This window comes from Vidua macroura, chromosome 3 (assembly GCF_024509145.1).
Source record: "Vidua macroura isolate BioBank_ID:100142 chromosome 3, ASM2450914v1, whole genome shotgun sequence".
Lineage (NCBI taxonomy): Eukaryota > Metazoa > Chordata > Aves > Passeriformes > Viduidae > Vidua > Vidua macroura.
The window spans coordinates 98,655,844-98,727,932 of NC_071573.1; positions in this window are offsets into that span (position 1 = coordinate 98,655,844).

A 72,089-nucleotide genomic window follows, 5' to 3' on the forward strand; every position below is an offset into this window, starting at 1 on the left:
AGACATATTTAGTTTGCTATGCACTCAGTAGAGCAAAGGATTTTTCTTTATTATCCTAGTTTCAGCAAAATATGATGAGAAATATTTCTGTACAGCTCCGACTTTTAATTTCAGATTTAAATAAATCATGAGGGATCTCAGCACATTTTAGGTTATATCTGCATCTTTCATGGCGGAGGCTCTGTATGATGTAGCTCTGCAGCTCCTGCCAGAGGAAGTACTGCCATCACATATAAGTCCCCTTTGCCATCCACAATGGCATAATGAAAAATGGAAGAGAGGGTAGGTAGAATTGGTGGCTTTGTGTCAGAGTTCTCTTTAAAATTAACTCAGTGATTATTTAGATTTCCATTACAGAAAACAAAGAAAGTGGACAAAATGAAAGGTTCTGTGATCTGTGTCTGGAAAGAAGTTTCTTGGCATCTCCTTGGTAAAGTTCCCTTCCATGGAGGGAGGAGAGGAGCCTTATTATATATTTCAGAGTCTACCTTCTCCTTAGAATTGTCCATAAAAATTCCTCAGAAAAATAGTATCTTGAATACAACAATTTGCACCCAGTTCAGGATCTAGTACAAATCATGGAATATCCTTTCTAAAATATTGACAACATGTTACTTTTTCAGAACCTGTAGACGTGCTTACTCCCCTGCACATTCCTCTGGTTTAGGGAAACAAAGGTAGGCTGGTCAAGCACCAGAGATACCATTTTGTTCACATAAAAAATAATTCAAAACACCTGTTTACTTCTCGGACAGATTTTTTTCCTGAATGTGACTGCAAAACAATAATCGTAGAACCATACACTGGCTTGGGTTGGAAGGGAACCATGGAGATGTCTAGTTCCAACTCCCTTTCCATGGTTTGGGAAACCTTCCACTAGATCAGGTTGCTCAGAGCCCCAGCCAATGTGGCCTTAAACACCTTGAGGGATAGGACATTCCTGGGCAACCTGTGCCAGTGTCTCACATCCTCACAGTAAAGAATTTTTTCCTAGTATCTCATCCAAACCTATTCTCTTTCAGTTTGAAGCCTTTCCCCCTATATATCCTTCTAAATAGACTTGTCCCATTTTTTCTGTAAGTCCCCTTTAGGTACTGGCACATTTGATATAATGGACCCAATTTGATCAGAATAAGGAATAAAGTGGAGATACCAAAGTAGGAGATTTCTCCAAGTCTCTCAGGCTCTGTCAGAATCTGAGTTACCTGAGTATTTTGCAAGGATCTGATTTGTGCCTGTTTTTCAGCTTCTAAATTTAGCTGAAACTTTGATGCCTTTAAAGTGGATATATATTACATTAAGATTTATACTGTTTGTGTCTGCCCTATTTCTTCAGAAAAAATTTAACCAAAGTATAACTCTGTTCTCCTCTTCAGGGGGAAAAAAAAAGATGTTCAAATTGCAGTTATACACTTTAGAAGTAAATTATTATATTTAATACTGAATGTTTTGCATCAGTCTAATGAAACATTGCTATGACCGATGGAATAGCATAAAATTTTCAACAAAGCTCATTAAAGGCTGAGTGTGTTAATACTGACGATAGGCAACCACCATAGTATGTAGTACCTCGGAAAGATAATTATTCCCTGAATGTTCATAGGCCAGCTTTGAGAATTCAGGCCAGATTGTGAACTGCTCTTTGCAGACCTGAATTCTTTTGCACCACCTGAGCTTTTAGCCCTTTCTGTTCAGAGTGTTTTAATCCTTGGATGATTGTGATGTGACTTCTAAAACTATGAAGAAGGCATGGGGAAGAGCAGGATGTAGTCACCACTTAATCACAGCCTCTCTCAAGCACTTGGTAAAAAAATGTAGAATCAAATTTTTATCTCAAACTTCAGGACAATCATTTCAACATAAAAGTAAGAGAAGAGCATCCATGAGATATGAAAGAGTCTAACCTAACAAAAAAACCAAAAAACTCTCAGCTGCTCTTTCATGGCCATGCACAGCTTAGAGCTAAAGAATTAGAAAATGCTACTGTATATTCAATGGGAAAACAGGTCTCTTTAGTGTTTTCCAGTCAGCAGTGACAGTCTGTCTTCCCTGAGCTTGGTGCAGAGGGTCAATTTGAATCCTCTGAAGTGCCAAGAGCTCCATCTGCTCTTCCATCTGAAATGGGAATATTTTTGCTCTTTTTTTTTTTAATCTTGATTTGGTCTTTCGGTGTTTGTGTTAGAACACACAGCCCAGATGCCAATAATGAGGAAAATATATTAAGTGATACGGGAGAAAACAGAGAAATTAAAATGAACGAGGAAGGAAAATTGTAAGTGGAAAATGGGAGCTGATTGCAATATCCAGCCCAGGTGTGGCTGTGAATTAAAGTGCTTTCCTGAGAGATTCCAGAAGATATATCCCATAATCCTACACATCTGGGAAAGTGTTGGTCAAGACAGTCCTGGAAGTTGTGCCAAAAACACCTTAAAGATATTCCACACAAAGATCCAGCTTGCTATATACTCCAGCTGCTGTTTATTAGAGATGCTCATATTTTATGTATGTTAGCACACAGGAATTCTGTTACAGAGAAAACTGCATATATGGATTTAAATCCATTGATTGTATATTCCACTTAGACTTTATTGAAGCATTTCTCTATATTCAATCGCAGAACTACATTACTTCAGTTGAAACAGAAACATATGTATATACAACATACACAGACATATAAAGGAATGCTTTAATTTATCTTTTTTTTTTTTTTTTTTAAAGTCAGTGTTTCTCCTCAGGAAAAAAAAGTATACAAAGTATACAGGTATATTTCACTTCTCTGATTTATTGTCACAGACATCTTGGGCTTTTCTAAATCCAGTGAATTTGAGAAGTTGCTATTGTGAGTTTGAAAAATAACCCTGGCAACTGTGCTAATGTCTGAATCAGTCTTCAGTGTAGTAGACTTATTTGACAATTTTTTTCTATATTAGACCATGAGCCAGGGACACTAGAGTTAAACCAAATTATTTTTATTATTTGTTGCAGAGAAATCTTATCTATGCATCAACTGATAAGTATCTTTTAATACTTGTGAAAATGTTTCCTTCCTTCCTTCCTTCCTTCCTTCCTTCCTTCCTTCCTTCCTTCCTTCCTTCCTTCCTTCCTTCCTTCCTTCCTTCCTTCCTTCCTTCCTTCCTTCCTTCCTTCCTTCCTTCCTTCCTTCCTTCCTTCCTTCCTTCCTTCCTTCCTTCCTTCCTTCCTTCCTTCCTTCCTTCCTTCCTTCCTTCCTCCTTCCTTCCTTCCTTCCTTCCTTCCTTCCTTCCTTCCTTCCTTCCTTCCTTCCTTCCTTCCTTCCTTCCTTCCTTCCTTCCTTCCTTCCTTCCTTCCTTCCTTCCTTCCTTCCTTCCTTCCTTCCTTCCTTCCTTCCTTCCTTCCTTCCTTCCTTCCTTCCTTCCTTCCTTCCTTCCTTCCTCCTTCCTTCCTTCCTTCCTTCCTTCCTTCCTTCCTTCCTTCCTTCCTTCCTTCCTTCCTTCCTTCCTTCCTTCCTTCCTTCCTTCCTTCCTTCTTCCTTCCTTCCTTCCTTCCTTCCTTCCTTCCTTCCTTCCTTCCTTCCTTCCTTCCTTCCTTCCTTCCCTTCCTTCCTTCCCTCCCTCCCTCCCTTCTGCAACCTCCTTCCTTCCCCTTTGCTTTTTTTTCTCCTGCTCCCTCTCCCTTTCCTTCTCTTTCATGTTAGAAGGTGCTGAAAAGTCAGAGAAGCTGGTGGGTTTAAGACAATACATGCTATTAAATGGATTCTCCTATACCTTTCATCTATTAACAACTTTGCTTTCAACACCAGGTGTCACTGCAGTGATAGAAAAACTCAAAATATTCCCTAAAACTGGTTAACAAAGCAAGATTTGGCCATTAAATATAAGAAAATAATTCTAGATAGAGGGTAGCAATGGAAAAAATGAAGTAGCTGGCATAACTTTGAAAGCAAAGTTATAGATAATAAAACTTTCACTGTAATATACCATTGATAAGGTACTCTTGAAGTAAATTAACCCATTTCTATAATTGTCCATAGTGTTACAAAGCTCCTTTTAAACAGCATCAATTATCAAGTGGTGCAAGCTCACATAGATAAGTTCATCAAGCTAAAAAATATCTATTCTTTACTGAAACTGAAATTGCTGTGGAATAAGAACAATCTCACTGAACTTACCAACATTTTGGGGATACAAATTAAATCCTGCAGTAGATATCAAATACATTCAGAATAGCTTTGGAAGCAGTATTTCACAGCGGTGTTTCACAGAGATTACTTCTGCATGTCAGAGAGGTTTCACTGAATTTTAACAGCACTAATCTGTTACATTTTGCATTGAATTTATTTGCTATTTTTATCACTTTTATGGTGTTTTGGAAAAGGGTTTGAATCTTTAAAAAGCAGAATACTGTTTAGAAATATTTTTTCACTGAAAATTATTTCTATTTTTAGACCAGCTCTAGAAATAACAACAAAAGTTTCACAGAATAAACACTTTTCTGTTTTCCCTGTTTTGGTATTTTTGATGCCTGAGGGAAAATAAGAATGGTATAAAATAATTTTGTCTAAAACAATTGCTAAAGTAAGGTTGCTCTACTGTTTATTTAAAAATATAATAATTCTAGGGTAAGAAACAAGAAAGAAAAATATGTCATTTAAAAATAAAGCAGAAGGAAAAGATAAAAAATATAAAAAAATAAAGGGATTTAAGTACTAGTGAAATAGAGATGAGCCTAGAAAAAGGGGGAGGAAAGGCGGTTTTCTAAATTTTGAGGGTTTTGTTATTTACTACCTGATTCACCTGTAATTAGCAATAAATAAAATAAATTTCTCATAGAAAAATTTGTTTTGTCCACCAAAATAATGGGTAAGGGGTCTCCTTGACTTTATCTCAACCCATAAGCTTTTTCATCCTATTTTTGTTCCTGTTCTGCTAAGGAAGGGGAGCGAGGGAGAGGCTGGATGAGTGTTTGGCCCTTAGCCAAGGATAATCCACTACATATCCAAAGGCACACTAATGCCAGTGGTCTATTGCTTTTGCTAAAGTGCTACAGAACTTTGTTCCTTCCTCCCTCAATGCATGTTTTTTACTGTAACTATAAACAGAAAGCTACCTTGCATAAAAAGATCTACCATCATCCAAATGCCTTGACATAACACGGTCATGGTACTGAAAGTGGCAACATGCCAACATAATTTGATTTTCTGTTCTTTAGTTTTTTTCAAGAGAAAAACTCTAGGGTGTTTACATCACAACAAATTCAATATATTAAAATGTTAACATCAGCTGAATGGCATATCCACTAAAGCAATCTGAAAACTTTTGAAATCACTTTGCTAATAGTCCTGAAGGTCATCCAGTGAAACATAGCTCAGGAAATATAACATGACAGTTTGTAACGTGGTCTTGAATTTGTTCTCTTCAATCACCATTTTCACTATTTCATTTTCATGAAAGGACTGGGAAGTTAAATTCACAAGGAATGTTTGATTCTTTGAGTGTGAAACCCCATGATTTTGATATTACACAAAAGGGGGACACAATGCTACTATATGGCAATGTCTGTAAATTAAATTGATGCAAATGGAAATACCTTTTTGTGCACTTTAAAATTATGAGACCAAAGGTGTGAATAAGTACCTAAAGAGAAAAATTCATTCTGATAATGGTCAGGAAATAAAATGTCTGAAATAGAAAATATGACTTGAGAATTTTATATGCTGAATATATTGTCAGTGTTTATAAAAAATTCAGATCATACCCTGGTGTCTTATCCTTTCTAGATGTTCATGAAAAGCAGCTTCTGAAGGGAACGGAATTGCCTTAGCTAGACTTAGGCTCTTTCTTTGTATTTGGGTGTCTGACTCTTAAACCACAGTAAACACAAGTGTTCCTACGCACCAATCTACAGAATGCCCGGTGGAAATTTTGTGAATGTAGAAACCAATATAATGGAAATAAAGCCTAAGTCCATGCGCAAATTCAGTGTCTTACTAAGTTGATTAGCTCAGTCACCCTAAATCTTACTGCATACAATATCTAGCTGAGTTGGAGTAGGCCAGTTTATACAGCGTAAACAAAAAATATGCAAGCATATTTTGCCTTATAAAATGATCAGGGTAAAAATATACACTGCAGCAATGCCATGGCTCACAGGATGGGCCATAACTACTGCAGCTGGCTGAGGATGAGCAGGAATGACTGGTACCTGCACTGCAACAGGCAAGGTATTCATTGGTTAGTGCTGGTATATCCCTCTATCAAGACCTAATCTGTTCAGTGTTTTCAGTTTAAAACACCAGTAAAAAAGGACTCATAAAACTACTTAAGTGGTCATATACATCTCTAACCTCTCAGTTGTACAACCTTTTGTATGGCAGGAGCATAATGATGCTGCTATCTGTGTAACCACCTAAAGCCACCTAAAGACCAGGACCTGGTCCAGATTTCAAAAACTGGTGTTTGCCAGAGGCAAGACCAAGTCTTGATTTACTGCTTCTCTGCTCTTATTTTAGGGTGCAAACACATTCTTTTTTAACATGCTGTGCTTTTCAAATACCTGTTGTCCGGATTGTGAAATAAGTCTTACTGATAAATTACAAAAACTTTTCTAACTCTTCTAGGTGTACTTTCTTCTGTTAATATTTAGTCAGGCTCTAGTCAGAAAGTAATGGAGTTTCAGATTTTCCCTGAGATGGTAGCTAAATTAAGGTAACATTGTGTTCTTTGAATATTTATCCAAGTTTGGAACAGATTTTTCTTTTCTACATTGTTTATAATAAGAAGTAAAAAATTATCTATCATCTTGACATGTCAGATTCCTGAACCCACCATCCTTCTCTTGTCTTAAAATGGCTGGAAATTTGGAAGCCTCTGAGTTGAAAAATACTTGTTAAAAAGTGTATTTTCCCACAGAACTTGAGCAAAAAAAAGTGTGTTTCTATTTCCAAAAAAAGCTCTGTGAGCTTAAGGTACCCAAGAAACAATTTTTTTTCAATAAACATATATACAACACTCCTGTCAAGCAGGGGAATACTCTAATCCACATTTCACACATAATATATGAAGGTAGAAGGAGGTGGAAAGTCAAATTTCAAACAAATGTTAATCTAATGAATTTTCCTGACTTGGGAAAAACGACACAAACCAAATTTTGAGACATATTCATTTTCTAATAAAAATGTTTACAAATGAAGCAAAGGTCTGCTTTTGGAAAGCTTCCTACCATCCCACCTGATATATATCCTCAGAAAGAATGTGAAGCTGTATATTTTAGACTTGCAAAACTATGATTTTGCTGGCTGAGTTTGTGCCCTCTTTTCTAAATTAAAGACACTGTTTAGGCAGATGAAAAGCTTTGCTAGAAAATCATGTCTATGCTAGCAGTTTGTATTGCCATAATTCTGACAGTCACACTTCGTCACAACACCTAACTAACTATGGTAAGCCAGAATTTACTGTGCAGTGTCTAGACCTGATGTACCAGGGAAATGTCTGACTGAATTCCTGATCCACAGTAATTTCTGCAGTGGCCTAAGAGCACATCAAACTGTGAGCACTGCTGTGTAGCCCTTTAGGAATATTGGCCCCTTGTGGATGCATTCATTTAACCACATGGAGGATCCATTAAGCTGTGTTCCAGGCAGCTGTTATTGGGGTTTTGGTGTAGTGATTTTTTTTTTTCTTTGGTTTTTTTTTTTTTTTGTTTGTTTTTTTTTTGTTTTTTTTTGTTTGTTTTTGGTTTTGGTTTTGTTTTTTTTTTTTTTTTTTTTTTTTTTTTTTTTGTGTGTGTGTGGTTTTTCTTTTTAATGGCTTTTTTGGTTTGGTTTGGTTGTTTTCTTCTCTGTTTGTTTTTGGGGTGGTTTGTTGGTTTGGTTTGGTTTGTTTTGTTTTTTTTTTTTGGTTGGTTTTGGTTTAGGTTTGCTTTGGGGTTTTTTTTTTTGTTTTTTTTTTTTTTGTTTTTTTTTTTTTTTTTTGTTGGGTGTTTGTTTTTGTTTTGAGTTTTCTGGGTTTTTTTTTTTTTTTCATTCTGGGAAAAGATCTTGACAATTCTTTGAAAAACCAAGGCTTTCAGCATGGCTCGACAAATGTTCAATTCTCCACCATTCCCCCACTCCCAGAGAAGATAAGCTCCTTGCAATGGGAACAAAGAATACTTTTAATAAAGGATGTATAGTTTCATGATCTAGGTATCCTCCATGAAGGTAGGAGTCACATTTAAAGCTCTTTATGATTTTCTTTTACATCTGGCATGGTTGTCTAGAAGATGAACTCGCAGGATACTTCTGGTCAAAGGAGTGATATTTGTGAATGTTGAACAAAAATGCTAGATAAGGATAAAATGCAGTTTTGAAATAATCTGAAGGTCTTCTGTCATTTCAATGACCAGAACTGTTACGTGGCACTATCTCATCACTGAAGAAAAAACATCAGCAACAAAGCATACCTAGAAAAATGTAGTGAAATTCTTAGAAAGTCTGGTTAGGCATTATCAAAAACAGTCGGCCTGAAATCACATCAGACTTAACAAAAGACACTGGGATAATTTGTAGCAATAGTCTTTACTTGTATAAGGTTTTATTGCTTCTAACTTTCTGAACAACTTACTTTTGGAGAGACACTGAATTATACTGCATTTTTGAAATATGCTATCTGTAATATATTTTTTTTGTATATCCACTGCAAAACCCTTTTATTCTGCTGGAATATTATCAATGTGCATAAAACAGTGACATCAGCTACATACACATGTATCTGCAAGAAAACTTGCCACTAAAATATGCATATCATTTTTTGAAATATTTATATTAAATTTTTGCTTTTTGGTGATTGCCATGCAAAGATGCAAAAACACCCAGAACAGACTGCTTTGCCTTTAGAAATTCAAATTCTGCTGTCACGTTTCTCCAGGTATTTTTTATCATGAAAGAAAGAGTTTTGGCATTAGCCACCAAAATAAATTATTTGAATTAATCTCCAAAACAGTTGTATTCACAGGTTATGCCTATACAGATAAAAAAATTGAGTCAGGAATGGACTCCTAGTACTGGAATCATTCATTTTACAGGGCCTTGTAAAGAATAATTTGGTTTAGAAAAGAAAAAGGTTGTTACGATCTATTCCATCATTCCTTCTCTCTGCTGAAATCTCACCAGCCTAAAAAGCTAAAATGACAAGAATTCTCTCTGGAAATCACAATGTATGGCACAAAGAAACATGCAGCACATTTCCAGGTATGTTCACTGCAATGTTACTCTAATCCTATCTCTACTGAGGAAATAACCACAGCTATTTTAAATGTTAGTGCTTGCGATTGCTGTCATCTGGCATGTTTTATTTGCCATTATTCATTTAAATATTGCTATGTTTGATTCCTATCTTTGCTGACTTTAGGCATAGAGAAAAAATGTAGGGCAACAAACTGCAAAATACTGGGGTCCTGCTGCTTGTTTTTCTTGGGGAAGCTAGGATAGCAACACCACCAGCAGCTGCCCACTTCACACCTCTGCCAACCAACCCAGGAATATCAGAACTCATTTTCCTTCCCAATTGTTTCATACACTTCATCTTTCCTGTAACAGAATGTGGGATTGTGACATTCCTTCTCACCCCTCAGGTAGTAAATTTTATTTTGACTACTTTTCTAGCCTTCTGACCTAACCGTCAACATAAATGGCATTTATTAGATCTCAGTTCAAATTCAGATAACTGATCTTGCAAACCAATAATCTTAGTTTCCTTATCTATTTTGTTTTCCTTTGATTTTTTCCTGAGGATTGCTACAAAAGCGCATTGATAAACTGCTAAAAATTTAATCCTCCTGTAGTGCCTAGGAATACTGAGACCAATCACTCCAGAGACTAATCTGTCTGGAGCTATGGAAGGAAGAGATACGGGGCCAGCAGTATTTCACGCTCTTTACTCATCTAAACTGCCCAGAGAATTATGTTTTATAGGAGAATAAAACAAATAGAGTGATGAGAGATGAGGCAAATTGTATGGTTAATGTATATTGTTTAGCCTTTTATAAATGGTGTAAATATCAAGAGATATTGCATCATCCATAAAAGAAGAATACTATTTAAAATATTTTTTTACTACACAATAGTGCTTGATTCTAATGCAGAACACAGGCTGTAGATTATTACTATGTTTTCATATTTCTAAAATGTCTATCATGTTAACAAGAATTCTACATGTAAGGTTTAGGTAAAAGGCCATATATTCCCCATTATTTATAGTGCAAACTCAGTCCTCATACTGATAAAATAGTGATTAAAAATGCATATAACTGGGGATAGTTATATGCATTTAGAGAACTGTGTTCTCTACAGCATCTTTCTTCTTATTATTCTGTTACCTGAATACTGCTAGTTGTTTTCAGTCATCATGAGATTGTAGATATTGAGGACATGGTTGTAGTTCATTTTATGAATGTGAAGTATATTATGAATGAGAAGTGTGTAAAACTTCTTCTGGAGTAGCTCATCAGGCAGGCGAGCTTTCAAAGTCCCTAGGAGCACAGCATCTAGAGAGTGGCTGAGGGAGTTATTATCTTGCCTATAACTCTTCTGATCCATCTTTGATCTATCATCTCCATTCCATTTACTGTGCATGTTTTTCACCATCCCATCTCAGATTCACAGAATCACAGAATGGGTCAGGTTGCGAGGGACCACTGGAGGCAATCTAGTCCAACCTCCCTGCTTCAACAGTATCACCTAGTGCACATTACTCAGGATTGTCCCAGATGTGTTTTTAATATCTCCAGGGAAAGAGACTCTTCCACTTCTCTGGGCAGCCAGTTTCAGTGCTCAGTCAACCTCACAGTAAAGAAGTTATTACTCATGTTCAGGTGAATCACTTCCATTGAATCATAAAGTCATAGATAATTAGGGTTAGAAAAGGCCTTCACGATCATCAAATTGAACTTTTGATTGAATACCACCACAACAACTAAACCACAGCATTAAGTGGCACATCCAGTCATGTATTGAATGCTACCAGGGATGGTGGCTCCACCACCTACCTGGATATCCCATTCCAGTGCTTAACCACCCTTTCAGTGAAAAAATTCTTCCTGATGTAAAACCTGAACCTCCCCTGGAACAGTTTGAGGCCATTTCCTCATCCTGTTGCTGGTTGCCCATTTCTGCCTCATGTCTCTTGTCTATTGCTTGGCACCACCATTTGGCTCCATCCTCTTGACACCCTGCCTTCAGATGCTTTTGTACATTGACAAGGTCCCCTTTCAGCTGTTTGTTCTCAAGGCTAAACAGAGTCAACTCCCTAAGCCTTTCCGCATAAGAGAGATGCTCCAGTTCCTTAACATCTTTGTCACCATCCATAGGACTCCGTAGGACAGGTGCTCCACATCTCTCTTGTCCTGGGGAGCCCAGAACTGGACACAGCACTCCAGATATTCCTCACCAGGGCTGAGTAGTGGAGCAGGATCATCTCCCCCAACATACTGGAAATGCTCATCCTAATGCACCCCAGGACACCACTGACCTTCTTGGCCACAAGGGCACTGCTGCTCACAGACAATTTGCTGTCCACCAGCACCCCCACATCCTTCTCTGCAGAGATGAATGGGGCAGGCCAGCCCCAGCCTGTGCTGGTGCCTGGGGTTGTTCCTCCCCAGGTGCAGGGCCCTGCATTTGCCTTTGTTAAATTTCAAGCTGTTCCTCTCTGCCATCTCTCCAACCTTTTGAGGCCCTTCTGAATGGCAGCGCAGTCCTCTATGGTATCACCCACATAGGTGGATTCCTTTGAAATGGAGGCTTCCGTGGTTCCAAATGCAGCTGCCAGCCACCAGAACAAGAGAACATCATTTTGCGAAATCTGAGGAAGCAACAGCCCACTGAATCTGAACATTAATTGTTTCTGGAGACTGTAACAGCACATACAATGATCCTTAAACAAATCCAGATACAAAATGGATGCTTATATTGTTACAGTAGATTCTTCATAGGAGTTGACACTTCGGTATCTCGGATGGCATTATATAGCATTCCCTAAGGACCTGATGTTTTGTTATTAGATAGAATTGGTGAGAAATTTTCTGCTGAAACAAAGTTTGCTAAAAAATTCCAGTTGGTTGAGTGTGAAATATTTCACTTTAAACAGCTTGGGTTTGATAAAATTTTGCCAAATCCAAGGCAAGATTCCAACAGAAACTGTGATTCTGGCAGGCCTACATAAGTCCTGGGAACTCTGTAAGCTACAGAATGGCCAGCCTGAAGGCAGGAGTCCCAAATGGGTCTGCGTCATGGCTAGGGATGCTGGAAAACTTCAAGGCCCCCCAGTAGAAGTGAGCCTGGATATGCTCCAGACAGAGATGAGCCTGGATTTGTCCCAGCTGGGGAACTCCCTAAAGCTACTAGAATTAGTTACAGAATGTGGGGAGTCTGTAAGTCTGGAACTTAGGAAATTTCCACTATGGATTATAACAAAAATAATGGTAAGATTCCTCCTTTGCAAATACTCCTAATGTTTTAAAACACTAGGAGCACAGAGTCTGACCTTACTACCCAAATCTTCATTAGTCTTTACTGGGGAGAGAACTAGGTTCTCAACACTGTAAAACTAAATCAGCACAGTTCAAAACATGGCCCATGGGTCACATCTGGCAGAAAAATTTCTTCCATCTGATCCAATCACTGGTCCCAGGGTGGAGGAGGAGTGGGTGTTCAGACAGCTGATACAGATATTTCAGCCAAACAACATCTGACCCTGCATATAGCCCTGTGCAGCTGTGGAACCTCTGGGTTCTCTTGAGGTGTGGGAGTGAGGCTGGAGGCAGTGGGATACCTGACGCACAGTGTGATTTCCATGGTCACTCTTGGACCATTCTGCTCTCAGCCCTTGGTAGACTTTTCATGTGTGCTTTCAGCTGAGAATTATGTGCTGTTGTTCACCTTTCTACCTGTTGATTTTCCTGTCCAGGAGCTGAAAGAAAGGTTCTCTAGAAAACAGTAGGGTTTACCATAATTTGAACTAAAATGTTGAGTGTCGGATTGTTTCCATGAGACATCACAGGTTACTGAACAAACATATGAATGACACAAGTGTTACTTTAAAATGTTCAAATCTCTTTCCAACTAGATGACTTAAAAGTTTGTAACTAAAACTTTAGTTGAACAAGTTTCATATGTCTTTTCAATCATAAGTGCTATTATTGTTAGTGTTAGTCTCAGTTATAACAACTGCAATAAAAATACCATGAATAACACATTGGTTGGATAATTTATCAATATTATTGACAGTTATTTCCCTACCTTGCAGTGACAATTCCTTATTTCATCCCTGTCTTGTCACTGTGGAGTATGGAACAGGCTGGTTTGTAATTACGATTGAAAGGATTCAACATTGTTTAGAGCAGCACAGTGAGGCTGGTGGGGATGGAGGCAGTAAATAGGGATAGTTCCTTGTGTGTTCTTCTGTCTACTTCGGGTTTTCTGGTGGTGGGCTAAGAAGCTGCTCTGTGGAACTTCAGCTCTTTATTCTGGATGGGGAGCAGGAATAGGTCTGAAGAAATTAGGCCACCCCTAGGCTTGAAGCAGCCCTTAATTATTTTATTTCCTAGATAAATAGTTGGCGATGGTCCCAGAATTCACTGAAGTCTTGTGAGAGGGCAGGAGGTGACAGATGATCTCTGCCAGCAGAAATGAATCCAATGGTACTTAGGAGATGAATGAGGCTCCAAAGGAAAAGCTGGAAAAGGGAGGGTTGAGTGCATGCTGGAACTGAGGCACATGGAGAGGAGGGATGGGACAATGGATAGAGCTTGGGGAAGAGAATATTGAGGGGATATTGCTTAGGTAGAAAGTAGAAGAGCAGAAGAAATCTTCATGGAGTTGATCAGATTCTTGATTATGGAGTAGAGCAAAGTATACTACTCCTAAAATGAGATCTAGCAATAGTCAGCAGGATCCTGCTAGCATTTTTTTTCTACTGCTCTTAATGGTAAAAAGAGTGGAAACATCCATTGAGTATTAACTGAGCTGCAGAAGAACATGTTTCTCTTTTCTCTTTAAAGGAACACAAAATCATAAATATCAACCTTTTAGCCCCACCACTTGGTAGAAGCTAAGCCTCAACAGACCTCAGAAAGTTTGTTTATATCTTAAGTTTACAGAATAGGAAATGTCAGCCTTTTTCTTGTTGGCATATCCCACTTGCTTGTCCACCCACACAGGCACTGTGCATATTCTGGCTCCCACATATTCATTTTTACTTCCATTATTCCTTAATGTCTTTTTCTTTCTGGGTTTTGTTCTGCAACACATTTTTATTTGGCTTGTGTTTTTGGAGTTGGTGTTTTGTTTGGGTTTTTTTGTTTGCTTGTTTTTGTTTGTTTGTTTTTCCAAAGCTGGTCTAGGCCAAGACCAGTGTTTCTTAGAAGGGTTCCTTTGGTAAGATGTATCTCAAAGTACCTATCAACCATTCTTCATGATTCCTTCAGAAGAAATGTCCTGTGGTTACCAATTGCCTCCCAGAAATGAGATATCTCTTCTTTTCTTTTTCTCTGCTACTCAGAAATTGCAAAGTAAAATTTCCAACACAACGAGAAAATGGTTTCTTTTTTTGTAACAGAGCAGCTCATACAATGAAATAGAATCTGGAAGTCAACACTAAGAATTGTTTAGTTATCTAAATAGCTAATATTCATGAATTTTTTCATGTGTTAATGGATTGGATATTGACAACCTATTAGCCTGTTTAAATTGGGAATATTTTAGGTAAAATAAGTGCCCAATTCCAGCAAGGAATTTTTTTCTGGCAGATCGTGATCTCATGGCCTTAAACTACTGGCCTGAGACAATATTAATAGAGGAATGGTAGCACTGGAATGTATTCAGCCCAGATCATAGGTTAATTCAGTCTGAAAGAGACTCAGGATGTTTGTAAGAAGATGGTTGCTTTATCTCAAATTCAACACAGAATCTGATCCTTTGATCCTGCAAGTACCTGAGCTGGTTTGTCTTTATACAAGGTGTCAAGTGCAGCTGAGGGCTCAGGATCAACAGGCACGACCTTCCATTCAAGCTGTGAAGATTTTTAACTCTGAAGGTGAACAAATACTGGAACAGTAACTTAGAGAAGCTGAAGAACCTTTGTCCTTGGAGATAATCAAAACCTGACTGGGGAAGGCTCTGAGTTACTAGATCTGCTTTGAGCATATGATTAAACTAGAAACCCCTGGAGGTTCCTTCCCTCCTGGTTAGTTCTGCAATTCTGAGACTTCTTAAAGAAATTTCCTCCTGTCCAACAGATTATGTATTTAACCTGAAATTAGTTAAAAGATGTATAAATAAAAATAACACAATGTGAAGAACAATGCTGCCAAATTGTAACATGTCAGTAAGCAACACTTCATCAGGAGTAGAAAATATGAGTAAAAAATGCTTACACTAAGTGGTAAGGAAAAAAAGTAGTCAAAATCTTTGGACTTTCATACACTGTCATTCAAGAAGGTGACTGATCATCCCTGTTAGCACCTGTTTGTTTGAGAAAGTGTGTTTTCTTCAGTATAGTGAGGAAAATATTTCTGTTACAATTAAGTAAACAAAACCATGAAGGAGAAAAAAGTCACTTTTCATAAAGTCAGTAGAACCACTAAATCACTCAGAACACAAAAAATAAGAAAAGGTCAGAGTAGAGCAGTTAAACTATTTTGTTTTATCCATTCACCACAAAGGTGATGGTGAAATATTTACCATAGGGATAATTCATGATGACAAAAGTGAATTCTTCAGAAAAAAAGGTATCAAAGACAAAAGTTAGAACAAACTGATAGTTTAAATATCAGTAGGTCTTTAAGAGTTCTTCACATACTTAAGAGCTCTTCATGAGATGCTATTCTGGAGGGAACATTTCAATTCTATACTAGGAATTAGAAGGTACTTTACTTCTGCTACAAGAGGTGTTAAACTGCAGATTTTTTCCATTTTTTTCTTTTCTTTTTATTTCTATTTTTTTTCTTTTTATTTTTGTTTTCTTTTTTCCCATAGTCAATAAAATGATCCAGAAAAAAAGAAAAGTAACCCAATAACAGAGCATGAGATGTCTGTGAGGTGTCCAGGCTTTAGTCAGTATTTTTATGAAAAATTCTGCTGAAAAAACATGAGGTTTCCAATGAAAATTCTATAAAGAGAGCTTAGAGTACATTATTATATGATGGATATTTTTGTGGTCAAAAAATGTCAAAGTTCTACATCAAAAATTATCAAATTAAAACTTTACTACTTGGATTTTTTCTGAAAAGGTTAGTGATAAAAATTGACAGAAGTCAAATATTTCAGTTTTAACAGCAAAGTTGCCCTTTGAAAAGGAAGGATATTTAATACTTCATGTATAGAATTAATGTGATATTAAACACAAATCTAGCAACCAAACAGGTTTCAATCTCTTCTACTGTTTGTTCATAAAATTTCCTTAAGTGAAACCCAGAGGGACCAGAGAACAGCCCTTTAATTGCCAGTGGATTTCACATATTTAGTACATTTATGAAAAGAACAATGTGATGGAGAGAAGAGGGAGAATCCATAATGCATAAGTCTTAGATGAAGCAACACTCTCGAAGGCAGTGTCTCTGCACTTACTTAGAAGAGCTTAATCCCAGACCTTAATGCAAAGAGCTGCCTTCAGGGTGAGCACTGCTGTGGCTGGGTTGGGAGTGTTAAGGAGCAGCACAGCCACACAGCACTGCATAACTTGCTAAAAACCCGTGGGAATACCGTTAACTTTTGGTGTCTGCAGTGCTGAAGAAGTGATGTAAAGTGAGTTGAAAGGAGCTGAAGAGGTATGAGACCTAGAAACTCTGTTTATAATGGGAAATTGAGGGGATCAGTCTACTGAGTTGCTTAAGAGAAGCTTCAGAAATAACTTGATTTCAGTGTTCAAGTGTCCCCCATGCAGGAAATGGTAACAGATGCCTCTTTATTGTTAACAGAAAGATATGTAACAAAGTACTGTGTGCCATCTGAAATCCAAATTTAAGTTTTATGTTTTGAAATCCATGTTATCTATTGGAACTACTTGCTTCCAATAAGTTATTTTTCCAGTATTATAAAGTTTTAAATCAAAATTTGTTACTTCTCTAATTATAGTATGGATCAAGCAGAAGACATTGGGCCATAACAGAAATGATTTCATAAAATTTGGTAAATTTCCTGGCCAGTACAGGTTTACTCTCCCAGCTCTGCCATATCAGCTTGTCAGACCTGCCTCCATGCAGCCTTAACCTTTTCACCCTCTGTTCAGATCCCAGTCTGTTGTCTTCTAAAATCCTTGGCTGGTCAGTTCACAGCTTCCATTCCATGTTTCAGTCTAGCCAGCTTTCATGTTGACGTTTTTCTCCCACAAAACTCCCTCTAGTCCTCTGCATTCACATTAACAAGAACAACTGCCCAGGGCTAGCACAGAAGACTGCTGAAACCATAGTTTTCCTATTTTTTTAATGGTTTGCATGCTCACTTGCATAAGTCTCACTCACAGTAAGTAATATTTTGACAGAGAACCACCATAAATGGCTTAGGGCATAACTAGTTCCAAGGATGAAAGACATAGGCAAGCCCACTCTTTTCAGGGAAAAGAGCATTAAATTACATGGATGAAAACTATATAAAGCCATTTATTCTCCCATAAAGGGCATATCCTGGATTATTTTATTTATTATTACAGCAGAAACTGATGATCATGGAAGAGAAGAAACTCCCTGCTCCGTGTTTACTTCTACAGTCCTGGATATGATACATCCCATTCAGTGGCAGTCCAGAAATGCACCCCTGGGGAAAACCTGGGATGGTGCCTACTCTCTGCTGGAAGATGCTTAATCAAAATTCTCTGCAGAGAAGGAGCGAACTGCAGCTTTGCAAGGGTGGTTCCAGGATGTGTCCCAGTAAAATGTTTTCTGACATGTAATAGAAGTTGAGCCCTGCCCAAACACTGCTGCCTACAAGAAGGGTATTTTCTGAGGTAATGCATTTTAGAAAAGTTTGCCAAAACTCAACTAGTTTTTCTCAAATTCCCTCCAAAATTCTTACCAAAAGAGGACAGAAGACACCCAGTTTAGGGATCTGCTTGTTGAAAGGTTAAAAACTTGGTGTGCAAAAGGTTAAAAAAGGTTGGTAAAAGGCAGTGCTATCAACCAAGCAAATAATAAAACAGTTCAATAGGCAAGCTAAAAAAGATGAGGATATGGGTCCTCTGCAACTCTGTTCTTTTTAATATGAACTAGATGACACGTAGTGATTTTATTTTAAATTTTTGGATTTTAAGTAGTTTGCTAAGGTCATTTAAAACTGGCTTCAAAGTGAGGCACAGTTATTGCAGACGTGATTAGGTTGTGTTGTAGGCATTCCCAAAACCTAGGGTAGCTGGGCTAGGCCCTCCCACTTCTCCTTGGAGAACGAGAAGTTTGTCCTTTAGAAGACAATTTCAGGTTTCCATCTGCAAACTAACTTTCGGTGCTCTGTATCACCCCAAGAGGAACACACCACTCTAGCATCTAAGGACTCCTCTGATTAGATTTAGGCAGACCTTTATGAATATCCTCTCCCCAGATCTCTGTTCCACATTCCTGTCCATCAGTTTGCCATTTCTATACCTTCCCCAACTCATGTATTGACTTATACTCCATAATCGGACACATGAAGGACACAGACTTCCAGCTTTTAATTTGAGTGGTCTTTTGCAGATTTCAGCACAGACTTTTCAAATTATCTGTTCTTTGGTTTTTATTAATGGCATGGTTTGCTTTTCTTTTTTTTTTTTCCTTTTAATTAGGGGTATTTTTCTGAGGCTGATGGTGTGTGAAATGACATGCCATCCTGCACCATCAGCCCATAAATAATTCACATCTACCCTGTCTGTACCACAGTAAGTACAAAAATCAGGGCTTTCAAAAGATTCTTGACCTCTGTTTTCACTTATTTTTTTACCCACTAGATGAAGTTATTTTTCCTTTTATTTATAGGGCATATAAGACACTCAGATTTTACTCTAATGGCTTAGGCATCAACATAAGATAAAGGACTAATTAAGGAGCATTAATGTTATCCTACAGCATTTCAAAGGGTGATGTGAGCTTCATTTCATTACATATCTTATTAAGTACTCTAAGTTCCTGTCATGTCCCTTGTCCCATGATAAGTGTCAGTGAGATAAATATCACCCCTTACAGTCTCACAAAGGCTGATGTCTACTTTGCAACTGAACCAAGAGCTCTAAAATGCACCCTCAACAGTTTTAAAAAGCCCCCATTTTAGAAAATCCCATTCACATCCATTGAGAAAATTTATTTTGTAGGTAAGACAACAAGGTAAGAAAATTAAAATTATTTTCATCAGCTGCTTCTCTTATACCTGAAATCCTTAAACAAGTCTTGCATGCTCTTTGACAGACTCTGAAAGTCTATGGCAAACACATTGAAGTTGGATCTAGGAAGGATTTTATCACTTATTATACTATACATATATATATATGCTTATATATACTTATACAATTCTTTATATTATAAATACTGCTTTAATTACTGTAGCTAGAGATAAAAACTCTGAACAATTATTTTGCTGTACCACAACTCTGAAGTTAGTAAGAATTCCACTGTAGAATTACATTAGTGATTTTTTCCCTTGAAGTTTTTGGTGGTTTTTTTTAAGCATGTTAGGACCTCAGAAAGTCAGTAAAAACAAATCATTAGTCAGCTGCCCCATTATATTAATCTTTAGAGAGCCAAATTTGATCCCTTGTAAGCTTGGAGATGGAAGGTATCTGAGCTGCTGGTTATCAGGGGAGTTAGCTGGTGTTAGGTCCCTATTGCAGCTCTGCACACCGTTTTGCTCTTTACAAATACCACAAGGTACTGACAGTTCAGCTCTTTTCCCTTTTTTCCTTTTAAACACTGCACTCAGTTTTGTCCAGTGTCTTCATTTATTATTCATGGCTAATGAAGTGTTTGCTCAAGCTGTGTCCTAGTCATCCTCCAATCTCAGCACATATCCTCACTGTAGGATTTGAGCTTATCTCTACATGCACTGAGCCCTCTCATAGACAGCTTTGTCACAGGATGATTTCTGTCACTGCTTACCAAACCACTATTATGTCTCTTGTCCATTTTGTTAAATAGAGGATGACTCACACAAAAGAAAATAGTACACAATTTCAAATATAGGCAGAATAACAGATTAATGTGACAATTTAGAGCCAGATGGATGCACTTTTAATTATGACTATTTGCCAGTGATGGCAAAGATTGCGTTATGGAAAACAAAGTATTGTATCTTAGTAATTTTCAGGCATGGAACTGAAATCTGACCATGAATCCAACCATGACTGAGAAATACAATAAGTCCTCAGCCTCTGTGGGACCCAGGCCCATGCAATAGCTGATTGATGGCAATAACCTCTCTTTAAGGGAGCAGCTGTACTGACATTGTTTTGCAGACTTGAAGACATAACCAGCATTTGCTTCAGTTCATGGTTAGTCAGACATAAATTTTATTAAACTTATTTTTGTTGACACAAGGAAAAGCTAAATTCTGGTGGAAAAATAGCAGCATGATGCATTCAAATGCCAATTTTGCTATGACTTAAGACTATATATACCTTGACAAGTAGATATTTGATATTCATTGCAAGGCTGAAATTGAGACGTCAGAGGGCTCATAGAAAAGAGACAGTCCAGAATCCATCCTCCTCTTCTGCAGTGTTCATAATTTAAAGAGGCTGCATGATGTGCAAGTCAGGGTGAGAATTAGTCTGTGATTCCCAGTGACTCATAGATCTTTGATAATGAGTAAGATTTACCTGTAGAGTACATCTGGACAAACTAAAGGCAAATAACAGGAATAAACACAATCTGTTCTGAGTTCTTACCAAGGATGATGTGTGAAATGTGGCTTTGAATATTTTTGAGCTATGCAGAACAATTTCTAGTTACTGTGAAATTGTTTTTATGTGACCTCTGAAGAACATATACAAAAAATAGCATAAATCTAGTTTGCCTTAATGTTTTAATTGCACTACCCTTACTAAACCTGCACTACTCCATCTTTTTGGCTAGACATCCTTACACTATAATTTCATTAAAGGCTCTATGCTGCAACATGCTGAAAATCTCCAGAAAATTCTTTGCTTCCTTCAGCTGTATTTGTTTCAAATGAAAACATGAGTGTTCAGCACACATCTGATCCCTTTCTTAAGAACTGAACTCTGCTCAGATTTGCCAGGCAGCAAATACAGGCAGCAGTTCCCATCACTCATGCCTTTATAGAATCAGTGAAAATTTTCTAGCAACTCTAGATCTTCTCAAGTGGTAAAACAGACTAACTTATTGAAATTCCAATAGAAAACAGTACATAGAATTGTGTCAGAAGTCTAATACTAAATTGGCTGATGTTTGTGAAATATAACATACAATTAGCTGGTGTCGCTGTGGTGTTGATGCTACATCTGAACTTGAATAATTAATTTTACATTTAATTTCTTGAGCGAAAGAAATAGTTTTAGAAATGGACTGTTTGCATTACATGTGAAGATGCATTATTGCACCCTGTTTCTGCATTTTGTAAAGCAATTTTAAGTACTTATACATAAAATGGTTCCCTGAGTAAATTAATCTACTGCTTGTGAAAATTCAATCCAGTGCTGAGTACAATTACATTTTTTCAGATGTTTTCAAAGAATATATACTGCTCTGTGGAAAATACTTTCCCCTTTCTAAATTTTTCATAAATAGGAATCGTTGTGCCCAGGAGAGATTCTATTGCTAGGAAAAAATTGCACAAGCAGTCAGGACTCCAGCACACTCCAAGGAGCAGCCAGGCTTTGTAATCTGACCACGGAGCTCTGGCTCTTCATCAGAGGTATCAGTCTGGGAAAAAAATTGTCATTGTACTCTGGAAATGGTCATCTCAGACCACTACAAGTAACTGCCTCCCAGATCTCTCCTGAAATGCTACCTTTACTGCCCCTTTAACTCCTAATGCAGTTACAACTCCCATGACACAAGCTGACTCAATGATAGGAGGAGCTAAGAGCAGTGGCAAACTGAGTGCCAGCTTTTTGTTCAGGTAAAAACCACAGCCCTTCACCCCTGCCTCCTGGTTCAGGAGCTCAGGACCAGCCTTCCTCTGTCAAGAGCCCAGAATGTTTTTCAACTGTGTCATTCAGGTAATCCTTATCTACATTTGAAAAAGTCAGGAAAATCCTTTCCACCTATTTTATATCCATTGATAAATCCCTCCAAAAGTGCACTATGTGCATGCTGTTATACATTTCTCGAGGAACAAAGTCAATGTCATTCCAGTAGGCAAAACCAAGTATCAGTAAACAGAGTTGGGACCAAAGCAAAAAGTAAAGGATAGGAAAAGAAAAGAGAAATAATGAAATACCTCTGACTAGTATGTTGCTATATATATATATATATATAAATATACGTGCAATTAAAACATATACACTGCAATGAAAATTTGGTCATTAACTACTTGTTAATTAGAAATCCATGTTCAATCTGAAGTGAGTGGTAATTCATTGTTCTCTACCTCAGACCAAGACTAAGCTCAATACTGAGTCCAGTCTCTGTTAATAATTTTCCAGTCCAGAGAGGGATCATTATCATCACTGCCATGGGAATTAGTGTCTAGTTGGAACACATAGCATAAGTCACCCTCCTCTCACTGAGTCCTGTCCCTATCACATCAAAGCAGAGCAAATACACCCTTTTAGGATGAGTATTCAGTCCCACCAAGCTATCTGCCAGAGAATGGAAATTTCACTCAAGCCTATTAACTATACAGGCAGTAACACAGATGTTTGCACATTGAGTAGGCCATTACTTGAGGGAGTGAGGGTGCTGGCACTCCAGTCTTCGAATTCTCCACATAGAAGGAAACACCACCTGGAGCAGGAAATGATCCAGGGACAAGCAACCAAAGAGAAAAGGGTGGGTGGAAAGAAAGCAGGAGGAAATCTATTGAAGGAAGAATTCTGTCATGTTCTTGCCAGCTGCTTTTTCTTTTAGTTGAAATACAGGTTTGTCTCTGTTCATGCTCATGCTTGGGGGGTGGGTCTGTGTGTGAGTAGGATCTTCAATCTGCTGTGTTTGCCCCACAGAAGGTGGGAGTCAGCCCATGAAGCTCAGCAGTTCCCAAAACCATATGGGAGGCTCGAGGGAAGATGTGAGAAAAGTATGTGGGGGCTCAACCTGAACAGGAGGTTGAGCAGTGGTATATCTATTGTAGCACAGCAGCATGCATATCACGAGTCTTTATCCAATGTGCCAGAAGGCTTTTTCAGTCAGGATTACACCATCAAAGCATCTCAGTATCACTCAGTAGTGTTGATTTTGAAAAAAAAATGTGAAAATAGAACATCTGCCAGAGCAGCACATATATTATTACAAAAAGAAGGAGAAAAACAACAACAACTTGCATTGCATGAAAATCTGGCCATGAAGTCAAAGTCTAATCCAAATCACTCAGGAGACCATCTTTGGAATAAGGCCATCTCAGAGCTCCTAGACAAAATGGATGTTGTTCATTTCTGCTATAGCAATAATAAAGTTTGTGGCTGCAACACCCATGTCGCCTTTCAGGACCTTTTCCCTCACCAAAAGCTTTATTTAATTATAAAACCTAAAAAACCATTGTGCCTCATGACCAGAAGCAATCTATTGTTTCCTGCCTCTTATGCATCTTACAGAGAGTTTCTGCGGTGGATAAAACCATATGCTTAAAGTTAATATGGCAGAAAAAGAGTCTGATCTTCATCACAATACCAAATGTAAATGAAGGCTGTGAAGGACTGCCCCAAGGCTGGAGAAATAGCCTTAAGTCCAGGTCACTCTGTTCCCCATTACAGGAGGATAAACCTTCCAGCCTTCAGAGAAACCTCCGCCAGCTGTGACAAGCCCTTGCAAGGGGCTGCAAGACAGAACCATGCACTGAAGTGGGGCTGGTCTGAGAGCACAACTCAACCCACAGCTCCAACAAAAGAACAAAAAACTGTACAGTTCCCACATTGCTTTTGCATAGCTTGTGTGGCATGTAATGAGCACAATGACTTGGTGTAGTGCTAGCACTGCATTTACCACATGCACTGAGAGCAGAGTGCACTCGAAAAGACGTATATGCACTCTACAAGATGTAGACCACTCAGAAGATGAATAATGATCATTCTAGACATACTTATTTTTAATTGATATTCCTGTACACATTCTGATATTTTAACCTTACTCAATTACTCTCTCTCCCTCTCTCTCTCATACCTCTAACATACATTTTCTGTCCCAATCATGTAATTTTCAGATGTGAATCCATGTAGTGTCTACTCCACTTCTGGAACTTGCTTTCTTACCAGGGAGCTGGAAAACCAACTGAGATAAGTAGAATGATTTTTTAGAACTAACCAATTAAGAAGGCTCTTAAAAAGACACAATACATAAAGTAACTATGAATGTTATTCCTACTGCCCTGAGCCTGGTCTTGGTCACCATGTGTCCATGTTATCCAGATATAATTTCTTTTTCTCCTAAAAGCTCTGTCCAGATGTTCTTAGATATTGAATGTCTAGAATTTCATGAAGCTAACAGCTCAAGGAAGCAACAACTGTAACAACACATCTCCATTTCTCCCCTCCTGTACCTAGGCAGAGCCACTCTATAAGATATGAGGAGCTGGCCAGACATATCTGCGGAGAATTGGTAGTACTCAATTTCTTTTCAAAAGTTAATTCAACCTGATTTGAAATTTGCTGGAGTTCTGCACACATGAACATGATCTAAAGCTCATCAAACTAGGTCGACATTCCCTGGAAGAGTCCATTTCAGATCAAGCTGACAAACACACATGGACATATTGAAAGGTAGAAATTTACTGACGTGCACACTTGAAAGAGCATCACCAAAAGGAATTTGCTCTCAGTGATGAGACATACAATTGACTTGCAATAGGAATCTGGGGACTTGCTTTGTGGTATGTAGTCAGGTGTTTCTGAAACTGTGTTGCCTTTAGCACCAGGACAGCCTGAGTGCCCCCCATTCTGATGCACTGCCCAAGCCATTGCTGGTGTGGTCTGGTGATAGCCTGTGTTGGGAAATAAAATATGCAGGAATTCTGTCTGCTTCAAGACCTGCCAGAAGTTTGTTGCTATACCATCTGGGCTGTTTTTATTTATCCAGCTGTGATTTCTTTGGGTTTTGCATTTTTAATTAACACAGTTTTAAAAAAGGGGCAACTTTTGTTTAACCTCTTCACCACTGCCATGTGTAGGTGAGGCAAAATACAATTCCATACAAAGGCTCAAAATGTCAAGGAATCATAATTTGAGCTGGTTTTACTTTCAAAAAGTTATCATTGGTTGTTAATCCCACATAATGAATTCTGAGACCAGTTAATGACTTTTTCCAATTGGAAAAAGACATATACACGTGGTGAATGGAAGGCTGTAGAGATCAAGACTCAGTTATTCTATTATTAAGTTACTAGCCCCAGTTTTCCCTGTCTATACCTCTCCTTTTTTCCTCCCCTCTCTTCTCAGCTCTAGGAACTCATTATAAAGAGTTTGAGCTCACCTGTAAGCACACAATTGTTCATGTGTCTGCCTAAATGTTCACTGCTGCTTTAAAAACACTATGAACAGAGATTTGACAATTGCATCTATTTAGACAGGCAGCAGTGGGGCTAGTACACGCAAATGGAGCCCTGCTGTCATCAGTTACAGCAGGAAAAGACAGTGATCTTGGCAATCCTTGTACATGGGCTTAACTTGATGAGAAGATGACTTCAAATGGGCTTAAAATTTATACATGAGAGTGCCTGTATGAATAAAACCTTTGATCATTTGCATTGCTGGATTTTAAAAAGATTCTGGCTGAATTTTTCCTTTCCATAACTTAAAGGGAGAAAATATAACTTTCTGTTACTATTTCTCATGTTTTTCTGTGGCACAGTTTTTGTGCTTGTCTCAATCTTTTCTTTCAACAGACCAAATTATCAGTGTGATTCTGTTTCCTTTAGCACCTAACACAATCCTGCCCAGACTTCAACTGCTTGTCCAGAAGTCTTCTGTACATCTTTTGTGGGATCCGCTAGTCCCACATGGATGGCATCCTAGGCATATCAAATGGGATTGCATAGGTACATTTAGAAACAAAATCTTTCCTGCACAAGCGAAACACATAGCTTTGCTTCCCTTTTTAAAGACAGATCACCCTCAGACAAGTGGTGCATTTCAGGAACTAAAATGGCAGTCCATGACTCTAATTTTTTCACACGTATATTAAAATATAAAAATTAAAACAGAAAAATATCAAACCCTTACTGACACAAACAGTAATATTCAATGGGAATGCCATGCTCCATTAAGATTATCATATTTCTCAATGTAGAAGCTATCCCAAATCATATAGAAAGCCATACTAATGTCTGTGGCTGTGGTGAGTTGACCCTGACTGGATACCAGGTGTCCTCCAAAGCCACTCTGTCATTGCCCTACTCAGCTGGGCAGGGGAGAGAAAGTATAATGCATGGCTGGTGAGTCAAGATAAGAGCAGGGGGAGATCAGTCACCAGTAACTGTAATGGGGAAATTAATTTAATTTATTACCAGTAAAATCAGAATATGATAATGAGAAAACCAAAATCTTAAAAATGCCTTTCTTCCCACCCGTCCCTTCTTCCTGAGCTCAACTTCACTCCTAATTTTCTGTACTTCCCTGCCAGTGGTGCAGGGATTTGGGAAATGGAGCCTGTGGTCATTTCATCACACATTGTCACTGATTCCTCCTCAGGGGCAGGACTCCTCACACTCTTCCACTTCCCTTTTGTGGGGCCCCTCCCACAGAAAACAGTTTGCCACAAACTTCTCCAGCATGAGTCCTTCACAAAGGCTGCAGTTCATCAGCTGCTCCAGTGTGGGTTGTGTTAACTGTCTACAGACTCCATCAGCTTCCAGAATTCAAACTGGGCAGAAACTTCTTGTGGCAGAAACTTATGCCCCTGGCTGAGTATATGATACAGGGAATTGCAGATCACAGTAATACACATGACATTTGAAGCACTGGCATCTAAATGATGCTCAGAGTTGTGTGATTTGGCCACTCCACCATTCTGCAACTGCTGAAAGCATTACTGGGTGTTCTTTTCATAGTCCCATACTTTGTGCTGTAAGTCATGCCAGGAGAAAAGTAGATGCTCCCACTGATGATCATTTCATTTCCATCCTGCCCAGCAATGCTCTTCACAGCACCCTGCTGTCATCAGGAATATTGTTCATGAGCCAACCCAAGGGAAAACTTTAGCCAAACAGAAGAAACTCATATCCATTGCAGATAACACATCTGCAAACACATGCTTGGAGAAAGGCCTGAAATATATGAATGCAATCTGCTCATTTTAGGTACCTAAATTTTAAGGTTAAATTTCAGGCACTGTCTGAAAGAACTCTAAAGTAAGATTTTCAGTTCCTTATGCAGAGGTATAAGGGCTTTTCAAGGTTTCCAAAAAGAAGACTTACCAGAATAATTTTCAGATGGGATCTTGCTCTATCATTCCTTCAAACCTCAGATAAAGGCTAATGCTCAAAATTCCCATGGCTAAGGTTTAAGGAGTCAAAAACAGAGTGTTAGTAAGGTAGAGGCCCTAAGAACATCAAAATTTCCAGGTGACTACTAGCAGTACCTAAAATAATACTAAAAAATAACCATAAGTTGTAGAGAAGTGTGTCCTCAGACATCCAGCCCAGCTGATCAGAACCAAAACAGCAGAATATATCGCTGCCCTGGAGCAGCATGACTTTAATCTGCTCTTTGCACCTCCTTGCTAGGCATGGAGTTAAATGTATGGATTCTCAAGGAAGGAAGACTCATAGAAATCTTACAATGATTTTTTCACTCTCTCTTTTGGGAGTGATGATCTGAGTTAGCAGGAACTGTTTTTTAATATGCCTGAGGTTTTACAGCCTTGAAAATGCAGAGTAGACAGCAGTAGACAGGAGAGAATTTAGTTACCAGCACTTCTTTCTTTTTGTTCATCTTAACATTCTCTTAAATGTAGGCTTAAATCATTTCATTGCTAACTGTGAATAACACTGCTAGTCTGAGAAACCACAACAAGTTTATATGGATGCATAACTGTACAATCCAAATTTCAGGAATTAATTTTCTCAGTGTCTCAAATCTTGTAAAATGTTTTGCAGTAAATTTATTCTACTCCATCTAATAAGGCTTTTTTTCTGCACTATCATTACATTTCTTCAAAGCATTTCCAATAAGAACACTCCAAATTATGTCCCCTCAGCTAGTTCATCTGTTCAGTCAATAAGCAACATTTTATTGCTTTTATGAATTAAGCCCACTTTACATCCAATCATTTTGCAAACATCTGTAGCCGATTCAGTCTAGGGAGCTTTTGAAAAATCAATCAGCAGGGAACAGCTTTCACTTCTTTTCCTTTTTTTTTTTTTAATTTTAATAAAGTGTTTACACATGTTTGCTCCATATGAAATAGGAAAAGCATTAAGCCGGGTTGTCATATCTGAACATTACAGTGAAGCTCACCTTACATATGTAGGTTTTTTATCTAAAAAGGAGACATGATGACAGCATTAAAATGATAAAGTGTTAATAATTTCTGTCCTAGCAAAGAGCAGCTAAACCAGAGATATTATAGCAGCTCAAGAGTAAGAGTAAGAAACCACAATGAAATTTCTAAGTTGTATAGCAAAGCTGCAGTATTTCAAATTTCTTTCTGCTACTGTGTTGTGTTTGTTAGGAAACCACAAACAAAGAAAGAAACACAGTTTTGAAAGAAAATAAAGGATTGATATTAAAGAATATTGAGACTTCATTATTTTTCTTTTGAAAATTGCTAATTCATTAATTTCAAACTTCTCCAAATAATGTGATAAGTAGTTTCAATGAGAATAAAATTGTTGCTTAAAATTAAAAATAATTCTACCCCAGATTAATCCAAAGATTAGGATATTCCTGGGATACTCCCAGGTTAAATGGAGGTTTTTTTAACTTTGAAAGGTCTTAGTTTCATCAGATTATATATTTGCCTAGATTTTGGATACTTTTTTGGTATGGGAAAATATTTTTTTCCCCAGCTATCCTTGGAAATAAGACTGAGTTGTAACTTCTAGCTTGATGATTCCTAAGCCAAGTTGATTTCAGTGTGTTATTCTGTAAAACAGAGATCATTCCCCTCATTCTACTCCTTTGTATTTTCTGGAAGTGAGCTGGAAATAGTTTAGGCTTGTTTGCTATATTTTTTTACAATGCAGTACAAATTAATAACAGTAAGTTGCGCCCATCTGGTGTTTCCTCTGGTTGATGTGGGAGTGAAGAGGGACATATTTCTGTCTGAATAACCTTGGAAGAAAAGCATATCAATTATGAAGCACCAGAGCAAACTGTGAAAAACTGAAGCAAGGAGCTGGAGTGGCGACTTTTCAAAGTTTACCAGTTTTAGCAAAGTTAAATTAATTAGTTATATTCACTTCAGGTAATTATCTCAACGGCCAGAATACTTTCTGATATCAGTTATTGCTCAGTTAGTGAATCCAATAAGGAGAATTGTTGTCAGGTTAAAGGTATCGGGAACCAGGTTCTTAATTTTCTAAACCATCTGTCAAATTATTGCTTTAATATCCACATACATATTCCTTGAAAATGTCACCTAACTGGTTTATAAATTGAGTACATTTGCATATAAAATACTTAATTTTACATTTTGAAGCTTAGCAAAGGGCAGGTCTAATATTTCATCTTGTTATGAATGTTACTTTTGATATCATGTTAGGGGAATTCACTTGGAAAGTTATATACCTTTCACACCTTGTAGAGATTTTTACACACGTGCAGAATAAACCAGAGTGTTCTTCTGCTGGATATTTTTTGACTGATTTTGCTCAGGACAAGGTGAGAAAGCTGACACTGCAAGAAGGCGGGGGGATTTCTGCTGCCCAGCAGCAGAACGGTTTGATGCAGAACTGTTGTGGCCCGATCCTTGAAACTGCTTGCAGTCCTTTGGGGAAAAAGGGCTTCTGGAAGCAACAAAGATTGTATCCTGAAACTGAAATCCTCTTTGGCATGAGTCAGCCTGTGCAGGAATGGTCTGAAGTCATTCTGTCTTGGAAAAACTGCCAGGAGTTCTGTTCTGGAGCCACCAGGAGGAATTTACCATGCAGACTGCAGCCAGTGGTGGGGGAAACACCCCGGTTCTAGAGGACCAGCACTGTGCAGGTCCATCTCTCATCTCTCCTCACCACTTCAGGACACTTGGGACCACTACCTGCAGGACTTGACCAGAGCTCCTGTTCTCCTGCCCCACCTATGCACTGACTCCTTGGTTTCACACTGCAGAAAGGGCTGGTAAAATGAAACATCTTGACTCCCTTCAGTCTTCCTTCTTCTTTGTACATGTCTTCCTTACTGTGCTTGGTTGCTTTTGATAGGTGGTTTTGCTTTTGTTATCTTAATTTTTTCTTTTGCCCTGTGATCCATGGGAATAACCTTTCTGTACAATTAACATGGGTGACCAATTTATTTGAATGTACTTGGCATGCTAAGTTTTTTAAAAAATATTCTTATAGGTGTTTAGTATATGTTGTTGGCATTTTATTTGGGAAGGTCATTTGAATATTTTCTGAGAACTGCTGAATTGTTTATTGATGTCATAATTAATTGTGTTACTTCTGGTGTTTGCTTTCCTGGGCACCATTTCACGCAATTAAAAACCCCCAAACAACCACAAAGAAAGCAAAACCAAACAAAACCCCCACAAAATTAAAATATAATTAAATAAATAACTTGATTTGTTTCATGTTTGTTTTTTTTCCTTAGATTTTTTTTAACATTAAAAAAAAAAAAGGAAGGAAATTGAATAAAGAAAATAACTAACATATTTTTCTCTCAAATGGAAGTTTTAGATTATAGTTCGGTGTTTATCTAGAGCTGGAGATTTCATGTTTGCAACCTATATATTGACAGTTTCATTAAATGCTTAGGACCAAATTTGGTAAACCTGCTTTATTTACATGCTGAGGGCACTATAAACTTCAGTGCCCACATTGGGGGAACTCAGGGCACGTATCTGAGAAAGCACACACAGTGTCTCACAGTCACAGCCAGTACCAGTGATGACTGATTTCGGGAGGATGATTACAAAAATTATAGTGTTTCTGCCAGTCACTTGGAAAGTCTCTATCCCTAAAGAGGGTAAACAGAAACAGTTGATTTAGCAATCCCCACAACAGAAGACATAGAAAACTTCAGTGAGGAGGCTGTAGGCAGTAAAGAAAGAAAATTCCTGAAGAAGATCATCTGTTGATATAATGGAAGTACTTTATGTTGGCAGATGATCTGTCTAGGAGACTCCTGTTCAGATTTCTCCCATCCTTTCCCTGAATTCTCATCCCACTTCCCTCTCTTCCTTTCTCCTTTTCCAGCTGTTCCCCACCAAGCCCCAGCTGTGCTGAATCATGTGGAGGTTGGTGCTCTCACAGAAGCAGCAGAGAGCTCCAGAAGAGGCAAAGTGAAACACTCGAAGTCAGAAAGACCCTCACACGTCCCATTGGAGCAATTCTGCAGTGTGAGGTTCCTAAAGGGCCAATGTCTTTATAGCTCTTGTTACCAAAAGTTTTGTCATGTTATTTTTGGCTTTTGTCCAGCCACTGTGTAACCCTAGTGCAAAGTGCATTTTCAGCCCTGGGAGCTGAAATCTATGCTGGGAAATATGTGTGAAAATCAACATCATGAGCACTTAAAAGTGGTGACTCCTGACACATCATGGTGCTTCTTTTAAGGCTGTCCCATAAACTAATGGGCAACATAGACACCTTGAGCTCAGGTCACCTGAGTATCCATGTACACCAGACAGCTGTCAACAGGCACTGCTATGCAGGGGAGCTCTCCTACAGAGGTGGAGAGCTTTGCCACAAGGATTATCTCCTGTCCTTAGATCTGACCTCTGTGTCTAGTTTAAGTGACCTGAACTAGCTGGGATGATTGCTGCATTTAGTTCAGTGACAATAGTTGGGACATGGCAACCATAACATAATAGTTGTATAGATCTAGCAGTTTACAGGGACAACCATACCCAGGACTGAGCCACTGCAATCTTCTAAATTTGGGGAGGGGGGGGGGGGGGGGCGTTGTTTGCTTTGCAGATCAGACTACAAAAGTGCAGACAGGCTCATAGCTTCCCTGATGAACAGCCTTTTCTTGGCAGGTTTCAGTCTTCACTGATCCAGGTTTAGGCACTATCTAAGGAGCAAAGTTCAGCCTTTATTTCAGCTGCATCCTCTGCTCTCAGAGTGATTAGTTTTGCCCTCCCAGTTGTGTTTAATAGCCTCTAAAACTTATACTTCTAGCATAGTCAGCAAAAACAGCACTGGGATTCAGAATCTCACAGACAAACTGTCAGAAATGAAACCAACTGTTCATTAACATTTTTAACTGCAAAGAAAAGGTCTGGGGATCTATACAGTTAGTTTTCCCATTAAACCAATAGCATAAGAAGCATAACTATCATTTACACATTTCTACCTTTAGCTTAGCCCAGTAATGTGAGAAAATGCATTTTTTAAAATAGAACTAATAATCATTATGAGGTGCTAATTACCAGATTTGAAAACACTTCCAGCCTACATAATTTCATTGTTTACAATATTAGCTGCAAAAGCAAAAAGAATTGTTTGTGACACCCCTTGGACAAAGACCAGAATGTAGATTTGCATTAATGCTCTGGTAAACAAATGATCATCAAGGAAAGATTTAAACACTGAGGTGGTTTCCATTCTTCCTCTCTGTTCCCCCCTACTTCCAGCTTTGTTTCTCCTGTCATTACAAGTATCTCAGCTGCATTTTCAAATGTTTGATTATCATGTAAGCATACTCTATAAAATGGTACATAATAGCTTCATAACCCATATGTTCCCTACCATGACAGAACAAAAGCATTTCTTGTGTTTCGTTGTAGGAACTAAATAGGAACTGTTCATTCAAATCTCCAACTTCCCCAAAATGAAACACAGAAAGTAGGTGTGAGCTACAATGTTCTGTGCAATCCAATGCAAATGTATGCAAATTTCTTCATATTAGAATCATTGTCTAGTTGTCATCCTCACATGGGGCACATCAAAGCCATATGACCTGATTTTGCACCTGCTGTTTAATTAAATTTACAAGGCAGACACTCTCTCTACTCCCGGTGATATACAAATCCATTTTTACTACCGCAGCTTCTAATTTACAAGGTAGTCGACTGCTGTGTTTCACTGTCAATAGCTGCCCGACTGCTCTTTGTTAAAGTGAAGATTAAAAACTGAAAACTGGCCACCATTTGAGTGTATGAATTAAAAGAAATATTAAATGTGATTTCCCTCTTCACCTTTTTAAAAAAAATCAGGCAAAAGGAAAACTACAGTAGGAACACTTGATACTGATTATAACAGTCTTGGTTTTTTCATTCCCCCTGCTGTGAAGAGGCCGAGACACAACACTTTTGTCAAGTTATCAATAGCTTTTTTCTGTTTTGCTGAAGCCATATGTTGAAATGTAGCAATGTACTAGTGCTAGTAGCAATGATATTAACAAAGCTGTCTCTTTTCCTGGATGATCATGCAAAGTTTTCAGTATTTATGCTATTGAATTCACGTCTTGCTTGGAAATGATTTTGCTGATCTTAATTTGTTTTTTTTCCCCCAAAAAACAAAACCTGTTATTTTTACTGCTTCCAGTGTGCAGCCAATAAGGCTGCAATAAGTCAGTAAGTCAGAATGCTCAGTACTATTAAATTTTTCTCCCTCTTTTAGACCAATTCATCAGCTGGTGCTCCGCTATAGCTAACTTAATTAATGCCAAAGTATTATTTAGGTGTGTGGAGAGCAGAAATTTTAAGTTACCAAAATGCACTAATTGACCTTTATTTCACATAAAAATCATAGAAGCATAGTGTAGTTTGGATTGGAAGGGATCTTTGAAGATCATCTAGTTCCAACTTCCCTGCCATGGCAGGGACATCTTCCACTACACCAGATTTCTCAAAGCCCCACCCAACCTGGCCTGGAACACTTCCAGAGATAGAGCAGCCACAGCTTCTCTGGGAAACGTGTTCAACTCCCTCAATACCCTCATATTAAAAACGTTCTTTATATCCATTCTAAATCTACCTTCTTTTATTTCAAAACTCTTGCCCTTTGTCCTGTTCCTACAGGTCTTATAAACCCCTCCTTAAATACTGGAAGGCAGTAGTCTCCCCAGTGCCTTCACTTCCTCTTGCTAAGCAAGCATACTTGAGTTTAATTAATAAAAATTATTAAGATTATATTTAACTGAAAACTATTGCTAGCAACACACCAGATAAGGGGAGGGGAGGGGGGGAGGAATCACCCTTTGCTCACTTCCTTTTATAGATAAAGAAAAGCAGCAGTAATTGTAATACAACATTTTCTGCGAGCTACCTTTAACTACTGAAATTAGCTCGTTCTCACCTTGTTTATACTTAATTTAATGACACATTCTCTAGGTAGCTCTGAGGATAGATGGGAGAGGACAGGGGACCGTGCTTTAGTGAGTCAAGCCATGCTGTTTGTTTTAACTGCAAGGGCCGGGAGACATTTTTGGGGCTGCCTTTGGGTGGCAGCACACGTTCACTCAATAACAACTATATTTGATGGAGAAGTCAAAACTAGTCCTTACAAATAAATGAAAGATGCTTCCCCCACAGATACCCCATTTTTTTTTATTAACTACATGCTGCAAATAACTGAGATTAGCAGTGTTTTCTGATGCTGCAAAAGCCAAGCTTTGCCACGCTAAGAGGGAAAAAAGAAAAACAATGAAAACATTTCTTAAGACCCTGTCGATTGCAAACCCTCCTGTCACAGTTATAATATGGAGCAAATTAGCCCAAATTCCTGAACTGCTCCCTGCTGACTGACTTGCTGTAGCTGCTGTGGCACTCTGAATGCCAGCAGCCAGTCCCAGAGCTATCAGCAGCAGTCCAGGTGACCCAAGGTGGTCACAGAGCTGGTGCTGTGCCAGACGCTCACCAGCATGGAGCCACGAGGAAATGCAGCTTGGTGGTACAGGCAGGATGTGGCTCTGATGCTTCTGGGAGCTCCCTGAGAAGAACGTATTCTCAGGAGACAATTGTCTCAACCCTCAATCCTGTATTTATTAGGAATGTCCCATGCTTTTACCCTGGTTCTTGTGTAATTTTCTTCCCAGATTATGGGATATATACCATTTCTGAAGTTACTTGACACAGTTTTTCCTAGCTTCCTTGGGTTCTACATGAATTGTAGAACTCTACTTCCTTGAGTTCCTTTAGAAATGTTAATTCAGATCAAATGTCTCCAATATTTCCAAGACCCTGGGTGTGTATTTCCAGCACAGCTTTTCACTCCTTAACTTCTCTTTTCACCCTGAGGATATCTCTGTGAGTGTGGAAGCTGTTCTTTGTAGTAAGGAAGTCACTTCAGGTGTAGCTCTCACTTCAGGGGGAGCTACCACAGATTCAAAGCCTCAGCAAGGCAAACTTTTCAAATAACCTCAAAAGTGCAAGAAAAAATGAACAACCCCAAACCAGAAATTAAAAGACCATAATTGGCTCATATTTGGACAAGTTTGGACACAACTAAAAGACCCAGTAGGAGCTGACAGCATAATCTTGCCTGGTGTTTTCTCACCATGTAAATGGTCATACACTATGATCCTTTGCCTACCTTGGACATTTTAGAATATACATTTTAGAAAAGAGACAATAATTAATACTTAACTCTTAAATAAAATACAACCTAGTTTCCACACAGTCCACTTTATGTTGCAGTAATACCTTAATTTTCCTGTTGATTCATATTTTAATGAGGAAACTATTATTGCAGTATTTTCATTGTTTAATTAAAATTATAATTAGATATTAAAATGCTAAAGCACAAAAGTAAGTTCTTGCTGAAGGGTATCCTCAGGAAAACAAAGACTTATAAGGGTTTTTACGGCTTTGAGAAATTAGATGTGGTCACCAAATTGCATCTGATTTTTTTCAATAATAATTACCTCACTAAGTACATACTGGGCTGCATAAAGAATTACTGGATTATATTTAGTAGCCTGTATAATGAAAAAGGTCATTCTTGATAATCAGTGTCGAACTTTAGGCCCTAAACTCTATAAATCAAGCAAATCAGTGGTAAAAAGCAATTACACTTAGCATTTGCATAGTGTTAAAAAAACACAGACCATAGAACTAATAAACCTTCAGGGTCCCAATCTAATTCATTTCCTCTCCACTACAGCATTAACAGCATTCAATATTTCATCATTATATACTGTCTAACATTTCGAGGCAAATAAAGAATAAGGTAGGAAGATATAACTACCTCTTCCAGTAAGAATACACAATAAATAAGAAACTATAGATCCAAAAACATATAATAAATAACAATATCGATACAGATGTTAAGTAAATGATAGATATGTAAGATAAAAAGTTCCCAGTTACATTTCAGAATCAGAAAGCAGGATAATAAAAGCAATTTAAGGATGATCTGGTCCAGATGAGAATAACTGTGGAGTTAGGGGATCCAGAGCCTCCAGAGACCTGTTTTCTTCTGATGCAGCAGATAGAGGATGGGCAGGATACCCCAGCACACCTTGGGTGGAATGTGAGATACCAGCTTCTATGAACCCAGATGGATTCTGAACATCCATAGATGATAATGGGAGATATTGATATGTAGATATTACATTTGGGTATTTTAGTCTTGAACTTAATCTCAAGGTAAGAATCTACTGAAATGGATGGGCTCCACTTGCCTAAAGATAGACATATAGTGTAATCTGAGATGCCTCAGCACGTCTCGAGCTCCAGCTGCTCCAGAGGACAAGGATGTCCTTTTGCTGCAGTGCCATACTGCCAGGTCTTGGGGCATGTGAATGGCATTTTACTTTTCTGCCCATGTAGCTCAGTCTCACACAAATATGTACATACGTTTTCAAGCAACACAAGAAACACACTGCTAAGAAATCAAGCTTCTGGGACATGATGCAGTATCAGACATAGCATGGACACAGAGAAAGCAGCGGTGACAGAAGGCCTGCTGCTGATGGGTACATGGTCCTGTTCAGAAAGCACAAAACCCAAAGCTAATGATTCCTGCAAATTAAGAGGGTTGAACTTAATCATCCACAAATAATCCTTCTGCCTCATGGTACTAGAATAGGAAATAGGGACCAGTTTGTTTGGTTACTATCAAAGAGAAGAAAGACCGGAAATTTTCCGTCACGTGAGATTCTGGTAAGGGAAGTCACAGCCTCTTCGCCACATTTGCACCAGGGAAGAAACATGGCTTTAGAGATGAGATTCCTTGCCCATGTTCAAGTCACTACACAGCTCTGCATTTTGTAGTGTTTCATGACAAGCCTTGACAAGTTTGACCATCATTAATGGAAGTGATTTTATGAATTTGCATTTTAGCAAGTTTGAAATTTTATTCCAGGTAATTTCTGACTATTGTAATTGGTCATCTTCTAAAAATGAGTATGATAGGTATTATTCTAGGCAAAGACCAAAAAAATTACAAATAAAGAAAACTTAGAAGAACAAACAATATATGGGCCTTCTGGGATTTTTTTTTCTTTTGTGCATGATATGAAAATATATAAATAAGTCAGAAAGGCAGATTTTTTCAGTATCTTTCCCAAGAGCTGATTTCATTTGGACTCTTGTACATTATCAATATCAATAGACTGATAATGTCTGTGTTCATTGTGAAATTAAAGGTTTTATCCATGCAGCTCCATGGATGTAAATGTCCAGTAAATTGAGTCCAGTATTTTTCCAGCTTGGCATCAGTAGGAGGGACATTGCACATATTACAATTTAAACTGGGTGCCAGGACCACAGGTAAGATTTATTATGCAGGAAACATCAGCAACAGGATTGATATAAAAGACAAATTTTAATCGCAAAAATATGGCAACAGTGTCTTGTAAAGACAACACTACAGTTCATTTCTGGGCTATACTGAATGGTGAATATGTATTGAATTTGTCACATTATTTTGGGGAAAAGCAAACAAAGAATTGAAAAGGTTAGAAGTTTTGTCCTCCTGCTTTTAAAACAATTGGCTGATTTTTCATATGTACTTATATGGAATTTTAAGAAATAGTGGCTGTGCCTTACAAATGCTTCCTTTTGTCTCTCTGAAGTATGTAAAACATTTCATTTCAGATAGAACAAGCTGTTTCATTTGAAGGAAGAGAACATTGGAAGGAAGAGGCTTGTATTAGCAGGGAGAACAAATATTGATGTTATAACCTGGACCAAAGCATTTGCATTGTGTTTTAGTTTGATTACCCACATTGTCTTCTCATTAACACCAGCAGCATCTGAATAGCTGGACTGCAATCTCCTCATCTGTTGGTCATGGAAATCACCGTGACCGGGGTGAGCTGCAATCAGCGCGAGCAGCCGCGGCGTGACAGGGCAGGAGCAGAAAGGGATATTCACACTGCTTCCTCAAAGGGCTTTGGGTTAAAATGCTTCCTCAAAGGGCTTTGGGCTAACAGCCTGCAGCTGGACAGCTGAGGCCACTGCTGGCCGCAGCTTTGTCCTGACCACTGCCCATGGGGTCAAGTTCACCCTTGCAGCAGTGATTAGCCCTATATCAAGTGTGGCTTGGATTGTGAGGCTTCCTGCTGAGGAGGTAAAACAGAGACATCCAGGAGAGAGGCTGAAACAAGAGTAGGGAGCAGAATCAGAGCTGAACCACAGCCAGTTTTGTTCTTAAGGGAGCTGCTGGAGTAAGCGCCTGAGAGGGCTCTGCAAAGCACAGAGCTCTTTATAGACTCCATTCTAGCTCATATGAAGTATTTTTAGAAACAATCTCATTTATTTTCTAATAATAGCTTTGTTTTTGAAAAGTAACAGACTTTTGGTGGGCTCTGGTCAGCTTTGTGATGCCTCACTTATGTCAGGGGGATCCTTATTTTTCGCCGAGTTTTTGCAAGGGAAAGAACTGGTTAGGTGGGGTGTGTGTGTATAGGTTGGAACCCAAATTTTTGTAAGTCATATGTAACTCTGAGTGAGGGTGGAAATTACAAATGTGCAACTATTTCAATAGTTTTTAGGGTTTTTTCCATTTTAAAACAGCATGTTAGAGTTGTTTACCTCTGCTGAAACTTTTCCTCATTTATTCAGTGCTGAAAAATGGTGGAGCCACATGTGCAAGGCAATGGTAATTGAGGTTTCTTGAGGCAGAAATCAAGAGGTGAAAAAAGAGTGCCCTCTGACATGCACTCATGGGAGCTGAAATGAAAAACTCATGAAATATCAGTCAAGACACGAATATCACTGAAGGTTCAAGGTAACAATAAGATGAACAGAAAAAGGTCATCTTTAGTCAACTTAGTAGTAAGAGAAAGGGTGCTTTTCTGAAAGCATCAATATATGTGGCCCTCCAGCCCCCACCCCAAACCCTCTAGAAAGGAAAATTAATTAGTTGAGGATGAGATTTTTGCCTAACCAGTTATTTCAAGCATCACACATGCATGTTACTTTCCAAAGCCTGGAAAAAGCCTGAGACATCAGGTTTGAATCTCCCTGCTCTTACTTACCCACACCAAATTACCTAATAAATATAGTTTATTTGCTCTTAAAGATTAATGGAGTTTGAGTTTCACACTGCCATGTTTTTTGCTTTTATTAATGAAATAAAAACAACTTGTGCTTTATCTTCTAGTAGAAGAACTTATAAACTCAGTTGCAGTAAATGTCCAAAAGTTCCCTTGGTCTGTCAAAGCACCTGCATACATTCAAAATTGTGGTGGAAAATGGAGATTTTATGCAGTGTACAGAACGTTGTAACTCAAACTAAGTTAGCAATTTGAAACATCTCTGCATAGGTATGACTGGAAAAATATCTATGAAAAGGACAAGACAGTTATTTTCATATTATATTAAGATCCATCTCACACTGAGAGTTTTCGCAGTGGTTTACAAGCTGCCTACCGCAGACGTAAAACAAAGTTTTCAGTCTTCCTCAGTTCAATCTCTTAAATTTTCTCACAGTTGAATACATATGGTGTTTTATGCAAATAGATATGTATCTTAACTATTTTTACATTTGCCCTTGCAAATGGGCATATTTGACTTTAAATATGATAATTTCAATCTAAAGAAAATATGGTATATACAGATAATGAAACTGAATAATGGGCCTGTTGTAATTCTGACTTCTAGGATTCCATACATGTGCAAATTAGAGACCATTTGAGGAGAAACATTTGCAATATTTTATTTAATTTAATAGATTAAAACACAAGAATCATGGGGCATGTCTAGAAAAGTTACATGCTTTCTCTAGCACTGCAAGCTTCTAACAGATTGTTATCCCCATAAATAAATACATAATAATAATAATTCATATTGTTTCTTGGGCTTAAAATTTACTTGATGTCATAAAATGGACATAAGCAAAGACAGTCCTGGCCACACAGAATCCAGTCTTTGGTGATGCTGTGCTTGCCTGAAGGAGCTAAGAGCCCTTTTGATATAGCCACCAGTTTCATTTTTTCCCCCACTTTCCAATGCTTGTCTGGTCTTTCCCATTGTTAAGACTTGCTCTGGTGAACCTGTAAGCTGCTTCTACCACAACTGCATCAGTGTTTTTCTCTGTACTAGTCTCTATATAAGAGTTGTCATTGTAGAGCTGGTCTGCAAAGCCAATGACCTCTCTCTAATAAGTTAAATTAAGAACTTCTGGGGGATAGTCTACAACTTGTTTAAGTTGTTTAAGCCTCTACTAAATACAAGAGTTGATAAATAAAATAAATGTTAAATTTTTAAGTAAAATAAAACAAATTTGATTTTGATATCGTAAATGTAAAGGTAGTCCTCCTGGAGGAGCACAAGGTTTGTGGAGTCACTGTTGAAGCCAAAGAGTTGTATGATGTGAAACACAAATGGCACAGAAATGAGATGTGAGTGATTAGTGGAATTTGTTTCAAACTCTGTTACATGTTCTAGCAAAGGACATTGAACAAAATATGTACAGTGAAGTTCTCTTCCTTGAGCCAGGAAGGGATAAAGGGCTCAAACCCTTCACATACACCACAGGCAAGATGAAAGGGATAAACTAATGTTTTATGCCAGACTATTCCATCTGAAATCTGGTTTTAAGCTGTTCTGAAGGAACAAAAATGAAAGAAATATTTTTCTATACAAATTCCCAGAACATTTAATCTAAATGCTCATGTGTAATTGTCATTTTCTGTTTTCACAGTCCTGCAGTTGCTTCTTGTGAATTCACTGTACAAACCCATGGTCGATTCACTCATTCAGCTGCAGTCAAATAGTATACCATGACATTGTACAGTCTCTCTTCTGAAAGTCTCAGCAAGGAAACCTAGTAAGATTTTTCACAAAGACATGCAGTTTCTTAACTTCCAAGCAAATAATAGTGTCCTAGGACCTGATAGCCTAGGGCACCTTCTTCTGCGCTTCACCAGGCAAACTCTTAAAACTGCTGCTCTATACATATTAAATTGAATAGATTTCTGTAAACATCTTAAAACCAAGCAAAATAAAAGTACAACATCAATTAACAAATTTGAAATTGAATTATAAGTAACTGAAATTCATTTCAAGGGGTTAAGGGATTTCAAGTTCAGATGGTATTTTATTGCTGATCAGACATACTGTATTTACAGTTTCACCTAAATATGAAGTAAAGCTATATAGTAATATATAATAATTAATTATAGTAATTCCATGTGGTAAATACAATGAACATGATTATTAGGTGTTCTGGGACTAAAATCCTCCTCATTTCATGCTGCTGCAGGAAAGTCTGAATTCAAGTTTCCTGAATAATGTGATTTACACGTCTTAGTGAATCATTATTGTAATCTTCAGTTACAAACTGTTTGTTTAACTTGGTGAACCCTACAAGTTTCCTTTTCTTCGAAACAGAATTAATTTCACACCACTTCATTTTAGCAGTGCAGATTTAAACTTAAAAAGGGAAAAATTCACCTACAGGTTATAAGAAATGTGAAAATGCTGTTTTACTGATATTAGAAGTAAATAAATTCAGTTTCCTTGTGAGTGCATCCCAGGTGCCGCCGTGCCTGCCCTGAGGCTCCCTGGCTTCGCCTGCCCAGCCGAGGCACGGTCAGCAGCAGGAGACACTCCCCTGTTTCTTGAGGAGATTTGGGGAGCAGCTAAGACAGAGCGCTGCGCTGTCTGCCTTGTAAGGAGGAGAGGCGGGAAAAAGTCTCAAGATTAATCCAAGCTCCAGGAAGCTCCGAATGCCATTGTATCCAACAGCTGAAAGTGCACTCGAGGCTCTCACAATCATCTTAAGTACCGGGGCAGTAACAAGGGGGAAGGGACGCCACCACCCAATGGGGGAATTCGGGGGAGTGGAAGGCAGAGGGACAGACAGACACACAAACCAGTGGGGGAAGTTCAAGGGAGGGACCCCTGGCCCTCGTCCACTCATTCAATGCCCAAGGTGGAAGATTCTGGGAGAGTGGGATGGGGAGCCGAGTGATGGACAAGGTACCAGGAGGAGACAGGGGAATGACTGAGCATTTTCAGGGAGATTGGCACTGGGGGAAAGGCGGGGAAGCTTGGGGTGGAACCATTGGGAGAAAATGGGGGGAGAAGGGGCAAACCATTACAGAACTGTTACAGGGGTATAAAAACACAATACAGCACCCAGGTAAACCTATGTCTGCCCGCTTCACTTTCTACCATGGCTGCCTCTGATTTCTTTTGTTTCATCCAGAGATTAATAGCTGCTTTTGCAGCAGAACAGAACTGGGAGCAGTCTAACCATCAGCTTATGTTTTGCTGTGAGTACATCAGCTTACCAAGTGTCATGGTTTAACTCCAGCTCAATTCCGTGTAGCTGCTCACTCACCTCCCCCTTGCTGGGATGGGGGAGAGAATCAGCATAGTGGAAGTGAGAAAACTCATGGGCTAAAGTAAAAACAGTTTAATAGGTAAAGCAAAAGCCATGCATTTAAGTAAAGCAGAACAAGGAGTTCATTTACCGTGTTTACTTATAGGCAGGCAGGTGTTGACAGGACAAAAGCACATAGCCTCAAGCTGCACCAGGGGAGGTTCAGGTTGGAGATTAGCAGGAATTTTTTCATGGAAAGGGTTTTTAGGCATTGGAATGGACTATTCAGGCAGGAGTCATCACTGTCCTTGGAGATGTTCAAGAAAGAACTGGATGTGGCACTTACTACTACAGTCCAGCTGACAAAGTGGTGTTTGGTCAAAGGCTGGACTCATTGATCATAGAGATCTTTTCCAACATAAATGATTCTGTGATTCTATGTTCAGCCGCGCCCAGGAAAGCAGGGCTGCATTAGACATAATGGTGACTTGGGAAGACAAATGCCATGACTCCAAACATGTTCCCTTCAACCTTCTCCACCCAGCTTTACATGTTGAGAATGCAATATTGCATTCTACCACCCAGTACAGGTGGGTGCTGCAGGGTCAGATGTCTCAGCTGTGTTCCCTCCCAGCTCCTTGTGCATCCCCATTCCACTCACTGGTGGGCTGGGGTGAGGGGAAGAAAAGGTTGATTATGTGAGCCCTATTCATCAGTAATGAAATAATCTCTGAATTATCAAAACTGTTCAGCACAAATCCAAACTGTAGACCCATATCAGCTACTGTGAAGAAAGTTAACTCTCTCTCAGCCAAAACCAGCACACTGAGCAAGATAGCAAGAACAACAAAAATTTCTTGTGGAAGGAGAGTCTTTTTAGGTATCCAAGTAATTTCAGGGAATTTTTAGTTTGTATCCTTTTTTTGTGTTTTCTGAGGAATCTTTACTCAACATTTTTAAGATATGTAACAACCCACAGGGGAATGGAATGGAATCAAATATAATGCTGTATTCATAAACCACAAAAAGTACTGATTAGTGAGAGAAAAAAAAAATGTTTGATCAGATTGAAAAATGTACTATGAAACTGCAGAGATCTGAATTTTTAAAGGCCTATTACCATATTGCTGTGCTCAGGAAAATGACTACACATCAGTATACATTTTAATTAAAGCATAAATTTTTAAGGCTAGATTCTATTGAGTTCTTACTCAGCATACCCAGAGGGCTCCCCTCCCTGTTTGATAAAACACGTGATTTTAGTGACCTGGAAACTTATACTTCTCTAACAATTGCAAACAGCTATTCCATAAAAGAGACCTCAAATGTTAATTGCCTATTCGGATTTATACATTCTGTATAAGCTTTTTGTACATTTAGAGTCCCTATAAAGATACTTGATTATTGATGGGCATATTTAAAATTCAACTATGAAATTATGAGCCTGCTATGTAAAAAATAAAAAAGTGGTGATCAAAAAAGCTCAAATGGATGATAGTATTAATATTTTTTTGTGGTTATTGCAAACACATGTTAATTTGGGATCCTGTATATGTACACAAAAAGTATATTTTTCCCTGTTTTAATACATATATATATTAAATATATGTATACATATATATGTATCTATATAAACAAGATTGGAAGTACACTTTTATGTAGAACTTTTATGAAGGAGAATACAATAAGGTGTGTGCTCATCTTAGCTTTAAGTGTCTAGTTTATATGTTGGGCAGGTAGATTGGTCTCTGTAGTTTCCCTACACAGTTAACAGAGAAAATTAATTTTTTCCCAAGAGAAATCCAGAGTACCCTTTTCAACAAGTTGGTCTGTATTAGCTCCCACATGGAACCTATTTCCTTTTGGCTAAGTAGGAGATAAGCCTCTTAACTTTGGTCATTCTTTGTAAGCATCTAAGCAAGGTAGTAGTGTCAATTCTTTGTATGTAACAATTAAGAGCAGTAACTTGTGGAAACCTCCCTTGTGGGTCCCCCTGATGGGGAGACCCCTAGAAAGTTCTGTGCCAGGAATGAGAGATGAACGGGACTTTTGGTTTTTCGGTCTTCAGCTTATTGTTTATTTTTCTCTTATAGGAAGATCTTCACACCGTCTACATCTCAGACTTAGCGTACAAAGAGAAGGCACCATAAGTCACGAGACACACAGATTCAAGTTCTTTTAAAGCTATTTTGTCCAATTAACTCTTAGAATCTACTTTATTTCTATCTTTCTACCAATAATTATTTTTCTGTCCACACAACATCTGCACTGTGTTTTTTTCTAACCAGTCATCCTATGCTCCCAACACTGCAGAAAATGAAGCAGATGAAGAACAAGAAGGAAATCAGACAACGCCCAAAATCCTCCATCTTGTCTCCTATCTACCTCCATACTAAAAACCCAAAATTCTCATTTTTCACCCTGTGATAAACTAGACTACTATCAATTTCAAACACTCGTAGTTTCCAGTTCATCCCTTGGATGCTTTCTCCATGGACGAAGGTTAAAAGCAGTGTTTTCCTGGGGATCAGGATTTCTCAGGACAAACAGACAATTCCCTGTGCCCTGGGTTCCAACAGTAGCTTCTGTTGAAGTAGTCGAAACTTAAGTAATTCATTCTGGTATCAAGGGGATGTTTTACACAGTATTTTGTTCAATAGAAATAATAAACCAAGAGATGCATTTGGTCATCCATGAATGACTGATTGTCTGCCATGTTCCCATACAGCTTGCTTCACACAGTTTACAAATTGTTTTAGACAAACTTTTTTTTGAAGGGAAGAAAAAAGACAAATATTATCCTTATGATCTTGTTTGCCATGACCATTTTACATGAAATCCAGTTTGATAAGATCTGTAGGAATTCTGTTCTGTGTCCTTTGATTTTTTTGAGTTTTTATTTTTGTGTTTTGACCTTAAAAAAAGAAAAAAAATAGAAAAGAAAGAAAATATTTGAAATCTAGGATCACTGGGAACAACCCAATGCTGTCTCAGCTGAGGTGGGGTAGGCAGACATGCTTCAGTTTCCTTAGCCAGTTCAGAGCTCCATGCCTCAGGCAGGCAGCACTGTCCTCTAAGGAATTTCCCCAAGTGTGTTTGTGAATGGGTCTAGTGGGACTGGACCTAGTGCTTTCACAACTGAAGTTTTCAAAGCTTATTTCTCCATGATTTGTTTCAGTCTTGGCAAGGGTCAGGAGAAGAAATATCTAAATTTTTGTTGAAGTTTGTCAAAATAAAAGTACATCATGTTAAGAAACCTCTGAAGTTTGAAGACTATGTTTTTTTAAAAAAAAAAGCTTTAAAATTATTATTTTTAGGTGGTTTTCTTGTAAACACTGTTCTCAGATGTTCTCCTTGGTGTCTGAGGCATGTTTGCACTGCCTTCATCCCTCTTCATGTCCAAGATCATGACTTGGCCCTGACCCAAGACATGAATGAGGTGTTCACCCTTCTCTTCACTCCCTAATAGTGAGTTTTGCATGGGAAAAAAAGGACCATGGGAGCTGGTGAGAAACGCTGCTGTGATCCTACAGGTCCTTAGTCCAAACAGTGAAGGCACCACGACTACAAGGCACTGTCTGTATTGCTTCTCTCCTGCTCGCATAGGAAAGCAACCCAGCTTACCTTACCTTATCCTGCTACCCATTCCTTTGTGTGCTGGAGTTAATTTAACACCGCCATACTGCTTTATAATATTCCCTAATGTTCCCAGATGTCTCCACTTTATATTCTTTTTTTTTCACATGAGTGCCTTGACCATTTTACTATAATTTTGCATATTCACCCTCCCTCCTCTTCAGTAATTCTTGAATCCTTTGGTACTACTACACCCCAGACCAGCCCTCCAGCTGCAAATACATGGCCTTAGGAAGAAGGAGGTTGGCATATGACCCTCAATGTCATTCTCCAGTGGTTCACCTGGGCTGTTCTGGTAGTAGATTCATTTCAATAACGTGACTGCTGAATCTCCTGGAGAAGGCAGCTAAATGAACAGTGAAAGCTGATAGTCATGAGTAACCTGGACACTGAAGTATTTCTGTAACTTTTAAGTTGGATAATTTTAGAGAATTAATAGATCACTTTCCCCCTGCACTAGTCCCAAGAATGGGGGAAATAAGGTCTGCAGATTGAATCGTTTAGTGTGAGCAGTTTACTCAACCAGGCCCAATTATGTTTGGCAACATTTTGGAGAAACTTATTCTCTGTTCTTTCTTTAACTGTACTTAAATATTCATTTTCCAGTCTATCCTATACTAAAAGGAGAAAGAAAGGAGACTGGGATAAGATGCTTCTCAAAAATGTTTTTGAAATCAGCATATGGAATGAAAATCTTGAAACTATTTTCTTTTTTTACCCCAGATCATTGAAGTTGCTCATTTCAAAGTAAAGAAAAAGTCCCAAACCAAGTAGAGATAGTGTACCTTTCCTCTAACACTGTACAAACCTTCAGAAAGAACTGTGTGAACACATATGTGCCCCAGTTAATCAATTTTAAGTTTCTTTTACTGAGAATTTTGTAGTGGTGCTGACAGGCATTCTGGTGCATGTTTGGTAGGGAACACGGAGAGTACTCTGGCATCCTCATGAGTGGGCTGAGGACAAGGTACAATCTAAGGAAGAAAAAACAAATTTGTCAGCTACTTTCTGTATTGCAAGTTGTACATGCTTCTGGGACCCCATCTTCTCTTCTTCAGAATGCGGAGTACTTATTCTCCTCTCTGCACAATTTTTTGCATTTCTGCTTCCACAAGGAGATTTTTCCCATCCATTAGGCCTTTTGTAAAAAAAAAAATGGGGACCAAAAAAGAGATAAAGTTATTTCATTTGATACTAGATACCTGCAGCAGGAATACAGGGGAATCTAAACAGACACTCTTATTCAGACTCAGATAACCAATTGATGGATTCTGACCTAATTTTACTGAAATCAACCACATGCCCATTGCATGGACTTACAACCACACACCCAGTAACTGACTCATGAAGCCTGGAAAGAGCTAATCTGCAGCTGAGCTGGAGGTTGCCAAAAACTGAAATGATTTATTCAATATTTGTTGCTTAAATAATGAATTTGCTTAAATAATAGCGTAGCATTTCCACAGCACCATACATATTCAAAGCAGTGTCCAAACAGGAACTGTTTAATTAATTCTTACAGTACCCCCTATGAAGTAGTTAAGTAAGTTAATGGGAGTTCACAGGCTCTCAGGATTGATTAGAGCAGGCAAGCAAGGAAGTGTTTTGCTCTGGCTGATGATGTGAAAGGATGGATGAATGAAGTGGGAGGGAAAGATTCGTCTCTTAGAGCTCTCAAATTTGCAAGACAGTCTTTCAGGAATTGAAATTACTATCATCAATATTAAATTAAAACTGTCCTTTAAGAGTCACTCACATTATATTTGGATTTTTTACTTTATTCCTGGTGAAAGTATAATATTTATTTTTTCATCAGAGTTAGTGCTATTATATTTTAATGATTATTTAGCCTTATTCCCCAAAAGGAATATTTTGTTTATCACATGGGCAGCAGGCTGTGAGTGGTGCTGATAACTATTCTTTCTCTTTGGCAGCTTTTAGACAAAATGGTAGCAAAGACACTATCACTCAGCAGTGGTGATGGGAGTTCAACATTTTAAGTGGTGTCCATCCCTGAAATGCAATAAAAAGGAAAATTAAAAATAGAAAAATAGAAAACTTGAAATTAATTGAATATAAACAATGATTCAAAGTAAAAGAATATTTTCCCTTCTTACCCTAAATTTTAAGCCTATCAGCTTAGTTTAAGAGCTTAAGAGGGTATAAAGGTTCTATATGAAAAAGTCAAATGATGGGGCTCCTGAAATGATCAGAATATTGGTAAAAGTAAAGTAATATAAATCAAAATTTTGCTGATTCTTGGCTGCAGTCACCTCCCACTCAGCAGCCAAGAGCTGTGTGACCCTGTGTCCTGCTCTCCAGCTGGACTGACTGTCACAGTCTGAGCTGTGAGAGTTGACTATTATCCATGGATGTAGGGGAAAAAATTGTGTGGATAAGATGCTTTTAAGAAGATACCTGCTGGGAACCATTGCATTAGACTTTCTTAGAGAGCTCTTCAGCATCTGAAACCTGTGATGGAAGAAAAGACAGAGGTTAATCTGCAAAAGCAGGTTATTTAAAGAATGATCTTGCTTTCAAACCTGACATCATAGATTAGTGATCTGTTTTAGAAGCTGCAAGACATGGCTCCTGCTTTCCCCTGCTAGTTTCCTTTTCAAGGAGAAATGTTTTAGTGTAGAGGTTACTTAGTAACTCAAAGAACCTCTACAAATAAAAATGATGGAAGGTTGTTTTTTTTTCTATTTGAAGAAATTGCCTGAAGCAAAGTGTTTTTTGTTGTGTTTGGAACTCATATGCACATTAAATTGCTGACACTCCATTCCATTTATTTTATTTCAATCCCTGCTATTTTCTATTTCTGTTTCTTTTATTATTTTTTTACCTGAATTACACCACTTACAAAAGTCCATTAGCAGACATTTTTTGATAGTCTTTATTTTCTGCTACCTTAGCAAAAATAACTTTCAAGTTATTTCCACCTCCTGCAGCTTAAAATGATTAACATTTTCTGGAGATCTATAGAAAAAAAAAAAAAAAGCCCCTGAAAAGCAGGATATGTTGATGCATTATGCAAATATTTAAATAGGATTTTGGTAGATGTGTACCTAAGTTTTGTGGGGTGACAGCTGAAGTATAACAGTTTGATTCTCTGCTGTGTTGGTTATTGTGATGTCACAAGGCAAAACACCTTGATATAAAGGTATAAAAGATAAAAGATATATTAGAGGGTAACAAGTGAGACTTTCTTTGCATCCATGAAAACCACAACAAAAGGTGCAAGCTAAAAGGTAAAATTTATTTTCCATCCCTGTGAGCTAAATTCTGGGACCATAGAAGATTGGGTCATGGTCTCCACCTTCCCTCACAAAAGGACATTATGAAATTTTTTTAATCATTAGAAATTGTTTCACTTAGAGGAAAGAGGGGTGAAATAATGTTCTGCATCCCATTCTAACAGTGTCATTGGACAGGAAATGGGTACACTGTGGACAAAGCTCCTGTCCTGTACATATTCTGCTCTGAGATTTGTTGCATTGCACTTTTGAATGAGAAAAAATTATAGAAAAGGTATCAATGCCTTTATCTCATCTAGGCACTTGAGGTAAATAATTATTTTCACAGCATTCAGTAGAGAGGGGATGATGGTTGGCATTTAAAGAAGCAGCAGAAGCAATTATTGCCTGGGTTAGAACTATAAAGTCATTTATACATTAAAGGTAATTATCATGCCAGTTCCTTTACTGAATGAAAACCATCACTATATTTAATACACAGGAAAGGATTGAATACCAAATGTTATTTATAATTAATTTTTAGCTATTGATTGTCTTCAGAAAACAACAACAACAACCAAACCAAACAATCTCGATCAAAACCAGGAAAAACGGGCTTGCTAAGCTTATTTCCAGTGAGATGTGGGTTTTTTTCCCTGACCAGAAATAGTGTCCTTTAACCCAATGGCATAAAATTGTGCTTTAACTACAGACTTGTAGCCAAAACATGGCATCATTCCTGTAGCACACTGTCCTTTTCTTAAAAAGGGCTTTTAAAGGACTTCTAAGATCATAAAAACTTAAATTAGACAAAGTCTACATTCCTCACTGTGTGACTTTATATTATATTTTCCATAGAATTCTTGAATTCTGCCACATGTAAAAGTGCTTAGCAAGAAAGACATTAGCAGAAACCTTTGTCTGAATAATGGCAGATATATATCATGGGTGAAATATGGAATCACTCTTTTGGTGCGTAAAAAAAATCAAAGGAGGGATGTTTTGCAGTTTTGTTAATCAGATACTCATCTGCTCTTTAATAATCTAATGCAAACCTTTATAATCTGATTTTATTTTACTGTTTTACCTCTAGGTGTCTTAAGAGAAGAGAACACATGATTGGAATGGGTGTAGAGGGTGGGAGCAGGAGTCGGCCTAGATCTGAGTTTTGTTTGGAGGGCTGCAAAGAAACACCTCACAGTCTTCAGAAGCAGAACATGAAGGCTTGGTCCTTCTCCCAGGTTTCTTTTAGACTCCATGTTTTTCCTGAACCATGAAGGATTTCTATAATTTTTGTAACTTTGATGGATTTTCTTCCATCTCTTCTAATGAATACTTGCCCCATTTTACCTTGATTCCAGGTAAAACTTTAGCATTCATAAGGCCTTTTGTCAGCCATTTCCCAAGGTCTGCTCTGCATGGCATGAGGGAAAATCAACATCCATAGGTGACCAACATCCACAGATTAAGGACATCTAACTGTTTAAGGTTACTTGATCCTTCTTGTAAAATAAAGACATACAAAGGAAATATTGCTTCCTGAGGTAGATTTGTCACAAAAGGAACTATGGCACTTAATGACTTTTTGTGCAATTGTCATAGGTCAAAGTAGTATTTACTTCCTAGCAGTATTTATATAGCTGGCAAATTCTTTTTTAATCCCATTAGAGGTTATGTATGTGCATCCATGTGCATGTGTATATGATTACGTATACCCCATATATAGAGATAAATCCCCATTAAAAATAAAGGCAGTTGTCAGAGCCAGCAGTTCCAGTATATGTATTGTGTACAAGGTGTTCTTACACTACACTTCTAACAGTGCATGTTACTGTATAAGTATGTGTAGTTCAAAAGTGCTTGTTATTGTCCCCCATTATTAAAAACCCTGAGATGCCATTTGAAAAGAAATCTGCATAGCAATATATACCTTATTTTTCTTCCAGATTTCATTACTCTGTGTTTCTCCTGCTCAAACTGAGGAAAGCTAAAATGACATGTAGGAAGTAGCCCAGATACGTTGAAGTGCTCCTGCTGTTTTTGTTTACTGCTGTAAAACCATGAAATTGTGAATATTAGATTAAAAAAATGAATCTCTTTCACTTTTTAAAATGGAGGGTTTTCCATCCATTTTTGCCCCTGTTTACCTAGTGTTCATCCAAAGGGATTCAGTGAATTGCAGTAGATTATTACAGATGGTTGCCTGTATAAATGACAGCTGTATCTGTTCCCTGGCTTCTTTAACCTCAGGAATCATGGGGGTTTGTCCATTCTGTTATGTTATAGCTGATGTGCATTTGTGCCAATTGTTGAGATGACAAACTGTTTATCACTTTGTCAGTGGTCACACTATTTTTTCATACCTGTTCCTCTTTCCAGCTTCATTTTGCCTGCTGTGGTTATGTGGGTTTTTCGTATCTTGAGATGAGCAACTCTTTTCCTCCCTCATGCAAACTCTGGATTCCCTGAAGCCAGTATGTTGTTCCAGTCTGGAGAAATAGTCAATGTTTAAACTGAAAAATCCCCCAGAAAACCTCTATTACAAGTCTATTTGGAAAAAAAAAAAAAAAAAAAAAAAAAAAGTCTTCATTTCTTAGCTTTGTTTCAAATCCAAAACTGACACAGGTTATTTTCAAGGCTCATAAGTGTGGATAAACATGGAAATAATTCAAAGAGCCCTAACTTGATTAAAACTAGTATTGTTTGGGGTGAACTGTGCAAAATCACATTCCTTTCATTTGCAAAAAGAGCAAAAGATTTGGCATAAAACATCATTCAGTATGAATCTAACAAATATTTCAGGGTAGGGTTCCCCATTTGTTCTATCTGAATTTTTTATATTCAAGGTAAATTCTTTTATTTTCCATGATACAATCCAAAGTCCACTGAAGCTAATGGAATTTGCATCAGATCCTAATTTAAAAAAAGAAAAAATGTTTTGCATACCAAAATATCAATCTTAACTAACAAAACATAACATGACTTTTTCAATCTTGTTTTTTTTCCCCTTCCAGTTTCTCCTTCCAGCTCCATAAGCAGATGTGCAATTACCACTTGAGTATCTACAATTATTTGTTTAATGGTATCCGTCGTGCTCAAACATGCAGGTTTTCAGGTTGCAATTTAGACATGCAAATTTTGACTCAGCAATATCTTAAAGCCATTATGCCTTGGCTTATTAGCTTGAATTCAGGCATTAAGCACTTTTCTAATTTGGGACCTCCTTTTATCATATCTGCACTGTTGATATTTAAATAGCTGTAGGACAAGCCCAATGTGAGATAAGTGTTGTGCTGATATAGGGCAGGTCAGCTTACATTCACCAGCCCTTTTACAGACTTTAAATGTTTTGTTGCAGCCATAGCAATCTTTACTGATCACTTGGGTGAGTAAGAAAGTCTAAATGCTGCCACTCACAAGCAGAGTTTCATCAAGAAGGGTCCATTGGAAGCAGTCCTGCTAAAGTCACACACAGATGAGTATCCTCCTCTGCTAGAATAAGCAGTAATAATCCTCAAGTAGGGAAAAAAATAAAGGAAATTTAATTACAAGTTATCAAGTCATAAAATAAATATATCCCATTGTACTTACCATCTCTTTTGGAGGGAGTAGAGGTCATAATCTCAGAAGACAATAGTGTGAACTAGTAATATAGATTTGATTTTCCAAAACAAGTAGTAGCCAGGGGACACTGAATTTGCTAAAACTGCTTATTGTCCATAATTTGCCTGAAAGGAAAGTCTGTAAATAGTTATTTCCAGGATATAAATAAAGACACTTCAATCAACCAGCAAGGGGAGATTTAAGCAATTAATTTTTTCATACGATTTAAAAAGGTAAGCACATTACCCCTATAACTGACCTTTTAAAAGAGATAATGAATGACTACCTAGGCAAACACCAGGATATGAAACAAGTGATAATTATGTCTGCATGTTTTGAAACACAGATGTCTCTGTTTAAATTTTTTTCTCAGAGTATAACTCAATAAAGACAATTAAAAAGCTCAAAATTAAGAAGAAAAACATAGTACAAATGTCTTTTCTCAAAATTTATATTATATTAAAGGACTTCCACATAAACATACACTCCTTTACATTGTGTGAATCTACATGTCTGTAAAGCTTAAAATACAAATTTCTAATCATGGTTTTCAAAAACAAATTTGCAAAGTACATGAAGCCACAGTAAATCACTGGATCCCTATTGCACAACAGAAGTTCAGAATTTCACTCATGCTAATTTTTTTCAACAGCTGCTCAAAGATTATCTCCCTTTTCAAATTATTCTTTTATAGTCAGTTGTTCTACCTTCTATTTTTTAAAAATATGATACCACAGGTAATACACATATATTTTTATCAACTGATACATTCTTCATAGTATTTACAGACTAATATTTTGAGCTTAATGCAAGTAAAAGACAAGTATAAGTTTAGGATTTTGTGTTTTTTCTTTAAAAAGATAGATCAGGCAAGATATAGGCAATCTTCTGTAGGATGTACTGAAATGACAGCCTATACTTAATAATCATTCTGGTCAAGATCCTAAAGCAAGCAGTGTTTTCTTTCATTGCTCTGAATAAAGAAAATGAAATTAGGAGCAAATTTCATGATCTAGCTTTTACATAACAAGCTGCGGATTTCTTTATGATTTGAAAAAAGGACCTCCTGAATTTAACAACTACTGATCAGTAATGCACTACCAGCTTCTCAGACTGCAGATGAAAGGTCAAACCACGGTCCATTCCATACCATATCTTTCTTGGTAGAGGTCTTCCATTGCTGTCAGAGGAGATGTTCTGCTTAGAAATTAATTAGGCATTTAAAAGGCTGCACATTCTGAATGTATCATTGTCTGTAGACATTGCAACATATTTCTGAATGCTTATTCCAGATTTATATCAACATAAATAAAAACAATTCTCAGCCTATTGACTACTACTTTATTCCATTCTTTTAAATATTAAAAACTTGGAATAATAGATCTATATTCTAACATGTGAACATCCTTACTGCTTTATATCTTATACCAGATGCCCAGCTGAATTGATTGATAGAACTCAACTGAAATCACGGGGCTTGGGCAGTTAACATAAATAAGCATCTGGTTCCTGGTCTCCAGCTTGTGAAATTTTTTTTTTCCCCTTTCTGCTAATGAGCTGACATTAATTTTCTGTGTCTTGACAGGTCACAAGCCCTCATGCAAATGCCTTGTGTGTAAACACACCTGACTGTGTATCAGTGCAGAACACTCAAGGCCAATTGCAAAAGAGAATCAGAAAGGGGAGGAAATGCTAAAATGCTGGCTGATCTTATTTAGTGATTGATAGCTCTGCTTTTATCAGTACGGTGGGAGCTGTCAGAGTGGCCTGAGCAGAACACAGCTGCTGGCTCTGCACTCCTTGAGCACCTCGCCTGCTGCCCTTCAGGCAAGCCAGGTGGCTCTGGATCTTTGCTGGGATCTTTGCTGGAATTCACTGACTCTGGCTTCAGGTGTGGGCCACTCTTGCAAACCTTCTCAAGGGGCATATATGATTAGCTCCAAGAAATTCTCCAAAACAACATCTGAAAAATTATGCCTGCCATAAGTGTTTGGTGATTAAAAAGAGAAAGGTGGGGGAAAACGACACAAAACAACAGCAAACTCAAACCAAAACAAGCTGTTAGGGAAAAAGTGTTTAGGAAAGCTTGGCTGTAATTGTGCAGGTGCAGAGGTTGGGAAGATGCCAGGTCATGCTGATGCCATAGGGTTTGCATTAACATTTGTCAGGATTGAGAAGTTTCTGAGGTTTAAAAAGAAAAAAAAATTCTTTCAGCATCAGTCAACTGGCAATGACTTTCAAAGTTGAGAATAAAATTCTTTGTGTGGAGCACTGTAACTGAAACCCCAGCCCAGCCCAAAGGACACTTGCAGGAACCCTTCCTTGTTCATGAGTGTGCTGGCAGACACAGTAGCAGTATAACTTCTCAACAGAAGAAGGCAAATATTATATTCTGCCAATACCAAAAGAGGATTTTCAAAACACTTTAAAGAAATAAGAGTCATAAACCAACCTCCCCTGAAGACAAGAATGAAAGCCCTTCTAACTTTGCTGGAGAAGACCTGAGGCCCTGAGGAATTAGGACTAAAAGCTGAGTCCCCATAACAGGAACATCTGTGTCTTCATCCCTATTCATTATCAAGCAGACATGCAGGATCTTGCATTTTGTTCATTTGGTGCAGCCAAAGGGAGGTATAGTTTGGGCTCTCAGGAAAAAAAACCCTATCTGTAGTAAAAAAAGACAGCTGAAAAGGATTGCACCAACACCTTGCTTAAAACATATTTATCTGAAAAAGGGCACAGAGGGACAGCGATATTATCACAAACATGGGTAATTGACTTGCAGAATTATTGTGAATCTTGAAATGGAAGAGACTTCAGAGAAATTCATAGAAGCTTTTTTAAGCCAGAACATATGCAGAATGAGTAGTATTTTTGCAGATATTTATGCAACTTGATTTTAAGCTTGTTTTCCTCCCTAGTTGGACAGACTAAAGCTTTGAAAATGCATGGAAGTCAAAGCCACTTTGATGAAAAATGGGCATTTTCTCTAGTTAAGAGCAAGTACTCTCTATTTTATTACTTACTAACAGAAAATGGATTTTATTTGTTTGGGATTGTTACTAGCTGGTTTCATAATTAGTTGTTTAAAATAAAACCACAGTTCAGAAAGTAGGGCATCTGCAGCATCCTAATTTAAGATATAGCATCACAAGTTACATGTGATGCTGAAACATGCCAGACTCCCTGCCGTTCCTGCTTTCATTTACTGCAGCTGCAAATCAAGGTGCCTATAATTGAATAAAAAAGATTTTTTGCAGGTCTCACCAACTACAGCAAGTAGCTGATTCATCAAAAATGACTTCCAGGATGGTGAGAAAAAATTAGTTGTGAGAATGCTTTGATGTTTGCTGTAATATTGTGCAGTGGCTTCCCTACATTTTAGTGTCATTATTTACTGATGAAACCTATCTTCTGGCCTCCTACCAGGAGGACACAATTTCTGGTTTCCCCTCCTCATCGTGAAGAGCATAGGCTTGTTTGTTGCTATGCTCTCGCTTCTCCCCTGGCTCTGAAGAAAGGTAGCAGAAAATGATTTCTCCTTCTGGCTGCTTGGTGTGGAGATTCAGAGAGAGAGAGGGAAAGAGATTAATGTCTCAGAGAGCAACCTTGTTATCTTCCATATCTTTGATACCTGCACCAAATCCTTTACCTTACTTGCTTGAGAGAACAACGGAAGTGCTGCAGACTCATGTATCCCACAAGAAATAAAGGCACAGCATGCAGAAATCAGCAAAGTACCTGCAGACGAGGATGAGATTGCTTCTCTGTGGTACAAGCAAAGAGAGAGAATGTGTAGTATTCATCCCATTTTATAATTGAGACAGTCAGAGAAGAGTCAAGGGTGTGTCCCAAACTAAAGATCTTGGTGGCACCCTGAGTGCCCTGACAACCCCCTCTGAGTCTTGAATATCAAAATGACATTGAAATCATACTCCTTGTTCAGTTCAGTCTTGTCTGTGTTAAAATGCAGAAATTAATTCCTACTCTTTTAACATGAATTTTATTCACAGGATGACTTAGATCACAGAATTGGCATAACTGCTATGCTAAGCCTATGCAAAAAGTAGTGGTTTTTACTTTGGTTTCCTGTGGGAGGATGAGGAAAACAAGACACAGATTTCTTCTTTAGGTAAGTATTTGTTGTCTAGCCCTATGATTGCTATACCCATCTGGGAAACAGAAAAATCAGAAAAATCAGAAAAAAATTAACTTCCATGATTAGGCCGATGAATAGATAAAATGGAGTGGCCTAGGAAAATTTTCTTTCTACTAGTTACTTCCCAAGTTTTTACTTTCAGAATATGAAGGGAGGCAAGATCAAAACGAAGGAGAAAACTTTGCAGAGGGAATGCCATTAAAAGACTGCAGAACTCATGACAAGAGCATGCTGAAACAGCCAAAATGCAACATCATTCTAAGGGAGACTGGTCCTTTTTTCTTAGGGATAGAATTTAGCATATTGTATAGGTGTACTTAAATATTGGTTCACATTAACACAAGGAGTACTGGAATCAGATGAAACAAGGCACAGAAACTAAGGCTGAAATCAGAGCATCTCTTAGCCGGTCATCTTCAAATTTCTCATAATAAAGTTTCTTACTTCAAAACACTTGGTAATGCAAGGGAGAATAAGATGACAACTACCTTGTGGGAGATGGTTTGATCACCAGAGATCAAAAAATTAATTTTGAGTCAGTTTTTTACCAAGACATAACTACTGCAGAGGTCAGTGAAGAGCTCTTCCTTAACTGAAACCTATTTGTTCTTCAGTGTGTATTTGATATTTGTCATAATCATAGTTTCATATGCATATTTAAGGTCTTCTTTTTGTTGCTCTGCACTCCTGCTTACTTTTTTTTCCTGTTTTCTGCCTATTACAAAGATAATACAGACTGATACCTTACTGCAATACACAGGATAATGTCTCACAGATGTAGCAAAGTGTCTTGGTTTGAAAAGACAGGTGTCCGCTAAGGAAGGCAGGAGCCTCCTTTGAGACAAAAATTGTAAACCACTCCCTCCGAATTATTATGATTTTGAAATTAAGGGGCTCTCAGGCAAAGATATGGGAGTAAGAATAACAGTTCTTTATTAGGAAAAAATAAAAATAATTTAAAAAATGCTGTAATACAAAACAACACTGAAAGAGTCAGAATACGACCTGACACCCTGTGGGTCAGGGTGTTGGCAGCGGCCTAATTAAATGATGGCTTCAGTCCTCCTGGAGTGACAGGTGTGGTTCTGCTGAAGCAGTGATCCTGTAGAAGGGTGTAGTTTTCCACTGAAAGCCCAGTGCTGGTGTAGATGGGCCTGGACTTCCTCTCAGAATCCAGTGGGAAAAGGCTGCCTGTGGTGTTCCAAATCTCTGATTATATCCAGTAGGAATGTTTGGCTCCTCCTCCTGGGCAGAGCATCTTGCCATGGGATGATGTAATTTTATCAGTCATACAGTGAGGCTCGGTAGCCCATTAACAGAAGATATCTCCCAGAGGGAAGATGGTCATGGAAGAGAAAAAGAAAACTGCCCAATTAACAGAAGATAACTGCCCTACCTCTGAAAGATGGCAATAGAATACACACCTCCAGCCACATCTTGCATTTCCAAAGTAAGACACAAAGGAAAACATGTATCTTTCTTTATAGTTCAGCTACTTGCTCAATAATGTTGTCCAGTTGGTGCAATTAACATTCAGTGTGTCCAGAAAGGTTTCTCATCTTTCCTAGAATCTGAAAAGGGAAGTATAACTGGGTACCTCCAACACATTACATGCTTTTCTTTCATCAAATTCATCAATTTACCTTTAGCTGTAAGTCATAATTACAAGACACAAAAGCAAATTGTGTGGTGCTGATGGTTCCAACTTTGTAATGAGGTCCTGGTAAGTCTGTATCTGAGATATAATTTGCTTGTTTACTTTTACTTTAATCTGCAGTTATGCAGATATTTATATAACAGAGAATCTACCTTACCAATCTTTTAAAAGATGTTCAAAAGTGTTAAAAACCAGATCTGATGAGGTGTTTACTGAGTGGTGAATAATTCTCTTTCTAACTAAGAACTCCAGCAAAAGAAAACTTTGAGAAAATAGTTAGAAATGTATCTTGATTTTCTTCACATTCAAAAGAACAATACACATATATCTTTTCAAGGTTTCCAAGTCATCAAGAAAATGCTGTCTTTGTGTACAAATAATAGTAAACCTACACTACTTAAAGTCGTTGTTTGAGCGGTATTTCCTTCAAACAACAATAATTTACCCTGAATCATTTACCCTGCATGATTCAACAGGCTGGGCTCTATGATATGACAGCCATAGCATCAGAAGAAGCTACAGAATATCCTCTGGGAAGGTCTTGTAAGACCACCACATTTCATGGAATGGCCCGGATTAGTGAAAATTAAAAAAAGAATTTTTGAAAGGATGTAACAAATATTCCCTGGTTTGAATGCCCAAAACAGACACACACACACACCAAAAAAAAGCCTTACTTTTCCAGAGCTTTCAATGTAACAACATCCAATTGAAGTTATAGTTCATGTTGGAGAGGATAACTGACACATTTTAAACATTTTGAAACTATTTGTGAGATTAAAATAAAGACAACAGAATTATAACGTCATTTATAATTCTGTTCCTGGGAAAACATCTATTTCCATATCCAGCACCTCACACACTGTGGCAGAAAAGAAATTGTAGTAAACACAGGCTGCTTTTGTTACTTGGAAAATCACATACCTCTTCCTGATCTCTTACAAGCTGTTAGCTACAGCTGGCCATGATAACAAGCCCTTAAAAATCACAATGCCCTTTAACATCTAAATTGCCATTGCAACATTCCTACTAAATGCTCAGCATGACTGGTGATGTTCCAGAAGCATGCACACAGCTGGTGCCGAATAAAACAGAAAAAAAAGTAGTAATTTGTAAAGTTCACATCCTAGTCCAAACAATCGGATAAAATGTTCTACAAGGATTTAATCCTATCAAACAAATGGGTGCAATTAGTATTTTGGAGGATTATATTTAAATGTTTCCATTTTATTTAGAGCTGTTTTAAATTTTTCTTTATTTTTTGTATTTAGCTGGACACGTTTCAAAAGTCATTTGTTATGACCCCCTGTTTTGTGGCAATTCTTTTGTCTTATGCATTAGTGGAATAGCACTGTCTAAAAGAGATGTAGAACAGACCAGTTTAGCCAGCGAGCTAGGCTGCTGTCACTGTAGTAACCTGAAGAATATTTGCAAAAGAGAAGTACATTCAGTATCTAAAAGCAAATGAATGGGGAAACCACACTATTGCGTCCACAACTTTCTGGTCCCCTTTCAGTCAGACTCCACCTCCAGACCATTTGAAACACGGTGGTTTTGGACTAGCTGGGTTAAATTGAATAATATGCAAAAGATCAGGTTTTCTTTTCTATTCAAATTGTAAAATTTCTGGTCAAGTTAGCTTCAGAGTATTTTGATAATGGGATGGTTCACTGCTCAATGAGTCTGTATTAACTCTTGCTCTACAGATGAAGCCAAGTGACCTCAGCAGGATTTCATGTGCGTTCAGGGTACCCAGAGCATGTTCACGACCGTTTTGCTACTATACATATTTAAGACAAAGAATGTCTCTACTGAAGATATGGCATTCCCATACTTTTGGATAAGGTTCAGGACCCTAAAAGAAAACATTTTCATGTTTCTCTCACTGTTCCCTCAAAGAAATGGAAAAAAAAAAAAAAAAATAGAAAAGAGATCTTTCATATTTTCTAAAGGGAAAATAAAAAAAAAAAAAAAAGTGTAAAAGCAAAGAAAAAAGAGGGAAGAAAAATCTTCCAGACTTTTCTAATGCATCATTCAGAAGTTAAAAGGAGCAAAACATCATTAAAATAATTATTATTGAGTTATCATCTTCAGCAAATGCTTATGTAACTCATCATTGCTACAGCATGTTTCATAACAAGACTTTACTTCAATAAACATTATGCAGAAACTTCAGACTTTAAAAGATTAAAAGAAAAATTATGTTTCCTTAAACACCATGGCAAGCTGTGGAGCGGTCAAATTTGAACACATTCAAAATTGGATACTAATTATGCTATCTTTTAGTGATTTGAAGATATGCCCTGTAAGAAAATAACCACATTCAGCTCTGCAAGGTAAGTAGCCCTAATTAGTAATGTATGGGTACTTAAAAAAAAGAAACAGCCAAATCTCTTGGGGTTTTCTTTGTGTTTTGTGTTTGTACTTTTTTTTTTTTTTTTTTTTGTTTTAATTCACGGCAGTTTTTTGGGATCCAAAGAAAAAGAACAAAAAGCAGTCTTGGACAAAAAATATTAATTTCTAATATTGAATCATTCTGATGAACCAAAAAGGTACATGAAAAATATTTGAAGAATGTAGAGCTGTTTTCCTTGCAGAAATGTTCTTATTAAGGTTGGAATTTAAAGCAACTTGAGGTCTAATTTGGATTATAGTAATCAGATCCCATGTTTTCAGTGTGGTCTGTCCTCCTTGAACTGTAAGCCAGATTTATGGAACTGAAGTAAAGCCACCTTAGGAGTATCACTACACTAAGTTGTTTCCCTCTATCCTGCTTCTGTCCCTCCAAGTAATTATTGTTATAAAAGGAAAACACATTAGTATAACCCATATTTGTGACTTCCTATTCAGCATAACTCAAGTTTAAAGCACACAAAACTACAGGGATAATTTGTAGGACTTCCCAGAGAGTGCATGATTATTCTCTGCATACTTGTATATAGCTTTCTCTATGCCTTGAAACAGAACAATACAAACCAAAAATGTCTAATTACATTTTGTAATGGTTAATAGCTAGGTCTCTACATAAATATGTATGATCTATGCTTTTTAATGAGTATTATTTTAAAGAGAAATAGAACATCAGACTGCATAAAGGTCAGTCTAGAATGGAGATATATGAGACTTAAATGAGATCCACAGAATGAAATATATTTATTTCAAGGTTTTTTTTAAATTAGTTTGGGATATAATCACCTTGGTGCATAACATGTCCTTGTGTTGCTTTGTACTGGAAGTGCAGCAGGTGATACAATATAGGATAAAGCAGGTAACTCTTTACGCATGAATTCCTGCCAAAAAGACAGGAATTAAAGATTCTCATCTAACTGTCAGTTTGGAATACAGTTACCTGACTTCTGTTTGTACTTAAAGGAGCAACTTATGTTTTGGGAAGAAAATTCTTATCCAGCATGTGCAACTCTTCAAGCTCCTTCCCCAACAGAAGGGGAAGGGGATCATGAAAGCCCACAATGTTCAGGAGCTGTCAGAGACTGACTGAAACATTTCCAAATACTCTGTGGTTCTGGATAGTCAGGGAAAACTTGGCTCACAATTTAATGGAGATAATCCAAATAAAAAGATTACAATGGTTCAGGGTACAATTACTTGGGATGGATTTTCACTGATCTCTAGCAAAATTACAAGACAATCTTGATGTTATCTCAACAAAACAGGCCAGACCACCTACATGACTTTTGTACTGAAATTGTTAATTTTTTTTTCCCAATTCCTTAACACATACACATCCATATAAGGAGATAACACTCAATATTATGTATTTTAGCATCTTTACTGGTAGCTCAGGGCAAGACAACAGTGAAGCCTAGAGGAAATTCTAGTTTTAGTTTCTTTGCTTCTACACACCCTTTTCTTACCTCTACTCCACCATTTGTGAAAGAGAATAGCAGAAATAATCTTGTAAAGTACTTCAGTCTGTGAGTGAGAAGGACTGTAAGAGAAGAGCTGCTTGATAGCTTTCCAAGGAAACAGTTGACTGAGTGTAGTCTCTGACTTAGATATTCAACCCTTTGAGGTCCTTCTGCTTTAGGCTATTAAATAATCTCATTTGTGACAACTGAGGCATCCCCAAAAAATGGAGTGGAGAAGAACTCTAATTTCTAGCAGACTATACAAGTATTGTTGCAACATCCCCTTGCTCATTACAAAATACAGGTTGCAGCATTGGGTAAAAGTCTGCATTGCTGCCAGTCCTCGTTTCAGAAGTTCCTACGGATGAGTGTTCCCCTAGGCACCACCAAGACTTTTGAAGGAGGGTGTATCTGGTAGTTATTAACAACCTGTACAGCCCTCTATCCTGTAAAGAAAAAGATGGCCTATGCTTCCCTACTGGAATAGATAAGTGGGTCATTTTCTGAATGATTTTGTCATGTTTGGATAAAATAAAAAAGAAGGGCTCAGAGACATATTTATTTTAAATTCAAAAGCTGTTGCAAAAGGAAGTGAAGAGACTGATGGTTTAGGTGAGTCAGTTTGTTAAAATCACACTTAAAATCCAACAGTTATGGTTGCATCTAATATTTAGAAGGATTTTCCATTATAAGGCCTTTAATTGTATTCCTCTCAGCATTTTGTCTCTCTTACTCCTTCTCTTTACGCTTTACCACTTAATTTGTGTAATGTTTGTTTGCAAAAGCCACAGCTTTCTGGAATCATTTGGTTTTGTGGATCTGTGACCATGACTAATAACTATGCTGTTTGTGGCAAAATGCATGTGATTATTTTATTAAGCTATAGTGAACTGCAATTGTTATATTAGATTCTACAGGAAATATATACAGATATTTGTTAAGTGACAATATTAACCTAACTCTTTTTTTTACCTGGAAAACAGTTCATGTCCCATGACACCTAATCCTCTGGATTCCTCTTTCAATGGCATTTTGAACAAGAAACTTGGGAGATAATCTCTGTTGCTCTGTCTTAAATGCCATGTAGCAAAGAAACACTGAATTGTGGTCCCTTGGACACTGTTGGCAAAAATATTATTTCCTATTACTGATTCCTGTAAGTACCACATAAAGGACCTGAAAGAAACCTGTTTTGCTTTGGATTTTGGTCACAAGAGTTGCTTACTCCTGAGGTTTTATCATGGAAGTTTGTAGAGTAGTGTTCATTCTATTGTACCACACAGAAATTGCAGAGACATTCTAAACCAAAAAGATCCATTTGCCATTTTCAGTTTTTCTTTGTACATTTTGATGATACTCCATAGCTCTTATACAGCTCTAAGATATTTTCTGACCTCATTATCTTCTAGTTTAGATCAGTGTTCTGGCCAACTGTCAGATGGTGGTGAATGCTGTTGCTAATGAACTGTAAACTGTTCAGGGAATAAAATGTTGGCTTCACATTTAGTACACAGATTTGGAGATTTTATATATGGGAAAAGAATGGTGTTATGTCTCCTTTTGTTTTTATCTTTACAGGTGTTAACATTTAAACACATTACCCATAACATGCCTGAAACAATTGTATCCTTCCAAGAACATGTTTCAGTCAAAGGACAAAGAAAAATAATTCACAACACATGAGGACTCTGAATTCAGCTCAGTGAGAGCTATGACTTTATTTATAATGCTTTATAGTGCACCCAGCTGATACAGTTCTCCTTGAAATTTTGACTTGCAGCATGAACTACAACTCCTAGAAAAAACATGGGCATAATTCTGCTTAACTATGAAACCCCATCAGTATTAATATTCTTACAGTGGCATAGCTGATATGACAATTATCTCCAATTAGATTGCATTGGACTGATTTATGAAGACTGTGGGGGTTTTGGTACCTTATTGTAATATAAAATGAAAGTGACGCCAAAAAACTGAATGATGTTTGATAACATTTGTGAAGTTCAGTTTTCTTTAACATGTTACTGAAAAAGGATATCACCAGATACACCTCTTCAAAGCTGCACTATACAAAATATTAATTTACTTGGACTCCTGTTCATGTGCTGTCAATCTGAATCCTGATGGATTGCATGTTGAGAGACATATTCATGGGAATAGGATTCAAGGGATTAAGAGTCATATTGACAATATGTAACTAGTCATAGAATACCTAAATCTCAAACAGCGCAGAATTTTGTTGACCTCATTGCTACATACACAGATGCACTCATGTTATATTCTGATTACATTAGCTAGACAGATAACAGTTACAAAGAGATTGTTTTCAGTTGGCATGAAATGTCTATTAGATGTGGAATAAGCATGTAATAACATGCTGCCAAATGGACATATACTCCTGTCTGCTGGGAACAGAACAATAAACATTGGGATTGCATTTCAGCAAAAGAGTTGTTAGTTACCTATGAGGAAGAAGATTTTACTGCATTTATTACAGAATCACAGAACTGTAGAAGTGTTAACATTGAAAAAGTTAAATATTGGAGTAGTGTATTTGGAAATGTTGTGGAATCCTCTTTTTGAGAGGCTCTAAATAGGTCTAGCTATGTGTTGAATATGCTTACTATGCATTCAACCTGTCTTTGGTCAGATGAGTGGGTTAGATGAACTCATGGATTTAAGGAGACCAGCATTTTTTTGCTAGTAAAACAGTTTTTGCTAGCAATAAAACAGTATATATTTATACTAAAAATCCAGTATCTCATATTTTAGATCAGCTCAACCTGATAAAATAGAAGACCTTGGTAGCAAAGTATAGTTTAAATCACATAACCCCATCTAGCTCGACATCTCTGTTCTTTCCTAGAATGAAATGGCTTGTTCACTTCTGCAAGATGTGGTGCATTCCACTGATCATAGTATGTTAGCTTGGGTTGAAAAGGACCTCAAAGATCATCTCATTTCAACTCCGTGCTGTAAGCAGGGACACCTTCTACTAGACCAGGTTGCTCAAAGCCCCATCCAACCTGGCCTTGAACTGTTCCAGGGGTGGGGTATCCACAGCTCCTCTTGGCAACATGTGCCAGTGCTTCATCACCCTATTAGTAAAGAACTTCTTCCTAACATCTGGTCTCAGTCTCTCTTCCTTTCGTTTAAAACCACTTGTCCCATCACTATCTGTCTATGTAAAAGTGTTTTGTATTGATTTATAACTGAGAAAGGATAATCTCAAGACAAAGCATATGTGACATATTTATCTTCAATATTCACCTTACTCTGGATGAGGGCCTACCAATATACACACATATGAAATATACCAGGCTATTTAAATTCAAAGATGATTTCTAGGCCACATATGGATAGAACTGTGAACTGTCATGGAAATGACAGTTCTCACCCAAATCCACTAACAGTCAATAAATTAGTGAGTACTATACCTCTAAATCTGTTAGTCTGGTCTATTTTAGACACCTACTTTAAAATTGCATTTTAGATATGCAAATTCTCTCTGATGACTGTAAAAGGAATCTTTTATGACTAGAACAGTGGTAGATATTTATACTGTAGTATATTTAACTTAGATTAGATACATCTTTTTCTGGATTATAGTCCTAATGTTGATAACATTATCAACCATCTCATTTTTATTTAGTATCATAAGTCTCTAGGTTCAAAAGCAGACTGCCTTGCACTTGCATTGAGATAGGCAAGGTAAAGGCTCCCAGCTGACTGGAAGCAGGCTAATGTCCCAGTTTTCGAGAAGGGCAAGGATGACCCTGGAAAATACAGGTCTGTTAGTCTCCCTTCTCAGCCTGGTAAGGTTATGAAGATTATTCTGGGAGGTATTGAAAAACACCTAAAGGACAATGCAGTCATTATTCACAGCCAGCACGGCTTCATGCAAGGAAAGTCCTGCTTATCAAGCCTAATTTCATTTTATGATAAGGTAACTCACCTGGCTGATCAAAGGAAGCCAACTGATATTTCTGGATTTCAGTAAAGCTGTTGGTATTGTCTCTCACAGCATCCTTTCAGACAAGATGTCCAGCACACCGCTGGATAAAGACATCATGGGGTGGGTGAGCAACTGCATTGTGGGTTGGTCACAAAGGGTTAAAGTGAATGGGGTGACATCAGACTGGTGACTTGTCACTAGTGGGTTCCACAGGGATCCATCTTTGGCCCTGTCCCCTTCAACATCTTCATAAATTATTTCAATGCTGGAAGGGATACCAAGGAAGTTTGCAGATGATACAAAACTGGGAAGAGCTGTTGACTGCCATGAAGGCAGGGATGCCCTGCGGAGAGACCTTGACAAATTAGAGAGCTGGGCAACCACCAACCAGAAGAAGTTCAACAAGGGAAAATGCATTTGATTCTGCACCTGGGATGGGGCAACACTGGACATATGGACAGACTGAGGAAAGAGATTCTGGAAAGCAGTGCCATGGAAAGGGAAATGGGCTCCTGGTCAGTGGCAAACTGGGTATGAGTCAGGAGTGCCCTGGCAGCCAGGAGGGCCACCTGTGTCCTGGGGGGCATCAGGCCCAGCATCACCAGCTGGGCAAGGGAGGGGATTGTCCTGCTCTACTCTGCACTGGGGCGGCCTCACCTCGAGTGCTGAGGGCAGCTTTGGGTGCCACATTTACAAAAGTAATTAAACTATTAGAGAGAATTCAAAGGAGTTCAACAAAGATGGTGAAGGGCTTGAGAAGAAGCCATGTGATGAGTGACTGAGGACACTTGGTCTGTTCAGCCTGGAGAAGAGGAGACTGAGGGGAGACTCATTGCAGTTACAGCCTCCTCATGAGGGGAAGATGAAGGGCAGGCACTGATCTCTTCTCTATGGTGACCTGTGACAGGACCTGAAAGGGTTGTATGAAGCTGTGTCAAGGGAGGTTTAGGTTGGATATTAGACAACAGTTGGTTCACTCAGAGGGTGGTTGGGCATTGGAACAGGCTCCCCAGGGAAGCAGTTACAGCAGAATACAAGAATTTGGACAATACCCTTGGGTACATGGTGTGACCCTTAGGGATGATCTTGTGCATGACCAGGAGTTGGACTTGATGATGTTTGTAGGTACCTTCCAACTCAGCTTGTGCTTTGATTCTGTAAAAGATCTCATTAAAAATCAATCTTTATTTGATCTGATTCTAGATCCTGAGCTCAGCCAATATCCATCATCATAATCTAGGAAAAAAGCCCAACTTTGTTCAGTTGTTTTTCTTCATTTCTTGAATGCAACTGATTCCTCTGGTCAGAAGCTTTGTTTCCGTCCCACTTTCAGACTCTTCCGGGTATTTTTTTTTTTTAATCTCACCAGTTCTAAAACACATGTGGTGAGAGAAATCAAACACAAATATTGTAAAAATACATGAAAATTTTAACTGAAGTCAGAACTTAATGTCATGTACAATGTAGAATCTTATACTGCACCTCAGCATGACACAATTTGAGTCAAAGTTGCTCTCTCTTGGAGTTTCATTGCCTCTTTCATTTTTTCTTTTTTTCTTCCAGGCACACAACCGGTTCTTTATGGACAAGTTAGTTTTTTTAAGTTTTATATATTGTGTCTGTGCACTTGCCTGTTTTCTGGACGATAACAAGGAAGAGAGAAGAGGGACCAATAATGGAAAATAAGGATGGGAGGGGGAGGATTATGAAATACTCTTGAACCTCCAGAGGCAACATATTTCTATTGCTACCTCTGGCACCAAAAGTAGTTGGCATGAGAACAACTGTTTCTTTTACTCTTCTTTAGTGCAAGGAGACAAACTTTCTGGTAAAATTTGTACTACCCAAGCAAATTTTTAGAGAAAGGATTGTTTCACTAATTGTCATATCTATACTGCACAGACTTCTTCATTATGTGCTTTTCAAATTAGCAACACGAAGCATATTAAACTGATTAATAGCTGTGTGAATTCAGGATCAAGCTGGTTGGAAACAGTGACTTGCACTTGTATGTCTAAAATTAGGGGACATTGAATAATACTGGCAAAACAAGAACAGACCTGAAATCAGTTGAGAATTAGTGTAAAAATTAAATTAAATTGTTATCAAGTAAAATTGCATTTATTAGAGTTATTCAACTCAATGTTACATCTTTTTCTTTTTTTTTTTTCTCTTAGATAAGACTTTTGACTTCAACCTTGGAGTATCCTAGGGTATAGGACCTCCGGAGCAATATATGTCCATAATATCAACAGGACCCGCTAACACAATCCCAGAGGTGGGTGGTGCCAACCAAGGGAGGGAAATCTGAGAGTGTGGGAGAGAGGCCATGGGATGAAGTAGTGTTTTGATTTATCAGGGATCCCTACAGCCCCCATGAATATAAGGAATTAAGGCTCCCAGAATACAGTGGCAGTACAAATGCCAATGCCATCTGTCCCATTTCTGGGTTGAATCATTTGCATGCAATTTGTTTTACATGAAACATACTTTGGAGTATTGTTGTCATTATAATATTCAGTCTAAGCTGCTTTTAGCTTTGTGTGAAGACAGAAATATGAAGAAATATTATGGTTACAACACAGAGGACTTGAACACAGAAGATTTTTCTGTGTTTGATACTGTGTTTGATTTATGTTATCTTCCTGCAAATACTTGTGCCTTGTCTTGAATATCTGCATAACAATCCATATTTTTCCAGTGGTCTACTAATGTATAAAATTTACTGTAGTTGTAAAATTGTGCATGGTTAGCACTGCAATTTCATTCTGTGCCCCACTTACTACAGAATATAGTATATAGTTCTATAATATTAAAACTTCAATGTAAGGAACGGACTGATCCTTGCTTTCTCCTTTTTTGAATTGGTACCTCAAGTACAGTTTGAGTTGGGTTAATCCAACAGAAGATCTGCATGGGCCCACAAGAAGAATGTTGTGTAACAGGACTAGCAGAGATGTATGTGTGGTCTCTGAGTATGGTGTAGCACAGCAGCTTCACCCATTTGGAAGGAGCTGGGAAAAATGTGTGGAACAGGAGTTAGGAGAGTGTGAGATGCCACAGCTGTAAGCAGGACTGTGTTGAAATGGACCAAACCCAGGTTTTCTGGCCCTCTGTGCTCCAGTGAGCTGTTAAAGATTAAATGAAATGTGGATAAACCTGGTTTTTCTCCTTGCAGGCAGCCCTACTACTCTTAGGCCTTATGGACGGTATTCATCTTGCCCAACTTTAGAGTTGACAGCACAGATGTCTACAAGTACTCAATGTAGCATCTTTTTATAATTCATAGAGGGCACCTTGAGGTACAGTTATCTAAATCTAGAGTAGGTATCTAAAATAGGCCGGAGAAATCATGTCTCAGAAGTATAATATCAAGCATTTACTGGATTCAAATTTGATCTATCATATTCATGCTCAGTATGCTATACGATAATTTGTGCATTTATAAGTATCTTCATTGCCTGTGTCATTCTGAGGAAGGGTCTTAAAAAGATTTGCAGTCATAAGGAAGAAGAACAGATGGTGTAACAGCTTCATCTGGCAATGACTAACATACACACATGAGGCCTGCTCAGGACTGATGCCTTTCTCCTCTAAGTAATTGAACAGCTTCTTAACAGGACAGCTGGAAGGACTGCTGAGCCCACTCCCATTCTTCTTGACATGGTGGCCTGAATCTGAAACAGAACAGGGGAGTTGCGTTTCCTGGCAGACCAATTTTTTGCTTACAAAATTAAACGCAAACAAGGAAAAAAGAAGTAGGATAGTAGTAAGATAATAAAATTTGTTTCTATGTTCCTTTTGCTTATTACAGAAAATGGTAAGGTTTGCACACCCGTAAAGCAGGAATAAATCAGAAATTGAGTTGCTAGTGAGTGAGGAAGAAGATAGACAGGAATACTCCTTTAGCAGAGAAAGAATATAGATGTTTCCTCAGTGCCTGAGGATAGTCATTCACTTGTAGGTGTCAAAGGCAAATCCAAAAAGCTATTTTGACAGAATACACTGGCAAAATGTTTCAAAAGAGATCTTGTTAGGTAGATCATTGTTCATAGATAACACTGAGAACCAGTGCCAAGACTGAGTATTTCCATGTATGCAGAACATGGGATGTTCTGTGATTTCATTACTGGGATACAGTGAGTGAGCTCTAAAGAAAAGCTTCCTATATGCCTCAAAGAAAGTCAGGTCAAGCTGAGCACTAAGGTGTCAAGAAGTGGACAAATGGCAGAGGAGGAGTGGTTTATTTTTGCAGATCTAGGATAGAAATCTACCTTTATGAAATTATGTTGTTACATTTTTGGCAGAGAAGAAGCTCTGGGAGCTGAGGGTTTTTCCAAAGAAAGAGCATAAACTATAAAATTTTATGAACAGATGCAGACAAGTTACATTTAGAAGACAACTGCTGGAAACTTAGATTTAAGGAAGATCTCAGTGACTTTTCTAATAGAAGAAAAACAAAAACAACAGCAAAAGTCGTAAAATAGGTTCAAAGACTTTTCTGGGTTGGGGGAGAACAAACTAAAAAAATAAAACAAGAAACTGAGAAGGCAAGATCTTACATGAAATTTTCTAATGTTGAAGACAGACCTAGCTGAGCTCAAACATCAGTTGAAAATAAGAGTTAGGGACAGAAAAGGGGAAGAGTTTTCAAATTACCTAAAAAAATTACTGTCTTAAATACTACTCTTAAACTGTTCAAAAGGCATTTCTTTACAAGGTTCTCCAAAGGCTAAGACAGAAAATTCAAATATCCCATTCAGTGCAAGCAGAATGAGTTATATTAGTTATTTCTGAAAACAACCACTAGTCGAAACTGGAAGTGATCATATTTTTTTCAGCAGATCTTTATTGTAGTCACTGCTCCAGTACTCCGTTGTTGTCCTTCTTTATACCTTATTGTGTATTTATCATGTGCCTTAGCAGTTTATACACACTAGTGAGTCAATCAGATCTTGAAGTTCTCTTAAAGAAAAGGTAAACTTTTAAAACAAAAACTTTCATGATTTTTGTTTGCTTGCTTTCTGTCTTAATTTGGCTTGTTTTTTCAAGATCTAACAGTTAACAATCCCTTTTTAA